General features: G+C 32.2%; 2 protein-coding genes across 2 annotated transcripts; one reads left to right on the forward strand and one right to left on the reverse strand.

Annotated features, from left to right (window-relative positions):
• Nucleotides 1-1,602: 1,602 nt before the first annotated feature.
• On the forward strand, nt 1,603-27,746 carry LOC134702413 (protein O-mannosyl-transferase TMTC1-like). Its single transcript, XM_063563316.1, has 18 exons — nt 1,603-1,960; nt 4,844-5,021; nt 8,726-8,799; nt 10,612-10,785; nt 11,561-11,633; nt 12,385-12,488; nt 16,313-16,502; nt 17,156-17,289; nt 19,512-19,676; nt 20,651-20,764; nt 21,987-22,130; nt 22,532-22,743; nt 23,453-23,588; nt 23,819-23,963; nt 24,486-24,623; nt 24,862-24,990; nt 26,094-26,171; nt 27,372-27,746. Exons 1-18 carry the CDS (start codon nt 1,668-1,670, stop codon nt 27,492-27,494), a joined length of 2,604 nt encoding a protein of 867 aa, XP_063419386.1. The 5' UTR covers nt 1,603-1,667; the 3' UTR covers nt 27,495-27,746.
• A 2,629-nt stretch (nt 27,747-30,375) lies between these two features.
• Nucleotides 30,376-55,547, reverse strand: LOC134702399 (sushi, von Willebrand factor type A, EGF and pentraxin domain-containing protein 1-like). The gene is made up of 24 exons (XM_063563302.1): nt 55,499-55,547; nt 54,687-54,857; nt 53,053-53,194; nt 51,909-52,027; nt 51,391-51,570; nt 49,306-49,557; nt 48,625-48,831; nt 45,041-45,247; nt 40,473-40,952; nt 39,948-40,109; nt 39,117-39,278; nt 38,254-38,443; nt 37,714-37,886; nt 36,936-37,106; nt 36,459-36,689; nt 35,707-35,877; nt 35,264-35,449; nt 34,565-34,726; nt 33,414-33,527; nt 32,876-33,061; nt 32,346-32,504; nt 31,760-31,795; nt 31,392-31,497; nt 30,376-30,599 (listed from the first exon to the last, which is right to left on the reverse strand). The coding sequence occupies exons 1-24, from the start codon at nt 55,545-55,547 to the stop codon at nt 30,488-30,490; spliced, it is 4,128 nt and encodes a 1,375-aa protein (XP_063419372.1). The 3' UTR covers nt 30,376-30,487.
• Nucleotides 55,548-63,740: the final 8,193 nt, after the last annotated feature.

Genomic DNA, 63,740 nt, shown 5'->3' on the forward strand with positions numbered 1-63,740 from the left:
TTTGGCTGTATGAATAAATTTAGATCATGGGTGGGGAGATTTTTTTTCGTTCATAAACATGAAAAGAAAGAAAACATTTCTTTACAATATTAATATAAATAAGATATATTGGAATACACGACTTAGTTAGTTTGATGCGGACAAAAACCAGACAAATGAACGATGCATGAATATAAACCCCATGACACATACAGTATGTTATGCATGGGGAGTTAGTCATGCAGTAAGACTCTGAAGAGTCTTGAGTAAACATTTCATACCACTGAACAGTCTTGAGTAAACATTTCATACCAATTACCTGACACACAACAGTTGAGGTAGAACAACTTATCAACGAATGTTAATGTATTTTATTATTCCAGATTATCACACGGGGCTTTTTAATTTATATCATAGGACGCTTTGAAAAGATAATCCTCTTTCAAAATTTATGAACACGAAATTAAATAGATTTACATGCGCAAACATATTTTTTCATGTCATCTCTTAATTGGTAAACGATCGTATGTTTTGTTTGCGGTTTCATATACAAGTACTAGGAAATTTATATGTCGAACTAAAGCACCATATCATAACGTAAAAAGACAAAATTTGTTTGTCTGCATATTTCTTAAAAAATCTATTGACCTCCATTATCTTTAAGTTTTCTTCAATTAATGTGTTTGTAAATACTTTACGCTTTCTTTGTCAAATGAAAAAAGTACTTTAGGTATATTTAGCAGAAACTTGTGTGGTCGTCATTGAAAACAAACAACGAGAGAAAAGAATAAAATCTAATTGGAGTCAACCACACAGATCAATCTAAACGATGATATCTTGTGACAATTTATTATTTTTTAAGAATTATGCAGTTGAAAAACAACATTTAATTTAAATTCATCCATCCAACCTAAAATAAACTACCGTATTATAAAATGATCCTTTCAATATGGTTTCCGCGTCCCATATACATTAATAAAACGGTAGTATTCAGTATTTTCAAATTATTTCACATTTTTCGTGGCGAAGCATTATGTAGCCGACTGTACGGTATGGGATTTCCTCATTGTTGATTGTTGCCTATTGTAATTGGTTGCATCCACTTCGTTTGACCTTTGATAAATAGATCTCCCATTGGCAATCATACCACTTCTCTTTGTTTTTATTCAGTATCATTTAATTTAGTGGTTTTGTCATGTTAAAACTATTTTTTGTATTCAGGGGCGGATAAATGGGTATATATGTGCTGGCCCCTCCCCCTTATAGAGCTTCATATATGATAAATGTATGGGCTTTTTATAAGTATCACTACAAATCTCTAAATTTTACTAATCAATGGCCCTCAGGCTCTTTTTCAAGATCCTGAATCTGCGCATGTCACTTCAAAATATATACTGTAGTTAAGACATGAACGGCAACACAAATTGCCTTTTTTATTTTGAAAAAAAAGTTTCTAGAAAATTAAAAAATGTTCATTTTGTATTTCCATTCTGACTTTCCTGTCTATTCATCTTCTACTTTCTTGACACGCACGAGAGAAGTCACATTGCGATCATGTGACGTTTAAAGATCATCAACATAAGTAGCGGTAGAATTTTAATTTGTTCATTTCACAGGTAAAAGGATATTATGACAGATTTGAAGGATAACGACATCTTGTCTTCTTAATATTTCCTTGTTCAAGTATAATGGAAGTTAACAATAATTACATTAAAAATCATGTAAATTATAGATTTATTGGATTGGATCAAAGTAAGAAATATATGAATGAAGTTTTAACGTTACTTGTGGCTTGTGTGTCTTTTATAAATGGTCTTCATGGAGATTTTTTACATGATGATATATTTGCAATAAAACATAATGCTGATGTGACAGGACACAATCCAATTCTTAAAACATTCTGCAATGATTTCTGGGGTAAATCAATGTCGGATAATACCAGCCATAAATCATACAGACCTTTAACAATATTATCATTCAGGTAAGTAAGTTTTGTTTTAATATAATAACGTTGTTATCATTAAGATGACAAAGTCAGTGTTTTGATATGACTTGGTATAATTAATATATAACAATCCAGATTTTGGATTTTATATAAACAAAATCGTAGATTTTGACTTTGACTTTATAACATTGTCACAACCAGTATTTTGGTGAAATATTATTACAAAGTAAGAAATACAATTCTGGTGCATCAAATAAACCAAAGTCGATAAAATTTGAATTACTGTCTTCAATAAGGATAACTCGCGAGATTCACCTCAAGTCTGTCCTTACATTGTCGAAGTATCAATGCACCCTAACAAGCTGACGCTCTAACATAACTATATTTATATATAAGACTCTCTCAGCTTCAGCAAAATACATGTACACCATGTAATGACACATATATAGAATGACTAAAGGATCTTTACATGTGATGAATCGAAAGTATTACCATGTCATTATGTTGATAACTTTTTTGGTATTATTCAATACAAGTAATTAGCATTGTACAACAAAAGAGACAAATAATAGAGACATTTATTATAGCTTTAAATGTATATATTTATTTTTGACTATTTTAACATTTGATACATATTCTTTCTCACTTAACTAAATCAATGTCAAGAAATTATTATTGATAAACTCATCATTTTATACTAGGACCATTTAAAGGCGAGTGAAAATAAATGGTTTGTTTTCTTCAGTGACTCACTTAAAAACTTCAAACCGCAATATACATTATTTTGATTTATTGCAATTGAAAGATCGTCGTTTTTAAAACATTACTTCAAAATATAGCAGTTGAAAAGCTCGTTATAGTTTTATGGCTAGTAGTGAATGACCAAACAATTAAAAAAATGTCTATAATCTTCATGGATTGTGATGTATTTGTGAACCCCTGCAGTATTATGATGTTTTTCTTCAAATGTGTACTTATGATATATATTTGCATAATATCTGACAGATTAAATGTCTGTATAAAAATCTACATGCTGTCTGTCCATTTTGATCGTAAATATTTACATTTGAAATTTAAATTTAAACGTAATCCGATTACTGTTTCAAAAAACTTTCCTTGTATGTTTTAGTTTGATAATTCAAATTAAATTCATATTTTGTCAACATGTCTACAGGTGCCCGTATTATGAACAATGTATACCCAATGCATAATAGTTATGTCTGTAGGGATTCTTAGGGGTCTTATCTCATACAGAAACATCGATAGATAGCCTGCAAGTAAAACTTAAATCATAAAAACAACAAACAGAATTTATATGTAAATAGAATTAAATAATATAAAATATCGTTTTAATCATACTAGCCAGAGCAGTGCTAGAGGTTCATAATCATCCATCCGTTATTCGTCTGGCCCGTATGCATAAAGCTACTTTTTTGTTCCAAACGGACGGATTCTTCAACATTTCCTACCATACATTATTAGATATATTAGTACTGCGATTGGAAACCTGAACTTTAGTTGTTATATGTCAATTAGTTCTAGTTACCAAATAACACCAAGAAACTATAGTTTTTAATGCATTAAAGTAATTTTACAGTCATACATGTACATCTTGTTTTTAAAGAATTTAAATTTCTCTCAGTTGCTTGCAATTGTTTATTTTTATATTACTTGTCAGGTATTTTTGTCTAACAAACGGTTTTAAAACAAAAACGTAACTCGTTTGGTGAACCTTTTTTCATTTGTGACGGACTGTCAACGGAATTCTCAAATTTATCATTTAAATTACAGTGTCAGCTTTCCTGAATCCTTTTTGATGTTCATTTTAAATATTTAATTTAAATGCATGAACAAAATTCTGTGTCAAATTTCATTTGTTAATTTGTGTTTGGTTACAAGTAAGTGTAAATTAGTTTCAAGTTATTATTTTTGAATTAAAAGTTGTTTAAATGATGAGAAATTGGTTTTCAATAACACATGAAAGACGGAAAAGTACTTCTCAAAGTAATAAATTATATAGCTCATTTATCATGTCATAAGTACACATTGCATACAACGGGACAACGGGTATCTAAGATGTTCTGTTCGTCTTTACCAATAGATCTAAACATTGTTCTTGTGTCGTTAATAACTGTTTCGTTTAAAAGAACCTGACAGAACTCAGTGGCGGATCCAGAAATTTTCATAAGTGGGGGCCCACTGACTGACCGAAGAGGGGGCCCACTCCAGTCACGCTTCAATGCATTTTTTTTCCCAAAAGGGGGGGGGGGGCGGAAGTTTTTGCGCCAGACGCGCGATCCGCCTACAAAAGACTCAGCAGTAGAGCTCGAATTAACAAGAATGTGTCCACAGTACACGGATGCCCCACTCACACAATCATTTGCTATGCTTGCTGGACCGTGAAATTTGAATAAATTCTCTAATTTGGCATTACAATTAGAATGATCTTATCAAAGGGAACATGTATACTAAGTTTCAAGTTGATTGGACTTCAACTTCATCAAAAACTACCTTGACCAAAAACTTTAACCTGAAGTGTAACAGACGGACGAACAAACAGACGGACGGACGGATGAACGGACGAACGGACGGACGGACGAACGGACGGACGGACGGACGGACGAACGAACGGACGAACGGACGCACAGACCAGAAAACATAATGCCCCTCTACTATCGCAGGTGGGGCATAAATAAGTTAAAAAGGTCAAATAAATAAAGTACGAAGTCGAAGAGTATTGGGGACCAACAATTCCTAAAAAAAATTCTAAATACAGCTAAGGTACTCCATTCCTGAGGTAGAACAGCCTTATATTTCAAAAATGATAAGTTTTTTAAGCAGTTAGTTTATAAAAATGTTAGATATTTGAATCATAATTTACTTTAAAGTGGCTCCTCTAATCATTTGCTTTTATTCCAGATTGAACTACCTTGTGAATGGCCATGAACCATTATATTTCCACCTTGTAAATGTAGTTCTCCATGCGTTAGTGACCAGTTTATTTACATGGACTTGTCAGTATGTTTTGTATCTGTCTCCTCAGTGTTCACTGCTGGCAGGACTGTTGTTTGCTGTTCATCCTGGTCACGTAGAAGCAGTAAGTCACATACTTCTTTTTGATTTATAAATCTGCCTCGAAATGACCGTTATAAAATACAGATATTTTGTATAATTATATTCAAGTTGGTATCAAAACTAATGTTAAAATAGATAAAAAAAAAAAAAAGCTCAAGGCGAAGTTATTTCAAAATTCATTATAGTGTTATCAAAATAATGATATGATTAACTCTGGTAACATGAAACGTTAAGAATTGATATGGTATAACATGAATGTCAAATGGTTCAACTTATCGACAACCACACAGAACAAAACAAAAACAAAATACTAAAAAAATACATCCACATCTGCAATAATTCTTTGGGAAATATATCGTTAACGACCCTGTTTTTTTGTTGTTGTTTTTTTTTGGGGGGGGTGTTTCTTTTCTTTCGAATAATACAATCTAACCGCCAGTAGTCTATACAATATTACATAGAAATCAAAGACCCTATTTAAATATTCGTTGGACATCTGTTGACATGTTTGTAAACGTTTCAAAACACTTGAACCTGTTCTTCAGTATGATAAGGAACCCTTGTGAAGTTTTTAATTTGATACATTGAATAAGAATTTCTCTACGTAATGTCATTCAACTGATGAATTCTTTTTTGTAATCCTCTCTTTATAATGAATAGAAGACAAATTGGTTTTATATTCTTTAAAGTGAATCTTGACTTGAAAATGATAAGTTATTTGTCCAAAAAGTCATTGTACATATTTGACCTAAAATTTAATCCACTGATCCATGTATAGGATGAATACATATGAATATTTAACGCTGGGGATTTTGATACTTTATGTTAATTTTTCTTTTTACTTTTTTCTTATTTTAAATGAGAACTGGTTTTTGACGACACTCGCCATTTCGATTCACCTTTTACATTTGCAGTTATATGAGCAAATATGAATTCCTTTGAAAGTTATCAGTTTGAATGCTGTTTTATGCTGATTAGCAATTCAGAATGTATCATCAAATAGACCTAGATTATATTAAATGCTCATGAATACACTTGTAAATATAATAGAGTGTAATATTGAACTCTTATCCTTCAATAGCTCCACTTGAAAGATTTATCCGTATTAAAAACTCATTTCATAAACATCATTACATTTTAAGATGTTACTTGTAAAGTACGTTAACGATTTCAGATAGGGTATAACACTAAGATATCAATTACAGAAAATTAAAAGCAAATAGAGGTTTCTGTGCATAATATTTGCACTTTGTAAATAACCATATTTGATTTTGTGAAAGTATAAACTATTGAATGCTGGGTTTTAACGTAAAAAAATATCTAATAGTAATGTAGTTTATTTTGTACTTAAAATGTCTTCGTGTTTCTGTGTTGTTAGTCTGTAAGAATAAATGCTGACTTTTATCATGGAACCTGTCAAGGATATCCTGATAAACCGAAGATATATAGTTTAAAGAAGAATGCCAAGGTACTTCCGCGGATAATCTGGCGTCGTCTTTCTCTTGTTAGATTATTTTATGCCAAATGAAACTAAGACGTAATTATGTACCCTTCCTTTTAACTTACCTTTATTTCACAATCTAAAATACAGGAAGACAGTTTTTGGCAATTTCTGAAAAAACTTAACTTAAACTTTCAATTTAAATCTGCGTTTTAAATATGACAAAAGTGTACATACTTACTTCCCTATCAAAAGATCATTATATCTACAAATGATAAACATACAAACAATTACTAGTAAAACAACTTGACACCATTTGCGACGATGATAGTCCGTCGGACGGGGACGATAAATGGCTGACCCGTGTTAAGAGAGAGCCATATCTCTTGCACGTTAAAGACACCCTTGTAGATTTCGTAAAAGAGTAGGCTAATGCCGCTACAAGGCAGCACTCGCACCCGCAAAGTGGAAAGGGATTAATATAAGTTGCAAAACTTGTTTCCCAATCCACTATAAAAACATATGTTTAAACTAATTAAAACAATTATAAATAGACCATGGCAAGTTCCTGCATCTTCGGAAAGTGTTGTTCATAGACAATTAATACCTTTCCATATTCTTACTATTCCGGCTTGAGTCACCTGATTTAGAGATAGTGTTTTTCTCAGTGTTCTGAGTTTAATCAGTAACAAAATATGATATTATACGTATTAAGCTCTGGATCCACGAGCAAAAAAGGAAGCGATGGAAAGAACTAGAGCTTGCTTAATTGGTTTTCTTTTTAATTACCCTTGTTTGCTTCTTTTATTTGACAATTAACTATAATTGAAGATTAAAGTTTCAGCTTTATTAGACTAGCTTTGAAGTTGATCGGGGAAATTAACTAATAGACTTTTTCCTATTCTTTAGATTACGAGGTAGATCTTCATCGTTCATTTACGTACTTAAATTTAAAATTCAAATCGCGATATTATGTATAGAATACTAAATGTATACTTTAATGCTTGTCAAGAAATAAATTTAAGCCTTGCTTGCAATTTCATTGATAAACTCAGCTTGGCTTTAAATTTAATATTCATATATTTCATTTATAGGTTAAAAGGTTGTAAAAATTTATGTGATATTAATAATTCTTGTACGTGACACGCATGGGCTTACAGAAGATGTCATACAAATAAGAATATAGATACTTGTAGAGGTAGACCTAAACTTTGATTTTGATCTGTAGGTAAACGTCACCAGGTTGTACTATTTAAATTCAGTATCTTACTAAATTTATAAACTTATGGGGTCGAAAAATAGATGAATGCATATATATACGAAGATTACAATGTATAAGTCTGCAGCTGACGAGGGATAATATGCATCTTAAAAATGATTGCTCATTTTTTAAAATGCACTCTTCATAAAACAAATGAATGTAGGTAAAAAGTATAACTAAACTTAATGGCTGATTTTCAATTCATGTTGCACAAATCACTTGTTATTTCTTATATGTTTACCGCACGTCCGAAAAATGCCCAATTTGCTCATGATCCATCGTTGTTCGAAGTCAGCATCTTTGTTGCTTTGGTTGTTTTTGTTGTTTTCTTTTTGTCCTGATTGAGCTGCTTTGGTTATTGTTTCTTTGCACGGAGTCAAGTCCTTTGGTCATTACTTTGTCACTTTGTCAAAATGCATTAATGCTATTTTGGTCGTTGTTGTCTTTTCGTCCGGTGTCAAGTGCTTTATTTATTGTTAATGTCTTTTGGTCAGGACTACGTGTTTTGGTGTTATTGTTGTCGTATTGTTAGTAGTTAGGTATTGGTTGGGAAGTTGTTGTTTTTTCTTTGTCTGGAGTCAGGCATTTTGGTCATTGTGTTGTCTGTCGTCGTCTTTTTGTCTGCTGTAAGGTGATTTGGTCAATGATGCAGTTTTGTTTCGATGTCTGGTGCATTGGTCGTTAATGTTCACTTGTCTCTCTGTCTGGGAACAGATTAAAACTTAGATTAAGTCAAAAACATCGTTTGTAGATGCGACTGTCTCTGTGTACCGAGTCAAGAACTTTGGAGTGGTTGGTTTTTTGTTGTTGTCTCTTTGTTAAGAATCAGAAACCTCCTCAATGGTTATTTGGTCACTCTATCTCGAGTCAAAAACCTCTGTGAATCAGCAGTAGTTGCTGCTATGTTTTTTTGATCGAATCAGTAATCACGTCCAGATATTTAGTTCTATAATATTTTTTAATTGTATAAAACATATACATCACCTTAAAAGTATACATAATGAATATTTCTATTTTTATTTAGGTGACAGGATTAGTTGGCAGAGCAGAAGTCCTATCAGCTTTATGTTTTATGTTTTGTTTTATATTGTACGCCAAGTAAGTTCATATTATTGCAAATTACATTTACATCAATCATAAATATGTTACATTTTTGGTCATTGCAGATTTGGTTTGTAATTTTGGTTAGGTTTACAGGCAATTCTTTTTAATATCATATTTTTGTTTTTGTTTTTGTTTTTGTTTTGATTTTGTTGGTTTTTTATGCCTATTGTTTGGTATGAATTTCCAATGCATATTTTGGATGAGAGCATATCATTATAGCAAAGAAGGTTATGCGTCAACGTGAAATTTCTTTTTTAAAGGCATTGGGAAAAGGGTACTTTTGGAAAGAGTAGATTTATAAAACGATAAACAAAGTATAAAAAGAAGATGTGGTATGATTTCCAATGAGACAGCTGTCCACAAGAGATATAGACCACAAACAATAAAAGAATCATGGCAACCGTTCTTGCATTTAGTTAGCATGGTATTTATCAATTCTTAAAAACGATTCAAGCAAGGAAAAGTAAAGCGAAGTAGCTTACAGAAAGCGTTGGACTTGCACTTCACGAGATATTGTATGAAAATGTAGAAAATGTATCCCTATGACGCCTTACTATATCCAGAGTTGTCATTGCTGGATGGGAGAAATCCGATGATACCCCTTTTTTACACTCCGATCAATCATTTCGGTTCATACAATATTGAAATAACATTTGTACATATCTTATGCATCAAATAACAGGCATCATTATTTATCTAAAAAAAAATGCATTGTTCTTTGACATTTTTTAATCTGTTGACATAATAAATATAAAAAATGACACTTGGTAAAAAATGTCATATCTATTGTGAAAATGTCACCTTAAGCTATATATATATTTGTTATTCTTTAAAATTCAGACTTTATTTGTTTTGGATCAGTTGCACTACCGAATTAAAAAAAAAGTGAGATAATTTATGTCACCTGTAATTGCAGAAATGTCACTAGATCTGTATTAAAGTTAATATAATAAACAGAAGTAGCTGTTCAATAATGATTATCAGACTGAAAACTGAATTGACAAGTTTAACAATAGCCTTAAAGGTGATGTCAGTACGAAATGTAATTATATAATCTATTTTTCACCTGTAATATGATTACAAAAACATCCTTATTATGAATGTTATCGTATTAAAAAATCAAATCAGATTTGACGAATACATTTAGATCATTGTTATCTTGATTTCGATAGACATCTTATATATAATTGAAGTATACTAATTATATACTCGCTCAAAATGAGGGATTCTGCCTTACTTTGTTCGACCGCGCGTCCATTCTAAGTGTCCGTAAGTCCGTCCTTTCGTCTACAAATATAACATTATATTGTTTATGAAAACTACGAACCAAAAGCTTCATTTGATAGGATAACCAGATTCATTTGCGCAATCCATGTTACATGTATCACGTGTGATTAGTTTTGACATTCATCACTCGTTAACGTCCCTTTCCACTCAAATTAATATACTATATGGAAATGAATGAAATATCTATCGAAATTACCGAGAGCTCCCATATATTTGGTTACACTTCCTTTCTACATCTTGTTTTCATATTCATCAATCAATTTCCCGAACACCAAATTCTGTTACAGAAGATGTTTCCCACCTATACCTTGTAGAAGCCAATTTTCTATAATTGACTCCTGTATGCTGATACATGTACACTCTATTCTCACTCTTTAAAGTCAGCACTTTTCTAAAGCATGCCGTGCTATGGGAAATTTAATAAAATTCATGTTTATTACAATTCAAACGTGAAAACAATCTTGAATATATATGTTTTCTGATTTTTTTTTTAACGTCTGCATACACATATCATTTCAGAAATCTACGCACTTGTAAGAAGGAACAGTTTGCCCATGTAGAAAATGTTCCTATTTTTCTGGTCAGCATAGTTTGTGGTATCCTGGCCATGTTGTGCAAAGAACAGGGTATTATGGTTCTACCTGTTTGTATGTTGTATGATGTATTTATATGTTGTAAACCAGGAGTAATACAGTAAGTATAAAACCATAATGTATACATATTGATTCTAATGAAAAGTTAGGCCAGTGCGTTGATACGAACTTTTTTACAGTTGTAATTTTGCTGCCGTGCGTAGACTTGTTTAGAGTAAAATTAATTTTTCTGTGCATCGTATACGTTGGCCTATCTGCCATGGCTGGCTGTCTGTAATGTAATTTTGTATTAATATGCATCTATTGTATATATACAGGTTGCACTATAATAAATCATTCATTCATACATATATATGTAAATATATATAAAGAGGCATTCCGCAGAAAAGTTTATAAATATTTCAGATATGCTTTATAGTATTTCTTTTGTGTGTTCAATATTGTGCCTTTTGATGATCGTAATACTATATTAGAGATCTTAGATAAGTTAATTTCTGTTGTATGATTCCGGTACAGTTTTAATTAACTCACAGCGAGATGTTTTATTACACAACAGAATCAACAGCACCATTGCACAACAGAACAAAAAAATATTCTTGTACTAATAACACATACATTGTAGCTGAGAGAGATATAGAGTAGATTTTTACTCCGAGAAAACAATAAAAACGAGGCGAAGCCAAGTTTCAAGGGGCAACAATCTGGTCTGTCACCCTCTCAAGTATGTATACTTGAATAAAGCGTCACGGTGAAGGGCAATACAGTATTTGCAATTGAATAAAGTAGATTATTTCTCTCGTGTTAACCAATAAAAATGCCAGAAGTATCATAACATAAAATGTTTCTTACTTTGAAGAATATGTTCACTTTTACAGATGTCTCAGAGATAAGAATCTCTCCAAAGATTGTCTTCCATTAGTAAAGCGTTTGTTAGTCACTACAGTAATTGTAAGTATAATATGAAAATTAGAATATATGATACTTTTAATGGTGAAATGCGGAAGAAACGGACATTCAAAATGTTCCACCGGTTGTGTATGTCACGTGATGCTAAACAAATTGTTTGATATCAAAGGATTTTGCCCTGTGATTGTTATATTATAATGTTCAAAGATGGTGTTTATATTTTACTCCCAATTTTCTTCATCACAAGCGTACGCGAGAACCTGTACGAGGTTAACAGAATACAGAATAATAGGCAAAAAATGAAGAATAAAGAGCAATAGAAATACATAACAGAGAAAAATGGTCAGAATAGAAACTTGCAAGTTTGAGTTTTATATTCAATTTGATAGCATTTTAGTATTTTCTCAACAGACATGACTTATTCATTAGGATACTAAAATTCGGCCCTTTAGCCGCATTTTGTATGCCTTAGACTTCGGGCATTGTTATCAAAAATTATGACCACCATCTAAAAAGCTTTATGACTTTACATCCCGAATTGGAACTTATTTTTAATTATGTTTTACTGTAAAATATTTATTAACCTGACCAGTGGCCTTTTAAAACATGTGACGAATCCCAAGGGTTTTTGTTTTCAGTTCTTTTGTGCTGTGATGCGTAGGTTTGGATTTTACTATAATCTTTATCTGTCTTCTTCTGGATTAAAAGGTTCAGAACTTAACCCCCATTTTTAACAACAAAAACCCATTCACAAACATATTCACAATATATCTTTAACTGTTTTCTGTTGTAGATATTTTGCTTGTTATTGTTTAGATGGTGGATTATGAATGGGCAGCTACCATTATTTCAACATCAAGATAATCCAGCCTCATTTTCACCTTATCTAGTCACAAGGTAATCATCGCCTTTATCGTTTGTTAAAGATACTACCAAGGAGGCAACTTTATCGTTTGTTAAAGATACTACCAAGGAGGCAATTATACAAAAGATCATTTCAATTCATTTTTTAAGTTTAAAGCCACACTGATTTTTACTTGTTCAAAATATGTCCTTTACTTGGAATCACATCGCAATAGACAACTTTCGAGTTTGATGCATTTCCGTCAAAAACTTTGATTTTAGTAAACATTATTCGTGCGATTAGGGGTATCGTCACTTCCGTTCCAATGTTGAGCGAGTGGTTGGAAAACTATGATGCTATATTGCATGAATTATTCGGCAAATTAAATTCTCATTATTGACAATCAGCACAGCTGTCATAAGGGAATTGTGATTGTACCTACAGATCAAACCTTATTTCAAGGTTATCCTGCAACAATGACGATCACTAAGATGCTTGATGAACATTTATAGTGCAATCCCCTCTATTTGTTAAACGACGTACTAAGATGCGCATTATTGACGAGTTTTTCAGGTGACGCTCAAACTCGAAAGTGGTCTATTCTGTATTTCTTAATTACAAGGCGAATTCCCATGATAGTGTATGCTTTGCATACATTTATAAACCCAAAAGAAACATTGACAAATAAAGTTGTTGTACCATTTAAAGAACTTCAAGGTTAATTGGACGAGCATCAAGTATATCAAATTTAAATGAGTGTTTTATATACTTTTGATGAAGTACTAAGTAGTTCAAACATTTAGTTGATTTTGTTTTATTGGTAATTTAACGATTCTTATTTTTATATCAGCTATGGAAAATAGTTCATATATCACAAAGGTAATCTTGCGATATGTAGACTAATCAGAAACATATTGTATCAAGTGGCCTACATACATGTATATACAATGATGATAATTAATTTTTGTCATTTACTTTAACTTTTCTATTCGTCCATTTTTTGTTTTACATCTTAAAATGTCTGAGACCTTTTATTATATTTGTTCCCTGCATTTTATTCAATATTCTTAATAATGAAATTTAAAATGTAAATTACATTTTTCTTTATTTAAAAGATTTAATTTTTAATTTAGTTTGAGTTGATGACACACTCAGTATCTTAAATAGTAAATGTATTAGATGGTGTGACATAGTGCATATAGCAATATAATACTTTACTGTATTGTACCATACTTTTTTTTATTTAGATGACATTTATACACTTTTATGATATATGATATTTTTATTAAGTAAGGTTGCGTTTATGACATAGGCTGTACAGTTAATGCTTTCTTCGCCACTATACACCTTCCCTTTTGTTCAGGATTATACAATTACAATTTGAGTCTATAAACTGTGTAAATAGCAAATTATCTTTGCGTGTATTTATAACGAAAATAATAAACTGCACTCTACATTAAAAAAGAAAATATGAAAAGAAACAATATCAAGGATTAATATTACATAGGCCTATTACTTTTTAACAAATTTGTTATTTTGCTTGAGCATTATAATAGATGCAACATGTGTTTTGTGTATAAATGGACTACAAGTACTTGCATTATATTCGGACTGAATAATAGTCTCATTTGAAATGTTACTTCATATCCTTATTTCATATGTTAGTTTAAGATAATACTAGGATATTTTCGATTTGAAATTATAAAAAAAAACTAGCATTTACAGTACCCTTGTCTAAAAAAAACTTTATATATGTAAACGTTGGTTTTTTTTTTTTGCGTTTTCTTCATTCGATTAAAAGAAATACGTTACTTTGTTTTATGCATGTAATTCTCAAACCCAGAGTTAAGCTAGTCAGAAGCTAAACAGGTGATATGCATTGCCGTAATATCACCTGAAAAAATGTATTCAGATTTGTATTCACAATGAAATATTGAAGTATTTTTCCTGTTCTGATATATATATGTAGAGAATTTGACTGGCTTTTATTTTTACGAATTTTGATGTTTTTATCACCAAAACCGACAGGTATCATTACACTATTAATGTTATTATTCAAATTCACCGAGAAAGTGCGAAACACTTTCTTATTCGAATTCAAATAAACTTCAAATTTCCTATGCAACTAACAGCTCATATTTCCATAATTAATGCCATTTTTATATATATTATCCATGCATTTGAATTTAATATAGATAAAATTCATATTTTATTGCCTTTTTTAAGAAGATCATAAAATTTATGGTACCGCCTGCATTGCATTTATTTACAATTATATTTGGATGTCACTATTTAATCAAGATGGTGATTCTAAAGACTTCTAGAATTACAAGACATCATGTATGTGAATCATGTGATTTACTTTTAGGGGTAAAAGAGTTGCTATAAAACGTAAACAATAATGGGCCAAAGTCTTACTAATTTGATTTTCTGATAGATATATGAGCATAATGGTTTACTTTTATAAATTGTTATTTGGATGGAAAGTTTTCTCATTGGCACTCACACCACATCTTCCTATATCTATGCATTACATTATATAAAAAAAGTTGTGGTATGATTGCCAATTAGATAACTCTTCAAAAGAGACCAAATGATACAAAAATTAAGTATAGGTCACCGTACGGTCTTCAAAAATGAGTAAAGCCTATACCACAAGTCGTCAGCTATAAAAGGCCCCGATATGACAAACGTAAACAATATTCTAACGAGAAAACTAACGGCCTCATGTATGTACAAAAAATGAACGAAAAACCAATATGTAACACACCAACAAACGAAAACCACTGACTTACAGGCTCCTGCGTTTATGACGATTCAGAAAACATGTTCCATCTATGTCCGAGGGCTATTCAGTCATTGAAAACTGTTACAACTTTTAACTGGCTGTATTTAAATATTGGCTACAAATCCAATAATAAAAGTGACCTTATCTGTCAAACTATATACAATATCCCGAGGCTATTATAGTTTCCCCACTTAAGTAAACGAACTGTTAATGGACTACCATAATACCTTTAACATCCCACAAATAACGTCTCCTAACGATAGCATCTAACATCTTAGGTATTTAAAAACTAGTGATGAGTAAGACTTGTTTATAGGGAGAGAACATTCAACAATAATACAAAACAATAAAAACACAAATTATCCTGTATTTAAAATTCACTATTTTCAAGGATTGGTGTTAATTATTTAAATCTTTTATTTTACTTTTGAATTAAGACAAGTTATGTTTCTGCAAATTGTTTCATTTGTAAAGTAAATTGAGTTTTTATTGATCGTTAACAATTATATTGTATTTAACTTTCTTTTAATTATGTTTTTATACCACAATTACTCATTTCATTTGAATACAGCCTTGGAATAATGTAACAACACAGCGACACTTTTCACAAGAGATAACTATTTTATATTAGGGTACTTTCACAGCGATATTAGATCCCCTCATGCATATACACCATGTTTTAAACGTGTTGTTGCTGCATATCATATCCGGTTTGATCTTTACGATTGGTTACAGAGTGATTTACAAAGTCGGCAAAAATGATAAGGCCTTGGTAAAACAAAGATTTCTTACAAAAAGACAATCACACTTACAAAACACATCATAGAAAAGTAATGACTGAGAAGTACGAAGCCCACAACATCCAGGGTTATCCAAGATCCGAAATAATGGAAATGTTACAATGCAGTTGCATGCAAGTTGAATTATATATGTAAAGCGGTTTTATATTTAATTAACTCATGAAATTAGAATAATGGAGTGTTATCATTTTCTATTTTGTATCTAGCTTTCTTGATCTCACAAAATTCTTCATATCATATCTGATGCATTTTGTTGTGAATTGCTATTTATTTACAAATCTATTTTCAGATGTCTCAGTTATCCATATATATGGTTTTACAACACTTTTATTTTGCTGTTACCATCTACACTATGCTACGATTGGCAAGTAGGAAGCATTCCATTGGTCGAAACTATTTTGGACCCTCGTAACTTAGCAACATTGTTTCTGTTAACGGTTACGACTCTTTTTGCTTTAAAATGGATCTCTAGTTTTAAGGTAAATATATAACTATTTGATTATAATCGGAAACCATTTTTACTGTTATAAGTGTTTTGTCCTAATTCAAATGAAAAATCTATTGGGAATAATTCTAATATCACGTATGAAATGAGTACTAAGCTACAATGTACATCGCCATCTATTGCTACATATACATGTAGTAGGATGTTGGCTTTTGTTGAGAATCATTCAACTTTTCATGAATAACATTGTTTCAGTTGACTAAAGATGACTTTCGTTTGTAATTCTAGATACCAGTTTCTATCGCGATCCTTTTCCTCGTTCACAACCTATCATTGCATTTAACATGTTGTTTATATATTGTTATCAACATAACGGAACACTGGAATAAGTGCAGAACTAACTAATTGGTGTTCCAATGGATCCAAATTATTAAACCTTGTCTGTTTTAATAAGTTAGCAGTTGTTGTACTTTGTTAATATTTATTTTTCCCTCAAAGTATGTAATGGTCCCCTTTTATGGCAGCCTGATATTTTAAGATGAGTATCATTCGGTGTATTTAAGAAATGCCTAATGTGAATACAATGAATGCATTGTTTTTTTTATATACCTAAAATGTAGAATAAAGGATCAAGAATTATATTAAAGTTATTCTTTGAGTGAAACCACCGGTTTTTTTCTTTTTCAGAAATCTAACTCTTTCCATCATCCAGATGTAATCTTCATTATTTTTATTTTCTCCATCTTGCCATTTATACCAGCCTCTAACCTGATATTTAGGGTAGGATTTGTGATAGCGGAGAGAACTCTATATATACCAAGGTAAGCGATATATACATAGATTATTGGCGGTTGGTTATTCATTATGTGGATCATGACATATTATAAAAGAAGTAACCCTCATTTGTTTTGTAGATTCGTACAACTCTGTCTTTAGTTTTCTATGCAATGTCTTGTATTACAGTTCTTATTTATTCTATCTGTCGTTTTCATTTGTGTCCTTGGTGTAAACTTCAAATATCTGAATTATAATTTACGATAATTATAGTTCATATGTTTCCCTCGGTTTTCGTTTGTGACCCGGAATTGTTTTCGATAAATCGTTTATGACTATTGAACAGCGGTAAACCACTATAAGTTGTATTTATTTACGAATGTGCATTTGGTATGTTTTCTCTTAATATTATCCTAAATGGTTATTACATAATTAAAATAAATTATTCTTGTGATGATATTCGTATTATTTTTTACATTTTGTTTAATAAATGATAAAGGAACATAATTTAAGATGATTTTCATTGTGAAGATTCATTTGTAAGTTTGCCGGAACACTATAAGCTGTAAGTGAAAAATCATCTTGTACTTAAAGTATAAGTATTTACTTCCGTAATGATAGATAGCTTGATTTCAGTCCGTGGTATCAGAAAACTTAATTTCTTCCTTGATACATGTATGAGATAGCTCAATTGCATTCAGTAAGTTTCAATCGATTTGAAAACAAGGGGTAAATGGAGAAGAAAAATTTGCAGACACAGTTGATTAAGTAATATTAGTGGTCAGGAGAAACTATATGCTATGTAAATGAGCTAGTTTATTATTTTGTACATAAATCAGACCGTTAGTTCTTGTTTGAATTCTTCTGTATTTGTTATTTTGTGGTTATTTTAGCTTGCTATGTCTTCTTTTTCAATATGGAATATCATAATTAAACTCCTCATATATACCAGGACTAATTTTTTTTTCGCCAGACGCGCGTTTCGTCTCAGTACAATAGACTCCAAAAAAGTTAAAAAGGCCAAATACGGAACCTACAGTTGCTATCTTTTACGCCATTTAAATTCTGGTGATAAGTTGTAGTATTTGCAATCATACCATGTCGTCTTATTTCTTTTTTAGCTTTATAAATATAATGCTCGTGATCGTTCGCAAGTCAACATTTATGTTCTCAACAATATTTGTTTAAGTAATGAAACACGTTTTTAAGCAACTATTTCTTTATATTAATTCAGTATTAACCTGGCGGTTAAAGTCACTATGTAAAAGATATCAAGCAAGAGATAAGTTGAAATTTTAGAATCATGAATAACGTTCGATTCCTGATATAGTTCTGTGTTAAGCAATAAATCAGATCTAAAGCAAACTTTTCAATACCAATAAAACATGTAAAATGACCAGGAGATGTCTTGGTATCTGCCGTTGTCTTGGCAACCATACTGATATTTGATAAAAATTTGATTGATTTCAGTAAGTTAAGACACTTGTTCATAAAAAAATTGTCTTTTTTCTTATGATGACATTTTAAGCTTGCTTTGATAAAAATGAATTATTTTCTTAACGTCAATGATAAAAGATACCCATAGCGTTGTTAATTTCATAGTGTATAACCATAACTGCGGTTTTGTAAACACCTAAATGGATTAATACCATCAGGTAGTATCCGTTTGAAATGGTAATTTCCTCCTCTATTGTTATTAGATATCTGAATGATACATTGTAACCTTATTGAATATGATATTATCTACGCTGTCAGTAGAAAATTACACAGAATCAGGTATCACTTGATTAATGGAAAATGTATGTGAAAAGTTTGTGACCTTTTCATGGTTGTAAATTACACTAGCACTTGCTTTGTCCTATTCTTACTTTATACTTATTACAAAAATACTTAAACATTCACATTTTTTTAATTCGTCGTAAAATGTTTTATTCAATTCATTCATAGTCACGAATTTTTTTTTATGATTAGCTTTTTTGGGGTCTAATTCGTTTTCTTAAATTATCCGTATTTGACACAACTTTTTTGGAATTTTGGGTCCTCAATGCTCCACAACTCTGTACTTGTTTGGCTTAATAACTATTTTGATCTGAGCGTCACTGGTGAGTCATATGTAGACGAAACTCTCGTCTGGCGTAAACAAATTATAATTCTTGTACCTTTGATAACTTAAATTACCACAATTGTTAATTCTCTTCTAAGAAAACTCATTTGATTTAATCACATTATTAGGTTAATATTGTTGCATGTCTGTTGTTTATATTTTCAGTACTGGTTATTGTATACTGGTAGCTCATGGGATATGTTTGTTAGTTGAAAGATTTTTTAAATATCGACATTTCATCGTAGCAGTAACATTATTTCTTCTGATATTGTTATTATGCAAAACATGGACACAGAACAAAGTCTGGAATTCTAGAGAAACTCTTTTTAAGTAAGTTTTTGTTACAAATATTTTGTAACTAGTTTATAATTGCTTAGCTGTATGTAAAATTAATGATAAACGACAGGAAATTTATCGGCGATTGACCACTGTAATACTTCATTGCAATTCGGTGGACATAATTATATACGTTTTAAGCCAAAACTCGAGAACAAAAAAACAAAAAAAAACTCACTGTTCTCATGATTTAAAAAATCGGAAAGAAACTGAAAAAAGGAAAATAATCCTTTATTAACTATATTGTGGTATTCAAAAACATACACTAAATTGACTTGTTCTATAAGTTTCACTTATATAACCACGTTATTTTTTGGTTTATTCACTAAAAAGTAAATCACAAAAATACTGAACTCCGCGGAACATTAAGAACGGAAAGTCTCTAATCAAATGGTAAAATTAAAAGCTCAAACATATCAAACGAATGGGTAATAGCTGTCATATTCCTGACTTGGTACAGGCATTGTCTCATGTAGAATATTATTGATTGAACAAAGAGCGGAACAAATTAAATGAGATTCGAAAATATTGATCCGAGTAAGGATATGAAAGAAAGAAAGCTCTATAAAAAGTAAAATCACAAATATACTGAACTCAGAGGAAAATCAATTAGGAAAGTTCATAATCACATGGCAAAATCAAATAACAAAACGCATCAAAAACGAAATTTAGATAAAACATTAACTTTCAACAAATACTGAAACACAAACAAAGTAAATGCATGTATATAATAAATTGCATACAGTTCAATTGATACTGTTTACATGTACCTCATTAAAAGGTAGATCTACTCCAATGTATGTTTTCTGTGGAAAGATTGTGCGATTTGTTTTTGTTCCATTCCTTAAAATTTACAGATGACTTCTTGCGTTTCTGTGAGAATTTCAATGGATAAACTTTATCGTTCTGTCTTATATGCAAAAAGTACCACACAAATACAAACAACAGTATCGCTATTTTATTTCTAGATCAGGTGTGAGAAAACTGCCAAATAATGCCAAAGTTCATTATAATTACGCAAATTTGTTGAAAGATAAAGGACACATAGAAGACGCCATCCATGAATATCGGTTGGCTATTAGGTATTTATATATTCTTTAAATTTAGTCGGTTTGGGACCACGAAGGAATCACTTACCCAGTAGTACTTTTTTGTTGACACGAGTAATAATTGATTATGTCATATTTATGAATTTGTAAAAAAAAATAAAAACTTAAAATTGTCCGAAATACTAAAAATAATTTACTCTATGATTAGATTACCCTACCTGTACTTCGGCATAACATATCGAAGTCTTTTATCTACAGCTTCGTAATAATTTGGCTATTTTCTTATTAATTAAGCTGGAATCACACATTCACGATTTTTACTGCCGTTCTTGTTAGAATGATTCCCGATAATAACTTGTTAAAAGTCTGATCAAGATCTCATAAATCGTGACTGGAAAGTCACAAAACTGTGAAAACATGTAATTAATCACGACAACAATCAGATATTATTCAGGAAGCGTCCAAATTCAGCCGTTTCCATCCGAACTTGTCCTTATTATCCCACTCTTAACTTGATTCTAATCCGATAAGCATCTTTCACATTGTTAAAAACGACCGAATCTATCCCGACAGCGTCCCGATTCTGTCGACAGACATTAGACAGTGACAAGACGCTGACGGAAGACATCCGTCAGAAAACTGTCGTCATATTAGGGATGATTAGGTATTATCTGAAGGTAATCATATCACAGTTTGCTACACCGCTTTGCAAACGGCGTTGTCGGAACTCATTCACGGTACACATTCGAATTGCAATCTGGACTCAATCGGCCAAAAAGAACAATGGGAAATCTCCCCAGATCGTGCCCGTTCCACAGGACAGCGTCCAGAAAGCATAGAACATTGTTAGGATTTTGATCCAATACAGCAGAATCTGTCACGACATTATCATGATTGTAATCCGACTAGACAAAGTCGGCTGAGTGTCCCCGAATGTTACGGGCCGCACCTAATTGTCGGGGTGCTTGGCCGACTCTCCGGACTATTCCTGACCCGTACGAATCTGTTACGAACGTATATGACTTCGTTTAAACAATGATAGGGCTAGGTCAAGAAGATCATAAAGAATAGTATTCAGATTTTTTAAATGTCCGTGTCTTAGCGCTGTCTGATCTCAAACGGGAGCAATAAATGGCATTGTGTGAACCCCGCATTAACTGCATAAAATAGGAATAAAAAAGAAAAAAAAATAGAAACTGATGCTTTCGTCTAATCATTTAAATGCCGTAATTATACTGTGTTTAAATATTTACAGATTGTATCCAGATCATGCCAGTTCCCATAACAACCTCGGTACAATACTAAACAATACAACCGAAGCCATATACCATTTTGATAAAGCTTTGAAGATTCTGCCACATCACCAGGGAGCTCTTATTAACCTCGGAGCACGAAAATTGTAAGTAAGCCAATTCTGTTCTTCGTTTAGATATGAATAACAAGACATGTGGAATATACATTAATGAGTCAATAAGACACAACTCATTCATATTTAAACAGAAAATGAAAATTTCATAATTTGATACCAAATTTAAAATACCTATTATTTGATTTTATCTGAAACACAGAATGTGTTTTACATAATGTTTTTGAATAAAAAAAAAAGGAAAACGTTTTAGCAGATAAAATATGTTTGGCTTATAGTGATGGTGATTATGATGTTGTCTGCTTTCTTTGTGTCAGTCTGTTGGATACATTTTTGTTATTATAGGAACATTATACTTTTATTCTTTATGTACTATACAAAATTATAGTATTTTGTTTTATTTCACAATTTTTGAATATCTTATGATGTTATAGCAAACTTGGAAATCAAGAAGACAGTGTAAGGATGTTACAAAAGGCTGTTGAAATAGACCCACATAATGTAGAGGGTTTAATGACATTGGGTAGTATGATGGCTGAACTGAACAGATGGAAAGAAGCAGAACATCTCTATAGTAGAGCCATTACAGAAAAGCCAGATTTTGCTGAAGTTTATCATAATTATGGAACGTATTTACATTTGAAAGGTACACAATTTGAAATTTAAATCCACGAGGAAAGAGGTAAACAAAAATAACCAGAAAGCTTTTGATAAAACCAAGGACCTTAATGTCATAAAACTTTTAAGGTATAATAAATTGAAACGAAACAAACGATACGAAAGGAGTGATGTCATGTGAAGAGCGAAATATACTAAGGATACAAAAAACTCTTGCGGCAATGAAAAAAGGGACAAAACCATGACAAAAAAAAAAACTTCAAAACGTTTAACAACGATGAAAGATTCCTACACCACAAACAGTTGGTACTAGAATGTTGCTGCATGGAGATGGACAATAAGATAGTTGAAGTCTTCTTTTTAGAACTAACGTTCTCATACCTTCGTCGTCAATTTAAAGATGAAAATCAAGATATGAGCCAGATTAATCTGGGATACATTTTTTTCACGTGCATTTGTGTTAGATTCAGCCAACAGTATCACCAAACTTTTGAATCGTTCAGTGAAAAACATCTTCTATATAGCGAAACGTTACGTAAATGGTGAATACCAGCTCAGTTTATCTTTTCTTGTAGAGCATTTGAATCAAGTCTGTATTATAAGAATAAGGAAGATATAGTAAACGACTAAAAGATTCAAAAGATTTTATTGTAAACCTTATTTGTCATAACGTAATAAATATACCATGACGCCATATTTCACTGAATAATAAATAATTTGAATTGATATATTTGTAGGTGATATTGAAGAGGCAGTTCATTACTACCAACTTGCATATTCACTGGACTCTCAACTTTCTGTTTCTATGGTGAATGCAGCAAGAGGTTTACGTCAGATAGGGAGGCTGAATGAGGCAGTGTCAATTCTTGATCGGTAAGTGCATGATGTCAAACATACAGAAAAAAGATTACATAAGTGAACCACATTAATGATGGACGACTAGAACTTTCACCCATATATGATTAGATTAAAACAGGAACTGATCGCACTGATTACAATATTATTATCTAGCAGAACTGCCTCATTTGCAGTATATTACTTTTCTTGTATGATATATATCTGTTAATGAGTAGTAACTCAACGACGCTTTTGTTATTTTACAGGGCATTGTTGTTGGGTAGAAGTTCCGACGCACTTGATATGTTAGGACTCGTTTACTATCAAATGGGGAGATATTCGGAATCTGTCCGTTTGTTTGAGGAAATCCTTGGAAACAATCCAAACAATACAGATGTAATGACTCATTATGTAAGCTATGTCCATTCTGTCTATAGTAATTGTATATTCGTGTAGGATTTAGGAGTTTGGTGCTATGTTCATTTTAAGATTGGATCATTTACATTTGGTAGCCAACTATTTTCATCTATCTATAAAATAGATATCATGATTTTTATGTTCACAACATGTGTTTCTGAATGGACATTCATTACGTATGGTCTGATCTTGGAAAACAAAAGTTCCTACAAAAACTACATTGATTGCATCATTAGATGTAAGGCAATTGGCTAACTTTTATGAAGTAATGTGAAGTAAAATCATTCCTTTTGTTAAATACAGTTGGTTACAATAAAAAGAAACCTTAGATAACCAGTTTTCCTTTCATTTCACATCATTCTCATATTTCATCTGCAGATCCCCAAATAAGTAGTTAACATTTTACACGTTTATTTTTAAATTATATTTGAACATAAAAATAAACGAGTCTATTTCTGTCGAACTTTGATATATTTCCGACATATTTTTCAAAGTAAAGATCTTTATGTTACACAGGCACAAGTTGTAGCAAACAATGGTGACGTCATAAAGGCTGAGCATATACTACACGACGTTTTACACCGCAGTCCTAATCATACAGAAGCTTTACACTTTCTGGCAAACGTTCTTGGGCAACTGCAGCGACACCAAGAGGTAATTATATTCCCTATTAACAGAAAAATTTATTTAAAACAAGAAAGATATTTACTGAAATTAAAGAACAGAAAAATATGACCTAAAAGCTTAATTGAATTGGTAAGTACTTAACAATGCATCAATCTGTATCAGTAATTAATGACAATAAAGTAGGAAGGCAGATACTCTGATCTTTGAAATTATACATGAAATTACAAATTATTTTTATATAAACTGAATGTATTAAATCTTTAAGGCACTTGTGTATTTGGAGCAAGCCATTACCTTACAAGAACATTCAGGGGACAACGGCGAACTGGAAAACATGTATTTCCAGCATGGTAACCATCTGAAAGATTTAAAGCATTATGACGAAGCACTTATTGTGAGTAAAACATAATCTTGTATTCCGTCGGCTATTCTGTGCTGTAATATAAGTCAAAATTGACTTAACTGATTTCAACATTTCAATATCGTATAAAAAAAGACGTGTAACACATTTCGAGTATGATCTGCTTACTTTTGCAGATAAGCTGAGATCCCACACGGTTTATCTGAGAGGTTCGTGTTGCTCTGTATCCGAATATCTTTTTTTGTAATCTTGTGCTGTTTATCTTTTGTCACTTTGTTATTTCTGTGTTATCATGGAGTTGTCAGTAACTTTGATAAGAATATTTAGAAAAATCAATTTGCGTTAAAAACATACAGTTTTTGTGTATAAATAACAATTGTTTGTAGAAAGATCTTTATTGGGCTGGGATTCCAATGAAAACAATTTCAAACTGGACGAATCCAAAGGGTAGTTTAACACTCAAACGAAAACACTAACAACGTCATACCAATAAAAACGACGAAAATACAAAGTCTTTAAAATCATACACAGAAAACTAAATCACACCAAAAGACCGCATTGTTAACTTAGTTGTTTCCAGTATTCAGACGTTTCTTGTTTAACATGGGGTATCCGTTGTGGTGCATTTGAAGATATAAATATAAAATTCAGTTGTTGGTTTCATAATCAAGGATAAGTAGACTACATAAATGAGGTACGACAATCAAATCTTCTTTGTATACATTTATGCCATAATTATGCAAGAACAGTGGACCTAAGCAGTAACGGTAATTTGCTATTAATAATGGTTATCAAAGGTGGTGATACCCTCGGAGACGAAACGTCCACCAGCAGTGGCATCGACTAAGTGATGTAAATGGCTATCAAAGGCACGAGGATTATTATTAGTACATATACCTCAAAATTGGAGTTTTAATGTAATGTGTGTGTTGAAAGTCTAGTTCAAATCGGTATCCTTGTGTTATTTTCGTATTACCACCTCTGTATCGAAGCCGTACATATGGCCGTAGTGAATGTTAGTGTTTTATTTGCTATATAGAAATCATATCATACAGCTTTTTGCAGTCATTTCTGAGAGTTTACCGCAATATAATAGATGTATTTCATATAACGCAAAAGTATATTTGTTTTTTCAGAGTTACCAGAAAACAATCAAACTGAATCCGAAAAAAACGAAGGCACTTTTGAATTTAGGTGCTATATTTCACTTAAAGGTAAGAAATTCAGTATGCAGTTTCAAAGTGTAAAGTACCCCAAGGGTGACTGGGGTATAGAAATATGGTCACTTGGTCTTCTCCCGACCGGCAGTAAAACGCTTGCCGAAGTGGGGCGTCCGTTTGGCTGTGCGGGATGTATCAAGTTCGCAGTCACGTTCGGTCAGAAGGGGACGTTAAATCCGATGCCTCGTGTGAAGAGAGTGCCACGCTCTTTGCACGCTAAGAACCCTTGCAACAACTCTTTTGAGGGGTCCGTAGGTGGCCTGTTGTAAGGCAAAATTTCTGTCCCTATCCAAGATACCCTCATTTTCCAGTGGCAGTCCAAATTTCCCCCGACCATCATCCCAGATGGCCTCATTCATACCAAACCTACCTATTGTATTTATTGTGAACTTGTTCTCGTCCTGAATATGCATGACATATTAGCCACTGGACGTTAAGCAACCAACAATCAATCAATCAATCAAAGTGTAAAGAGAGACAAATGCAAGGGGAGTGTGGCCTATTTTTGAAACACGCATTGTTTCTTTTGAATTGTGAACAAAATTCATACTATACCCTAAAAAAATCTGAATCTAGGCAAATTCAAAATTTTAAATTCCGTAAACCTGACAAATCAATCGATTACAAGTTCAAAACAGCTTCCGTACTTGATACAGGCATTTTCCAAAGAAAAAGGTGGGTAAACCTGGTTTTAATAATAGCTAAACTTGTTAAAACAAATCCTTTTATATGACAATACTTATTGTTCCGTTATATTGACCTCATTACAAAAAAATAGGAGAGATTTCAGGGACTCTGGAAGATACAGATCATCAAGATCATTATCCTGCCCCACCTGTTGTACCCGTCCATACAATTACAACCCCGCTAATAAGTTTTATGTCGGTATGTTACATTCGTAGAAAAGAGGACGGGATTTAGAGTACAAAAATATGAAACATATCCGTCGTCATCTGGATATTATTTGTCGTCCAACACGTGATGCCATCAGTTCAATCTACGAAGAAATTATTTCAACTTCACCCTTTTGAACTCTTGGTTTCATAGCTTCATTGTGAGCAGTAACAACCTATCAAGCAAATCATGATAGGAACATGCACGGTTCACATATGTTCGATTTTAAACAGTGATATTCCTAGAAGTGTGTTGGAGGTAGGATAACTATCACTATAAATAATTTCTTTCTACTTGTAGGGTGATTTTCAACTGGCAGTCAGATATTATGAAGAAGTAACACGAATTGAACCAAACAATAAAATTGCATTAAAAAATATGGAAAAATTGCAGAATATTGGGATAAATAGTCAAGTTACATGATTGAAGAAAAAATGCATCATATCATCAGTATCTCTCAATCTTATTAATGAGGCTAGAGAAAACAAATGGTTCCTTCCATCCAATCTCAATTTATCAACTACAGCATTTTGAAGAGGTTATTCTACTTACTAGGGCTTTATTGTTTATTTATTAGTATTATCATTTTATTGACAGATTTCTATTTTATTGTTATTGTTGTTTTATAAGTTTTATATAAATGGTGCTTTACTGATTAAATTTTGTTAAAAACAGCATTAATTGTAGTTTTTTCTTAGTCAAACAATATATTCAGGTATGAGTATGAGGCTCTAAATAACTTTTTATGTGTCTGGTGGTTTTTTTTAAATTCAATTTGGAACTGAAAATAAATGGATTTCTGTTTTGGAAGAAGTGCAAGAGTTTTCAACATGTCATAAGGATAAGGTTCTATCTAGTATCTTGAATTTTAGAGGAGAATTATTTCCAAACTTGACCACGACATATTTGTAAACAAATCGCCTATGGAAGAACCTTCATTTTGATAATTCTACATCTCCTATATGTACCTTTCGGACAAGGGTTCGGGTTCCGCAGCTATATTGTTGTATGAAACATTTCCTTACTTCTGCCTTCATTTGCCATTGATTACAATTGGACGACTGTTTCTGATTAAAAATATTTCCATTTATTTTATCTCGAAGTCAAATGTTTTTAAACTTTCAGTGTAGGTTATATAAAATTAAGATGTCCCCATAATCCTCATATAATGGGGATAGTTTCAAAACAGTTTGACAGGGAGGATGTATGTCAAACTATTCAAATTAATTCCGCTTGTTGAATATTAGAATGATGATAGACATGCATTCAAGTCTCGTTACAACACATAAAAACGCAAAAATCACACATCACCTTATCCCAAACAAAAAACGACAAATGACAATCCACTGTTACCAAACATTCAAGTCTCGTTACAACACATAAAAACGCGAAAATCACACATCACCTCATCCCAAACAAAAAACGACAAATGACAATCCACTGTTACCAAACATTCAAGTCTCGTTACAACACATAAAAACGCGAAAATCACACATCACCTCATCCCAAACAAAAAACGACAAATGACAATCCACTGTTACCAAACATTCAAGTCTCGTTACAACACATAAAAACGCGAAAATCACACATCACCTCATCCCAAACAAAAAACGACAAATGACAATCCACTGTTACCAAACATTCAAGTCTCGTTACAACACATAAAAACGCGAAAATCACACATCACCTCATCCCAAACAAAAAACGACAAATGACAATCCACTGTTACCAAACATTCAAGTCTCGTTACAACACATAAAAACGCAAAAATCACACATCACCTCATCCCAAACAAAAAACGACAAATGACAATCCACTGTTACCAAACATTCAAGTCTCGTTACAACACATAAAAACGCGAAAATCACACATCACCTCATCCCAAACAAAAAACGACAAATGACAATCCACTGTTACCAAACATTCAAGTCTCGTTACAACACATAAAAACGCGAAAATCACACATCACCTCATCCCAAACAAAAAAACGACAAATGACAATCTACTGTTACCAAACATTCAAGTCTCGTTACAACACATAAAAACGCGAAAATCACACATCACCTCATCCCAAACAAAAAACGACAAATGACAATCCACTGTTACCAAACATTCAAGTCTCGTTACAACACATAAAAACGCGAAAATCACACATCACCTCATCCCAAACAAAAAACGACAAATGACAATCCACTGTTACCAAACATTCAAGTCTCGTTACAACGCATAAAAACGCGAAAATCACACATCACCTCATCCCAAACAAAAAACGACAAATGACAATCCACTGTTACCAAACATTCAAGTCTCGTTACAACACATAAAAACGCAAAAATCACACATCACCTCATCCCAAACAAAAAACGACAAATGACAATCCACTGTTACCAAACATTCAAGTCTCGTTACAACACATAAAAACGCGAAAATCACACATCACCTCATCCCAAACAAAAAACGACAAATGACAATCCACTGTTACCAAACATTCAAGTCTCGTTACAACACATAAAAACGCGAAAATCACACATCACCTCATCCCAAACAAAAAACGACAAATGACAATCCACTGTTACCAAACATTCAAGTCTCGTTACAACACACAAGGACGCGGAAATCACACATCACCTCATCCCAAACAAAAAACGACAAATGACAATCCACTGTTACCAAACATTCAAGTCTCGTTACAACACACAAGGACGCGGAAATCACACATCACCTTATCCCAAACAAACAACGACATATGACAATCCACTGTTACCAAACATTCAAGACTAAGCCACCAAAGCAAAAACAATATCTAGGTTAATTGCAGGTTCTTCTAAAGGGTATGCAGATCATATTCTAAATATTTTACCAGCGTGAATCCACAATTTGAACAGTGTTCAAAAAGTCTATATCCTTCTCGAAATACTGGATACGTATTTAATGAACTGTCTGAATGTATCATGAAGTAGATAAAAAGTATAGGTTTCTGGTGGCTTTTTATATCACTCAATGGCATTCCAATAATCTGTATGCAGCTAGATATTCAGAAAAGAATGATTCTTGTAAAAGAATTATAGTATTCATATTCAAATACTTCTATGTAAACATTGAAAATTATTACACGATTAAGAGCGCACATTAATGTTCAAAAGTCTAGTCGACTTATTTTTGAAATTGTGAAAAAGTAATTAAATAATTTAACGGATGTCGTATCTTGTAAAAATATAGATCTTTATTTTTTTAACCTGTACAAACACAACTTTTAAAACTAAAGATAACACATCTTCTATCTTAAATAATATATAGTTTTTTTAAAACCAAACTAAATCAAACATAACAAACTATCTACGTTTGTAATTTTTCAATAACAATGAAACATATAATTCCTATTCATTCAATGTATTTCCTACTATTACATGATAAACTCAATGTCTAGTTCTAATAAATAGTTGTGTGGATTTTCCTGGCAAATTCTTTGAAGGTTTTACCATATTGAAGCTCATATTACTGCCCATGTCTTTTTTCCTGTATTTCATCCTGTAATATTAAACCATAAATTAAAGTATAAAAACAAACATTTAATCAATGCATTTTTTTCTCAAATTGGTAGTTTAACTATCTTACATATCCTAATGTGTGCTTCTAATACCCTTCTACCATTTGGATTAAAATTATTCTTGAAGTCTTAAAAGGACATTGTAAGCAGAAATAAATCGCACATATCATGTATTTCGATCTTCAAAATGATATACTAGTACTAAGGATAACATTTGTTTTCAAACCGTAACGCAATCCCGTGTTACTCTTTAAATTGTGCAAATAAAATCTATGAATTTTTCACATGTGCTTGGGAAAACAATAAGAGAGTCAAAGATCCATTACCATACTTCCTGCATGTTTTAACGCAAGGATGCATCCCTTGAACTTTGATTTGGTGGCTTTGGTTGGTTCACGTGAAATGATTTTAATTGTAGAAACCGAAAAACGACTAGAAAGTGGTTCATGTTGTTAGGACAAACTAAACATTTCCATAGTATATATATGAATCAATATTACAAATCGGTCAACTGACTTATGATGCTCTCTGTTTTACCACTTCCTACCTCTCTTCAAACTTGTATCAACTGAGAGAGATATACACGCCGCTGCACTTTTATTGGCGGTGCCATGAGAAATAAACAAGTCAATACGGAGCCATTGTGATGCAGTTTTCTGGTTATCGTCCAATAACGTATTTACAACTCTCGGTATTAAATTAAGGTTTGTTATATTATCTATCTGATTATCATAAAATTATAATTATCAAAAACTTCTTATATATGTATTCACCTTAATTTCTGTCGTAGAAGTAATGCTCCAATTATTCCTATTATAATCACAACTGATGCAACTACAGAACTTGTTATAATTATCAGCTTTGAGGATTCAGAAGCTTCTGTAAATAAAATAATAAACTACAGTTTCTTGTGAAATATATATAGACATATTATTAACGTCCTTTTATTTACTACAACTGATTATTGATTTTAATGTTTATAATTGCATTTTAGCGCTAAATTTGAGAACTTGACACCAATAGAATGTTTTAAGAAATACTTTTATCTCTTTTTGGGTCTTTTTGCCCTATTATTTAATTTTTCTTTCTGTTCTTATATGTTTCGAAAATTAATTCTTCTTGCATTAGAACTAACCCTTACCTGATGAATCTTCCTTGCTGTCAACTGGTTTAGCAACTTCGAATATAAAAATATATATTGTATGCAATACAGAAAAAAATGTCAGTGCATGCTTTAAATCAAGTGAAAATTGTGCATGGTTCCTTTAGAAAGTGGAAAACATCAATAAGCAGTATATTTTACAAAATAAAATATGTATACAAGGCTTATTTTGTCTTACCATTTATCAAAAAAACATTTAGCAAAAGATGGCATTCCTTGGTGAAATATTGCAATCAGTGTTTGATTCGTATAATTTGATCATCGATTGAGATAAAACTACGAGTTTTCAATAATTTTTATTTACGGATATAATAATTCTGTTATATTTGTTGGTGTACACACAAAAATTAAAGATTCGTTTATACCAACCTTTATTTCCTTGATGTATGCGATACAAGATTAACAAAGACTGTTACAAGACGGCAAGTCAATATCATTTATGGTGACATACTGTCAAAACGGTGAAAAAAGCAAATATTGTAAATATAAAGTATTTGCAGACATTTCGGTTTCAAATTCTTAAACAATTATAATATCCGATTAACAAATATGAATATACCAATACCTGTACAAAGATCATCCTGTTGAGCCCCTACTATATTTGTTGTATATCCATCTGGGCACGGTTTACAAACTGTTTGACCTGTAAGATCTTGGTACATTCCTAAGTGACAGGGCTCACATTTCAATTGTTTGTTGTAGAAAGTTCCTGTCGGACACTCAACTGCAATGATAACGACAATAAAATTTAAGACAGTGTACAAATATTTATTTTCGGTGGACATTTTATATTTCTGGTAGTAATACGAAAAAGCATTCTACACATTCTTGTCTAGTCAATTTATTCTCAAGTCTTGCTTTTGGAACTATCAATTCTATTTTCATTTGACTGAGTGGGAATTCGCATTGTGAATGCATAGCAGGGGTCATGTTATTCTCTCAGTGTTTGTTTGTCACCAAGATTTGTGTCTTATAAATTAATCTATTAGATTTGGACGGTAAACTATGAACGCGTAATGTTGTTATATGCCAAAGATCTATTTATTTAGTATTATGATATTTGTATTTCTTACCAAGATCACTGATAAAACTTACTGCAAAATGCTTCAATTCGTATTCTGCCTGGTAAACAAACGACCTCGCTTGAAGTTTGAACCTTTACTTTATCAAACTGTACTTTTACACCAGAGAGTTCAAAAACCTTGCCAGTCTTGTTAATTTCCTGTGCAGATTTTTCCAATTCCGCTATGGCCTTTACTAGATTTAGGAGGGCTGGACTAACTGTGAAACATATAATTTTCAATGTTATATATCAAGCTTTAAGGAAATGTTAAGTTTTAGACTTAAACGTAAACGTATTAAATTAGATAATATAATCGAATGTTGTTGTTTTGTTTTGACAAATAATTGTTTGGTTTCAATAGCAGAAACCACTTTTTTGTTTACATAAAATCGCTGTTAGAGTACAGTCTAAAGAGGAAAACACTAAAAAATCGGATTCATGTATTGACCCTGTAAACCCATTACATTGTTGTTTAACACTCGTAAATGAAAGAGGGATGTAATGTCTATATTTTTAAAGTCATCTTGATGACCTACTTGCATATTTATGAACACATTATAAAATACTGACGTTTCTTTGTAGAGGTATAGCTCTCCAAATCTAAGTTGTCTCCATTGTCTAATGGTATTGTTAGAGTAATTACTGCATCCACTCCTGTACTACGTTTACGTTTTGAGTTGCACCCTTCAAAATATTGAAAAGTAATATCACAAAAATACTGAAATCCGAGACAAATTAAAACAAAAGTCCCTTATGAAATGGCAAAAAAGCTCAAGCACATCAAACAACTGTCATTTCCTGACTTGGTACAGGCAAAGAAAATGGTATATTAAACTTGGTTTTATAGCTAGCTGAAACTCTCTCTGGTTTGACAGTATCATAAAATTCCATTATACTGATAACAGATGTGTGAAAAAACAAACAGACATAAAAAGAACAAATGTCAAAACTGGGTACAGCAGTCAGCATTGATTGTTTGTTTGACATTATACTCGTTTTCTTTTTCCTTTTACGCTAATCGTCTAATCATTGCAGAAAGGAACAAAACCAGTTTTTTCTTTTTGACAAGGGACTTTTAAGTGGATTTCTAATAACGGTTTTAAGACATTTGATATTCGGGTATTTTGTTCCCTTGTATACCACCACATCCATTCTCTCTTTTTATGCAAATTTATGAAACATAAGCAAAATAAGAGAACAGTGATTTATTTACTTTGAGCTAAAAATAATTAAAGTAAACTCCCTTCACTTTTAAACTAGTTGTTTCGTTCAATCATGTGTATTTTTCTTCGATTCAAATAAAAATAATTGGTAAACATTTGGTCAATTTTTTGCCTCTTAAGAAAAACTGGTACTTTTGCATTTCTGATTACAGATAAATATGTTCCAACACATATATGATCCCTGTGATTAGGAATAAACTTGTATGTTGATAAATCCTCGTTTATTTGTTTCTAATCTGTTCTTCATTTAGAACATCCAAATGACATTTGTTTTTAATGTGTTCCTCATCTAGAACATCCAAATACCATGTATTTCTTTATATGTTATTTTCAATTGTTAAAGCCTATTTTTCCTAAGTTGTTTCAAGTATTGCAATACCATGTTTGCGGATACAAATCGATTTTTGTAGATCATGTTAACCACTTGTTTTATGCTATATTTATACAAACTGTCGGTATTTTGATAATAGAGAAGCTTTTTCTGAAAGACAAACTTACCATTGATTTCAACGTTTATTTCACATGTTTTATTAATGCCACACTGAAGTCCCGATTTTGCATTCTTCAATATTTCTGTCTTAGCATCTTCAACCTTGTGGCATGGAAAGTTTGTGTATGTCATTGCTGAATGAGTTACTATTGTACTTGGTCCATGTAATTCTATATGACAGAAAGACACACATAGTTCCTATTATAAACGGTATGATCACTTTTTATTATCTAATGTACTACGACTAAGTCTAGATATGTCTGATTCTTAAGCATTTAACTACAGTCTTTTCATCAAATCTGCTCTTGTTTAAAGTATTCATGTATGGTCGCTTCGAACATTTCTTCTTGTCATAATGGCAAAACCAGAGAACCACAGAAGAATGTCGATTTGGGAAATAAAACGAAACAAAATGAAAGATTATGATTTTGTTTCAAATACTAATTACTCGATTGTTTATGTGTGAAAGTAAATGTATCTTGTGTTATCTAGTAAATTGGAACATATAATTATGAGACATTAATTATGACAAATATTTCAATTTATGATGGAAAAAAAAGTTTGTGATTCATTGCATTGAGACGGTAGAAGTAAGGTTAGCGGTAGTCTTTTCAAGTATTTACATGACTTTTTGTTTAAAAGTTTAGATGGTCACGTGTACTTTTTGTATGAGTAGAATATTATATAAATCGTTGTAAAGCTATTACTTGAGCAAGATGGAGGTTGTCCATTCCAAATATAATTAGTTGATTGTCCACATTTGTATTGTTTCAGTGTTGTTCTGCCAGGTACAAATGCAAGTCCTGGTCTACAAGTAGCTGAACATGTAGTCGTATCACCACTGGTATTACATGTCATATGAACACCATAGGCCGATGGTTTATTTGGACATTCTGTAAAAAAGTACGTATATTTTATTGATTTAGGTAGTGCAGTTCGAACATTTCTGAACTTCAAAATAACAACTCTTTGAGACTAAATTCACAACACAACAACCGCAAATTGAAACTGCGATATTTAGAGTCTAATAATGATAACAAAAAACACACTTTGTTTTGAAAGACGTCCAAAATTTAAGATATAATGCAAGGCAAAGTAATAACGTCAAATGCAAAATTAAGTAAACTAAGTATCAGTTCAGATATCTTACTTGGACAAGTCATTGTATTACAAACTTTCTTTTCTATAGATTTTCCAACACATATATGACCACCAAGCCCTGGAACTGGATTCGAACAGTACCGATATCTGTTCTGATCTCCGCCTCCACAAGACGTGGAACAGGGTAACCATTCACTCCAATCAGTCCAACCTCCATTTACTGTAAATACAAAACTATTGTACATGCATAATTTCGTTCATTTGAACACAATTTTTAATATACTGGTGAATTATTTACCATGGAACAAAAACTTGTTGCAAATTTTATGGACATTTTAGCGTATCTAAATGTGATGTGTTCAAAAAAGTATGCTGTGTATGATTTGTACTATATTGTTGTATTTGTAGCATAATCGATAAAAGAATAAATTAGTAAGAGGAGAAGCAAATGTGTCATTGGGACACAAATAATGTCCCCACTTGTAAATAACGTCATCATTGGGCATAACTCACAAACTTTAAACGTCATTGACGTCACCTAAATTTGAACTTGATCTCAATTTCAAGGTTTTAAGCAGTGTGTAAAGGTTTCATAACATTTGGATGAGTAAGAGAACGGAAACCAATTTTAGGGCGTACGATTGCACGTAGTAATGGGCGGACGAGGGCAACACTTACTGTCCCCTATAAAGACGTCGGCAGCATACAAATGTTCAAAACTGTATACTTTATCAATACAGTTTCTACGATTAAGAAATGGCTTCCTAACAAATCAACATATTTGTTATAATGTATACAAACCTGGTGCTATCTCACAAAACGTTCCGTTGAATCGTGACGGACAAACACAAGTGTAGTTTGAAGCACCATTTCTACATGTTGCCCCATTTTCACATTCGTGTCCTTTACAGAAATCTGGTTGAAGTTGACATGTTTGTCCTGTATAACCACCAGAACACATACACTTATATCCGTTTATCTTGTTTTGGCATATATGACCATGACAAGGATTGGCTGCACATTCGTCGACAGCTAGAAATAAATCAATATATATATAATTATAGTGTTTTATTGTGATGAAATATTTAACATAAATATTCAGGACGACAACATGTGAAAATCTACGTTGTAATAAATTGTGTCACTAAACTATGTATACTAAAAGTAAATGGAAACAGCAGGGTTTATAACTTCTTCTACACAGATATACTAGGTATAATTATTGTAATATTGCAGTTTAGGAATAAATTATATGAGGAGTATTTTTATAAATCCTACCGTCGCAGACACTTGGAATAATCATCTGAAATGCCTTCGAATCTTTTTTCCATAAATCATTACTTGTTAGAAGACTATTTGTTGCAGTGGTGGAACAAGATTGTGATAGCTGCTTTACTTCATTCAACGTTAAAGCCTTTTCAATGACAGTTAAACTTGATACCAGTATATCTACAAACAACAAAAATAGTATATTGTTGAAATGCATATCGCTCTCTGTCAATCTTACTAAGGTTGGGGCGTAAAAAAAGACTTTATAAAGAAGATTTGAGGGGGATTATTCAATTCCCTTGTATTCAAAAAAAAGTAAAAATACAAAAATATCGAACTCCGAGGAAAACTCAAAATGGAGAGTCCCGAATCAAATGGCAAAATCAAAAATTCAAACACATCAAACGAATGGATAACAACTGTCATATTCCTGACTTGGAACAGGCAATGTTTTTAAACGTCATAAGGTGTAATATATGTTTAAAGCTTGTCCTTATTATCATTCTGTGTTTAAAGGGTAGAACAGATGATCTTAAACATGTTCAATATTAAAACAAGTGCAACAGGACTTTTTTCCTTATAAGCTATGAATTTTGAAACAAACTTTTGCATGACCATGGTTTTGTTTTCTTCTTTTAAACGATGACTGTTAGAAATACATTACCTCTAGGTCACTATTTTCTGTCAATGTCATAAGTACATATAAATTATACTGTATTTAAAAAAAAAAAAAAAATACTTTTTAATATATCCAATATTTATACACATTATAAACAAGTAAACATACCTGCCCTGCTTTTGATATGAATTGCTGGCTTAGTTATTTGTATTGGTGATACATGTCTGGTAAGCTTGTTACTTCCACCTTTATACAGAAGTATGTTCCCAGCAGAGTCAATTACTACAGCCACGTGTACCCATGTCTCTTGTTCTATGCTAACACCAGTTGACACGGTTTGTCTAAAAATATCAAATATCTTTAATAACCAATTAACGATTCCAGACAAAACAACTACTGTTTTGGAAGCAGTCAATTAAAACTAATAAAAAAAAAAATCTTTAATTTTGTACAGGAAAAAATTTGATAACATCATTAGTATCAAGGCGGAGTTTAATCTAGATATGGAAATTTTGTGTTGGTGCATTAATACATCAAATAATTGTTCTGTTCTCTCTTATAGCTGTTATTTGTTTAAAGCAATACCAATGTTTCAATCACGCTATAAAGTGAATCAGGTCTCATGTGAATATTCAATGCGAAAAAAAACATTGATACATAACAGACATAAACATTAAAGGTGTGTTAGTGCGTGAGTTATAAACTCACCCTGCATATGTCAGGCAAACTTTGGACTCTATGGTCAAATGCAATCCACCATTTCCGCCTATGTCAATTTCCAATCTGCTATGATCATGTATAAGTTTACACCACAGCGACACGGATAACGTCTGCATGGTCATAATGTTTCCTTTAAGACTAAGAGACACATCAACATCTTCGAGTAGCAAATCGTAATCTAAAAACGAGATCAAAGTTTTACAGACATTTGATACTGTTCCTAAGTTGAATTATTGAGAATATTCACACAAATCATGAAAAAAAATATATAATATAATTACCGTATACACCACACCGCCTGTGTTTTAAGGATAACACCCGTGTCCAAACGTTTAAGGAAAACCAGAAATAGTAACTGGAATAGGATCCACGCCAAAAACGGTGTCACTGAACACGATAGTAAAAAAATATGATCCACATTGCATAAGGGAGTTTCTAAGCAATCTCTACAACACATAATCTTTAAAAGAACTTTTTTTATTGAAACTGTAGAGTGCATATTTATTTATCATATTTTAGTATTAATATGATAGATTTATCATTATAGATGTAAAGAGCGAAAATTATGAACACACATCCAAACTGAGGAAGCATATCAGCTCTGCGTGTCGTCACATGGTCGGGCTAATTTGTTGTATCCAGCCTGGATGCGTTAGTTTATCGGAAGTAAATGATACAAAGATTTTTTAATTTCGTTTTCCGTATTAGATTGATTATCATCCCTCGACCAATAGCAACCCTTCACTTACGTATCGGGATGATACACACGCCGATATGGAAAAGACCATGTATTGGTTTGTTTTAATCTGCATGTATATATGAATATTATTTTCGTTTTATGTTTTACTTACCAATGCAATCCGATGCATGCGAGCTGCCTGAACTTTTCGTCAGTTGGTGTTCATCGCAGCTGTCACAACTTGTTGACATTTTTGTAGATGAATAAAAACCTACTGGACATGGTGTGCATGGTTCGAGTCCATTAGCAGAACTGAAACCAGGCGGACATATGTCTGTAATATACAAATGTTCAAATACCTGTGTCACAACCAGAAAGTAATATAAATCAATGTATATTTATGTACGCAACACGACACTAGATAGAGAAGAATTAAAAGAGAAGTGACATTATCATTTCGACAAACCTAACTGTAAAACATGAATGCATAATAACCTCTTCAATTAGGCTGGTGTAAATACACTTATCCTTTGTCTACACTCTATACATAGCCATTTAACCCCACAAAATAAAAGATCTACCAGAACTTGTTGAAGTCATGTATATTGTCCGTTTTATAAAGCTATTTTTATAAGGCTGACGTCAGTTGATTTCTAAATGATTGTTGATGCCCCTCTTGAAGCTTTAAATAGTATATGGAACTACCAAGCTTTTAAATATATAGTTATACGTTTTGGTTTCCCTATGCACTAGAACAAAAACATGCATTATGAATAACATTCAAAATACAAGTGCAACTAACTTTTAGGGTCTTCACCAATTGCTATGTTGGGATTTGTCTTATTTTGGATTTTGCCATGGCGTTATCATTTTGTTTCCGCCTTTCGTTTTAACAACATAATCAGCAAGTGGTGTTTATATGGCTTTCTATCATTTAAAAACCACGATTACAATAAGTGTTCTTCATTAGTTTCATGTAATTATTAAAATTAGTTGTACCAACCTTTGCATTCTGTCTCCATCTCTGTGCCTTCATCTTCTGTGGACATACCACGAGGACAGGCTGTACAATTAACGGTTTCAATGTCACTTTTGTAGAACCCTCTTGGACACTTATGACACGCCCCTACGTCTGGATCGAGATAGGATCCTCCAGCACATGCGGCTTAAAATTAAATCAAAAATGATTGTTTTCCAGATAGTACTATAATTTGTACTGTTTGGTTTAACACATATTGATTAATAGCATTCAATACAGTAAACATCCTTAAAAGTAGCAGTATACATATTCAAAGCCTAATGATACTTGTTTTAAACATAAACATAAAAGTATTAAAAATACAAAGGTTACTCATTTTAAAATTTTGTTGACACACACTATCAATTGAAATATGACTCACAGATAAACAAATTGTAGTACGGGCATATCAAATATCTAAAGAAATAAGGAAAATGTTGCTATAATGTGTGGAATTTGAGTTTAGAAACGAACAACAAATTCAAAAAGTAAAAATGATAACATATTTACCACATGTAAGTGTAGAATATTTAGGAAACCTTCCTGGGTCACAATCAATGTCTACATCGCCGAACTGATAGGATGTCCTATCTATTTGAGCATTTGGTACATCCATCACGCCTTGATTCATCATATTCCTTGTTATATTAATGACCAGTTGAAATTTTTCGTTTGCATTTTTCATTGCACTGACTGTACCGTTACCAAATGGTTCATATTTTCTAATGAACGCAAAAGTCAGAAAAATTTCATCACTCGCTGCTCTTCTAGCTCGTCTTCGTTTTCTAGTTGTCCCACATGTCACCTCTACGTTTTCGACATTGCATGTTATCTTGTTCGGGCAAACACCTATAAAACCAGGATCAGATTGCAGCTTTTGCATGAGATTGACAAAGTTTTGTTTAATCTGATCTTGTGTTGCTTTATCGTTACAATCTCCTTTATAAACCAGTTCACCAGGTATCCGATGGTGTCTACCAATTCTTCGTGCTGAAAGAGAAAAAAAAGAAAAAAGATTTAACTCTTTTTTCATTGTTTAATGAACACATATACTTCTATTGGACATATTAAGTTAAAACAAATTTCGAAGAATTAAAGAAATGTTCTATGTTTCATGATGTCCTGATAAATGTTTTTTTTTCAAAGTTATACTCAACGCTCAGCTTTTGAAAATTAGTTGAAAAATGCAACATTTTTCTTCTTGTGAATAGATACATTGTACAAAAACCATGTATTGTGATTCGGTATTTATAAATGGTACTAAATCAGGGACATCTTTAATGAAATTTTTTTGCCACAATCATTAGGAAATTACACTAGTGAATAAAAAATTCTAAAACTTCAAAACCAATGACATTCTTAATTTTACTTGATTAAAAAACTTTTGTTATGACATACCATTGCAACATTGATTGAGCAAGTACGTATGTATGCTATATCATGTGTTTTGTTAACCAACTATCGAAATACAAAAATAAAAGATGTTGTATAACTGCAAACGATATAATTCTCTACCAGTCCAAACAACATAGACCTAAACAACTATAGATCAACGAACGGGCTGCAACAACCAGCAGAACCAATATCACAGTGACAGCTATATAAGATTCCCGCAATGACAAACGCAATAAATTCGAACGAGAAAACTAACGGCCTAATGTATGTTAAAGAAAAAACTAAATACAAAATATGATATACAGTGTATATAAAGTGCGAATCCAGCTAGTTCATTTTTACTGTTATATGCGGGTATGTCTATTGTAGAATAAAGGATCATGGGAAAACTGTATTTGTTTACGTTTTGAAAATATCAAGTTAAGTGATTTAAAGGTAGGTTTTAGCATATTTTCATTGTGATATGTCTTTATAATATACAAACATAGCATTAAAGTTCAAATAAGTGTTATAAAAGCATCATAATATAGCATATCGATTATTGAAAGCGATCCATTTTAACTATAGATGCGATGAATTATCACTGTTAGTGCAGTCATTATTAATGTAGAATTTCCAAAGATGCGAGGAATTTTTATTGTAGAATTATGTGATAAATGGACTTGCAACAAATGAAAAAAACTAAGTTGATGACTTTAGGATTTATGATACATGTATTTCCAAATTGAAATACAAACTCCTAATTCATTCCTCATCAAATATATAGCTTTTCAAACTTGTAACAAAAGCGATTCTCAAAATGTCATACTGTATTCTTCAGATTACGTTTCTCCTTGATTTTCATCAAAATTTTGAAGATATTTTTATATTTTTTTGCAGTTAAAAATTGATATGGCGGAGTTTAAGTGCAGTCTGTGTAAAATTGAAACGAGTACATTTGAGGACGTTATCTTCCACGCAATACATACGCATGCGAATATCCAAATGCGACCCACTATTTAACTCTATTCTGACTCATATTAAGCCCATTATAAATATATTAAAAAAGTAGCGTGGATTTTTTTATCCCTTTTTATCCCGTCTCGTTTCGTTTTTGAGCCATATATAGATGTCGTATGTGACAATGAGACAACTCTCCATCCGAGTCACAATTTATAAAAGTAGACCATTATACGTCAAAATACATTCTTCAACATGGAGTCTTGGCTCACACCGAACAGCAAGTTATAAAGGGCTCCAGTGTAAAACCTTTTAAACGGGAAAACAAAGGTTCAATCTATATCAAGATGTACGTAATTAGTGGTGAAGTGTCATGGAAATGGATAAAAAAAAAATAAGGATAAAGATCCCTATACGCTTTATAAGAAACTAAATGGAATACATTTGAAATAAATGTTATTTCTATTGAATTTATTAGAGTGTTTTAAAACCAAACTTTCCTCCGTAAGTTCAATTTTATCAAATCTTTCTCTTACTTTATCTATTGTTTGAGCAAGTCGGCTAAATTAAGGCTTTACATCTAATTTCCTAATGCATGTAAAGCAAAACTTTGGTTGGCTTGCGTGCTTTGTTTGTATAATTGTTTATATAAACTTTGTAAATAAGATTGACATTTTAAAACAATATGAATAGGCATAGTTTAACCTGTATTTTTAATATTTGAATTAAATTGAGTGTTATCATAATGATTATCCAATAAAAAAAGCAAGCAAGTCAACCAAAGTCTTGCTCTACATGCTTAAAGAAATGACCTGTAATAGATAAAAAAAAAAAAAAGGATAAAATTATACTGACAGTGAAAATGCACCGCATATACATGTACAATACTAATGATTCGCTCCACAGTAAAAATGAAAGAAAAGTATCATTATTCGACAGTAAACATGACTAGCATTACGAAATCATCATAGTTGAATTTAGTTAAATATGAAGAAACTGAATGACCAAACATATTCTACGTTATACAAATTTAATAATTGTATTTAAATGAATATTTTTTGCTGCAACAACATCTTACCTGTTAGTTATAAAGCACCTGCACGATCTGTTCGTGGAATGTCCTAAATATTCACCTATTTTGGTATATATTTCACAGCTGGATGGCTTTAGGCGCGATAAAACCTCGCTAGCATCTCTTACTTTGTTTTATTAGTATTATGTATTTTTGAACATATACATTTAAACTCATTTTCTTCATTTTCTTCAAAAATTAAAAAAAGTTCGTCTGTTTATTTATCATTCTACATTAGACATTTATGGCATATACAGTAAAAATGATATTTAGGATCAGCTGATATACAGCAACAAACAACCAATAAATTACAGGCTTCTGATATGAGACAGGCATTTACAACATGTGGCAGGTTTAACCATATTAATTGGCTTCCATCCCTCCACCTAACCTGGAACAGTGTTATAACAGTACAACATATGAACAAATTAAGAAATTAACTCACTAGATCGATACAAAGCAACAACAAAATTGACAAAACAAGATCCGGACGAGGCAGAATATTTATTCCTCACATAATAATAGGCACTGAGTAAAAGTCAGAATAGAAATTGGGAATGTGTCAGACAACAACCCGACCATATTCAATGCAGCGAGAAGTTCCCACACCCGGAGGTGTCCTTCAGCTGGCCCCTAAACAAATACAGTGTATATATACTAGCTCAGTGATGAACCCCATACTAAACTCCGAATTATACACAAGAATATAAAATGAAAAATAAAACAAGACTAACAACGGCCAGAGGCTCCTGACCTGGGACAGGCGCAAAAATTGTGGCGGTCCCTTGTGAGCCAAGGCTCTGTGTTGAAGGCCGTACATTGACCTATAATGGTTTACTTTTTTTTTAAATGTTATTTGGATGGAGAGTTGTTTCATTGGCACTCACACCACATCTTCCTATATCTATCTATTACATTCTCAATTTTATTTATTATGAGATCTCAACCCTCCCCCTATACATCTAGCCAATGTAGACAAGTAAACGCATAACAATACGCACATTCAAATTCAGTTCAAAAGAAGTTCGCGTCTGATGTCAGAAAATGTTACAAAAGAAAATAATCAAAATGACAAAAATACATAAATAACAACAGACTACTAGCAGTTAGCTGACATGCCAGCTCCAGACTTTAATCAAACTGATTGAAAGATTATGTCTTCATCATATGAATGTCAGGCGCAATCTTTCCCGTTATGGGTTTAGTATCATACCATCATAACAGATATATGAGAAGAACATAACCCGTGTTATGCCAACAACTGGTTTTCAAATAAATGTGTTTAGTTCCGATGTAAATACCCTATAAGTGAATCAATATTAACACCAAAATATGCAATCGTTAATGACCTGACAACAGTATCGTAACTATGTCCCTTCTTAATAAGTCTAGTTTAAAGTTTTGTTCGCTTCTGAGGTGAATACTGACATTTTTGTGCTTTCTGCAGAATATTTCCATACAATATTGGATGTAAAATACCTGAATGTATAAGAAAGCAGGAGTACATATTTGAGAGTACTCACAGTTTCTAGCTGCTACTCCAATGGTTATAACAACTTATAAAAACATGTATATAAGACTAAACGTGTCAATCACTCATTCAACATCCAACAGATTTAAAGACGTCATTAACAGTTTATTACTTATCGTTTCTTTCAAATCATATTCTTACAAGTACATCCGGGAACTGTCAGTAATGGGCTCCATTTCCCAGCCACGGTAGAGCAGGTAAATAATCCTGTAAACGTAGCTATTCCCCCTACACCAAGTGGTATATCATATCTATCGTTACACTGCATAGCACACTGTGTACCATACATCCACTTATCACACGTTAAAGCTCCATTTTTTGGTGGCTGGAGTACTGGACATTTATTTTCTACAAAGTAGTTATTTCAAACTGATTTATAGGTAATTAATTATCAAAGGTACCAAGATTTTAATTTAGTACGCCAGACCCGCGTTTTGTCTACATAAGACTCATCAGTGACGCTCATATCGAAATATTTATAAAGCCAAACAAGAACAAAGTTGAAAAGCATGTAAAATCCAAAATACTACATGCTAGTATACAATTTGAATGGTCATATTAGCAAATGGCATAACGTTTCATACGTCTACCGCATTTTGCCAATAAAATTTAAAAAAAAAAACGACAGATATAAGCTTACATATTCTTGAATCATTCAATTATTTACGAAGGTACTTTTTCCCATGAGTATTTAAATCGTTCCAAACATCTTCTCTTAGTCACCAAAGGCTTTACACATCAATTATTTGATTTGATAACAAGTTCTACTACAAAATGAAAGTATTTCCAATTCATGATAACCCCGCTATAGGAATGAGTTACTAGGTATAACGCTAATGAGCGATCGGTCTGAAAACATTTCAAACAGAATAGCATACTTACAAAAGAATATGAAATCAAATTTTAGGACACTCTAGATACGATATGCAGCTCCATTGATAAATAAAGTTTATAACATGGCATTTTTCATATCAGACCCCTTATCAACCCTAGTTCATGATATCAGCCTGAAAGCCGACAGGCTCGAGGAATGATTTTGACTATGGGATGATAAGGGGTCTGATATGAAAAATGACATGGTATGTTCTTTTTATCATGTAGTTCAACAGAAGACATACAGACAAAAAATATTTTCAAAAATTTGAAAAAATTCTTTTGTTGTAATTTCTGTTTTGCAAATTTTTGCAAATTTATTTTACTGATTCTTAATAACTTTTTTTGGTTTAAACAAAGAAACGTACCAGTGAGGTACATTTTCCGGAATTTGCCGAATGACGTCGAAATGTCATCCAATAACGTTACAGCACAGCATGCGATAATAACCGGGAGCAGCTGATATGAAACGGAAACAGTTGATATAAACCAGAAGCAGTTGATAACAAAAGTCATAGCACACGTCTAAGGCAATTTTTCTAGTTTTATGAAAAACATATAGGTACAAATAAGATTTATCATGGGGTACAATTATACCATTATTTTATATAAGTATATGATAATATCAGATTATTACAAGGCTTTTTTCATATCACATGTATTATCAGCCCAAGGTTCAATATCAGCCCAAGAGCCGCATGGCTCGAGGGCTGATATTGACCGAGGGCTGATAATACATGTGATAAAAAACAAGGCATGTTATGATCTTTTTATCATATGCTTCAACAGTGGAGAAAAAAATCAGATTCCTATATTGATCCTTTAACGTGGTTCCCAAATAGGAGTTCAAAACGTGAAAAATTAACGGACGTTGAACCCCAAATTAAGTACATTCGATATGAAATCTTTCTATCATATGACTAAACAGAGAAGAAAAATATTTTAATATGGACGAATCGACAAAAATATACATACTAAACATTTTTAGAAAATCAACTTTTTAAAAGTAATTTCAAAATTATATTGTTTGAAACTTTAAAAATGCATTTACTAATAATTTGTTTGTTTGTTTGTTTTTTATTTATCAATGTTTTTATTATAATTTTACACAATTAACTTTCTAATATCCAAATCATGATTGTTTTGTACACTAGTTTGTAATGTTTTTCATTGAAAACGTAGCATTTGAGGTGTATTTTCCGGGATTTGCCGAGTATCACCGGAATGCCATGCGATAACGTTACGGAAAGGCATGTGATAAACTTTTTATATCAGCCCGCTAAGCATGAATTCGAAAAATATGGAATTTACATTCATATCACATGTATTATCAGCCCAAGGTTCAATATCAGCCCAAGAGCCGCATGGCTCGAGGGCTGATGATACATGTGATAAGAAACAAGGCATGTTTTGATCTTTTTATCATATGCTTCAACAGTGGAGAAAAAAAATCAGATTCCTATATTGATCCTTTAACGTGGTTCCCAAAAAGGAGTTCAAAACGTGAAAAAATTAACGGACGTCGAACCCCAAATTAAGTACATTCGATATGAAATCTTTCTATCATATGACTAAACAGAGAAGAAAAATATTTTAATATGGACGAATCGACAAAAATATACATACTAAACATGTTTAGAAAATCAACTTTTTAAAAGTAATTTCAAAATTATATTGTTTGAAACTTTAAAAATGCATTTACTAATAATTTGTTTGTTTGTTTGTTTTTTATTTATCTATGTTTTTATTATAATTTTACACAATTAACTTTCTAATATCCAAATCATTGTTTTGTACACTACTTTGTAATGTTTTTCATTGAAAACGTAACATTTGAGGTGTATTTTCCGGGATTTACCGAGTATCATCGGAATGCCATGCGATAACGTTACGGAAAGGCATGTGATAACAATCGAAGCATGTGATAAACTTTTCATATCAGCCCGCTATGCATCATTTCGAAAAATATGGAATTTACATTCATATCACATGTATTATCAGCCCAAGGTTGAATATCAGCCCAAGGTTGAATATCAGCCCAAGAGCCGCATGGCTCGAGGGCTGATATTGACCGAGGGCTGATGATACATGTGATAAGAAACAAGGCATGTTATGATCTTTTTATCATATGCTTCAACAGTGGAGAAAAAAAATCAGATTCCTATATTGATCCTTTAACGTGGTTCCCAAATAGGAGTTCAAAACGTGAAAAAATTAACGGACGTCGAACCCCAAATTAAGTACATTCGATATGAAATCTTTCTATCATATGACTAAACAGAGAAGAAAAATATTTTAATATGGACGAATCGACAAAAATATACATACTAAACATGTTTAGAAAATCAACTTTTTAAAAGTAATTTCAAAATTATATTGTTTGAAACTTTAAAAATGCATTTACTAATAATTTGTTTGTTTGTTTGTTTTTTATTTATCAATGTTTTTATTATAATTTTACACAATTAACTTTCAAATATCCAAATCATTGTTTTGTACACTACTTTGTAATGTTTTTCATTGAAAACGTAGCATTTGAGGTGTATTTTCCGGGATTTGCCGAGTATCACCGGAATGCCATGCGATAACGTTACGGAAAGGCATGTGATAACAATCGAAGCATGTGATAAACTTTTCATATCAGCCCGCTAAGCATCAATTCGAAAAATATGGAATTTACGTTCAATTAATGCTATTATCATACAGTAAAAATCATATGTTTTTTAGGCTAAGTATATGATAATATGACATAAAAATTGCATAAACAGAAGAAAATACACACAATTGATATATAATCAGTAGTAAACCAGTATGTGCTGCTCATTCTTAGCGGAGTATGTTAATTTACTTACTTTTACAATACGGTTTCTCTCGGTTTCCCCAATCCCAGTAAAGTTCACCAGATGTCACATTCTTTCTACAAGTCATCTTCGCATTTCCAACTAAAGGATAACTCCCTTTGCATTTTATATCACATTCGGATCCATACTGAAATTTATTTTTGCACGTGTACTGAAGATAGAGATCCCCATTAAAAACTGGAGTACCACAAAACTGTACTAAAAACAAAAAACACAACACATTTAATAATCATGTTTGTAAATTATTCACAGCAAAACGTAACCAACAGTGACGGAAAATTTGGAAACACATATTAATCATTTTATCAAAGATATTAGATGTGAGGTATGAGTGCCTATGAGACAACAAACTGTAAACGTTTTTATATTTGCTGATCTAGATTTCAAAAACGTACAATATCTATTGGGAATATTAGTGGAAACTTAAAGACAAGTTTTTTTAACTATGTATTAGATTTTAAAAGTACAGATTTTTGAGTATTGTTGACAAATATGAATAGAAAAAAGACCTGATTAAATAGTTATATAAGTCCTTATGTTAGATTGCTTTTGGTATATTTTCAATGTGCATTAAAATATACTAGTATATTTTCGGACTAAAGTCCGAATTCACACGAAATAACGTAAACTGTGTTTACATGTAGTATACTTGAATACAATAACTTAACTTACTCTGTACAATAACAAAAAATGTACATAGAGGAGATGTATTACTGTTAGCATCCTCTGCGACATAGGCTACTTCCGTTATATTTTCAAACATCTGTCCGGACAATGGCCCTTTTGTTTGTGTCACGGTAGGTACCACTCCTGAATTATCTTTAGCTGATGGTGTTATCCATGATACTCTCGCCTTGCTACTTCCAATATCAGCAAATGTAGTTATAGTGGGTGGACATTTAATAATTTCTGGGGGTGTTTTATCTGAAGAAAAATTGATAAACATAAATGAAACAAATAAGTTATATAGAGTTTAAATAATTATAACGATGGTGCACAATTCATTATTGTGATGTGTTTCTACATCAACGTGATTCGAGAGAGTAACACATGCGTGCCGTAAAGATGGGAATTCATTGTCGTTTGTCTAATATTATGTGGCAAATACTTCCAGCATGTTCAGTACGAGCAAAAAACTAATAACAAATACAATACAAAGGTCCCGAAATAAGGATCAACAGTCACATGTATAAATTGTGCAACATTAGAACCACCAATGGACAATTTAAGTATATATTGTGTTGCTCACAAGGAAGCAATTAAACCAAGAATTCAAAAGGATGAAGTTGAAAACATTCCTTTATAAATTGTACGGACACCTTCACGAGTTGATCGTTATGATAAAAACCGTTGTACAGATGATATCGGATATGTTCCTTACTTTGTAACTACAATCCCCTTCCCTTTCATGAATATGATCTACCGAAAAATAAAATTAAGAATGGAAATGGGTAATGTATCAGGCTATTTACCGGATATGTAATAAATGAGCAACACGACGGGTGCCACATGTGGAGCAGGTTCTGCTTAGCCTTCCGGAGCACCTGAGATAACCCCAAGTTTTTGATGGGGTTCGTGTGGCTTAGTTTTAGTTTGTTATGTTGTGTCATGTACATATTATTATTTGTCTGTTTGGTTTGTTTCTCTTTCAGCCATGTTGTTGTCAGTTTTTTTGTTTTTTATTAATGAGTTTGATTGTCCCACTGGTATCTTTCGCCCCTCTTTTAAATATTAGTAGGGACTGAAATATTAACAAGAGTTTTATCACCGATCAGAAACACCAAAAGTGACCTTATTTCTATTTCCTTTCTACCCTATATATATATGAAATAATACATTGTCGTGTTGAATAGATGATAACCTTATTATGCTTATACTAGAGCGACTGTCAGGAAAACAATTGGCATAAAACATTTATTCGGCTGATATGAAAGCTCGGTAAGCTGCTACTTTTTAAGGTGTAGGTTAAACCAGGCGAGGATTATATGAGCATACTAACTGAAGATTTTTACCTTTGCACAAAGGCAATGATCTGGACCATTTTCTATCTTCTTTGCATTTACTCCCCAGTGATGACTGTGAAACATATCCCTGGTCACACTGAGATACGCAAAAAGTTCCAAAAGGAAAGCTTACGGTGTTGTTTTCACATTTCGCGTGTCCATGGAAAGGTCGAATGTTTGTGTCATTTGTGCAGTGTATTACTGAAATGAAAAATATATCAGTTGTGGTATTTTTATACCAAGAATGATTATGAATAACATGTCAGTATTAGAGATAACTTCCAAATGCCTGAAGCGTAAGACTGTTTACTGAGCATTGCTATTAAGATTGACATCTGCATGGCGGACTTAACTTGTATATATTTTACTTAAATCTTGAACGTGCGTTATCCTGCAGGTTAGAAACACTCAAAATAAGAATACATGTTAACATCACATGACACATTTTGGAGCAGCTAGATTTCATAAAATCATCATACTTATTATTTGTAATTAATTCATCAGCAAGTTATGTTAACATTGTTTTATGAATTTCGCTGTTTAAGTAAGATTAAGATTCTAACTTGTTTATTTTTAAACTTGTTCCTTTTTTTTATTTTCTAAATACTTGTACAAGGTATATATAGCCATATTGACAAATTGATAGATGTAAATACTGTCAAAATTAATTGATAATTCGTGATCCCAAAATATAAATTGATTTATCAGAACAAATGAGATGAGGTATTGATTCAACCTCTACACAATAACTAACCTGAACATGTTGGTGCTGGGTGATCGAACTTTTTCTCTGCAATACATTTTATTTTGGGTTGTCCGTTAAGTTGGTACCCCTTTTGACATGTGAATGTGCATGTTGTTCCCATCAATACTTCAGCATTTTTACATGTCACGTAGCCATTCTCAGGCCGTGATGGCTGCTGACATGTTATCACTGATACAAAATATATGGAGACAAATAATCAAACATATTAAGACAAAAGGTGTTTGACAGTTTGTATACATGTACACAAAAATGTGTAGTTTCTAAACTTTTTTTTAATCTAATATAGACAGTTTTACAGTATACGAGATTTTAGAAGCAAATCATATTTTTTTTCTTGAGGTAAACTATTTTAAATACGTCCTTTCACCTGTATCTCAAATAAGATCGATACTCATACAACTTCTTCTTTTGTTTTGTTTGTTTTTTCTTTGCTTTTTGTCTATCTAATGAGTGGACACATTTCAAACTGTCGTGATATTTAAAGTTATCTTTAATTCTAAATGTACCTTCTACATTAATATTCTTTGTACATGATGTCTGGTAACCTTCTTTGTCTGATGTATGAAACCATATTTGGTTCTTTCCTCTATGTAAGGTAGCTGGACTTGGAGGATTACTTTCTACGCTGTATAAAAAGTAACGTATAAACTTAATGACTTTTAACTAGTTGTCAGTAACTGCTACTTCAAAGTCAAACCATTTGCAACTGACTTTTTTATGCTGTTATACCACTGTTACAGGTTGGAGGAGAAGGGATAACTAACATATTTCAATCTCACCACATTCTTTCTATGTCTGTCCCAAATGGGGAGCCTAAATTTGAGTTGCCTTTGGTTGGTGCTAGTCATTTATTTATGCTTTTTGTTTATTTATTTTGTGATCTCAGTTAGTATGTTGGGTTTTTTTGTTTTGGTTTTTTTAGGTGTTCCTCATTTTGTTGTGTTGTGGACTGTTGCTATATGGTGTTTTATTCGTTTATGAAGCCGCACGTGTACGGTGACCTTTTTCACTGAAGTCGTTTAATTTGAATAGTTTTCGTATTTGCAATCATGCCACCTCTCTTATCTTATGATTTAATACATTAATGAAAACATAAGAAACTTAAGGTACCAACTATTTCGAGTAAATCACCAAGTCAACCTAAAGTCCAGGGGATCTCTTCCTGTATAATGTATACAGATGCGTACTGGTCCTGGGCACTTTAAATATTTTCGGGATGACACATATAACAATGAGATGCAATTGCACGGAGATTATATACAACAATGGGGGGAGGGGGGGAGTTTATATCAATTGGTCATAAATGTTCATGTTTTTATCAGCTAATATGTCTGTTCAAACTGTGTATTGGTCTTTTCGTGTAGAAATTTGATTAAAAAAATAAAAGAAAATTGACATTTAAGAATAGTAACAAACTTTAAAAAAAAACCATGTGTATCAATTTGTATGTAGCTTCACAATATATATCTTCCCATGTGACCAAATCAATTGTTTAATTTTGCTCAAACATATAAATTATTAAATACATTACAAAAAGGCCTTGGGATATTTGAATGCATTGCTACATGTACTTACACTGTTTGACCATCCTCGGAATCATTCCCTTTGAACTGTCAACACCTTGGAATATTTGAATGCATTGATACTTACATTGTTTGACCATCCTCAGGATCATTTCCTTTGAATGGTCCAAATGTTATCACTTTGGTGATATCCCCTGGTGGTGCAGTCACAATGGCGTCAATTTTAAAACTGGTACAATCGATCGATGGTGGATGATTTGGAGGAGGACCTGAATTAAATAAACAACTTAGATTAAAATTCATTTGGTAGGGGCTGATTTTTTTTCATTTAAACAAGGCTCTTCGGTCTTACTTGTCTTGCAGGCTAGTACTGCGCATCCTGACTGTCAACAATTACTCGACTTAAATGGCATACACGATATTCTGCGATAGAAATTACAAGTACGTCTTCTATAATATAAGGGAACAATAATTTAACTTCAAGGGAGAGGGCTAATGGTTTTTAATGAACTTTGATTATATACAGATACATTTGTGAAAGGTTTTTTTCTCTCTCTTATGAAATCGGTTCCTTAGAGAAATTAACCAAGACCAAAAGGCAAAAAAAGAGATTTGATGTTACATAACATTAATATGTTGTGCCTCTCCAACGTGACTTTCTGCCAAAACTGACTGCTTGAACACAATAAATTGCTCTACAGGAAAAGGCGATATCGGGCGTATGTCATTTGCGACAAATTTTAAAATTTGTATTCTTTCATTTTATTTTTTCATTTGTGCCGATTATATATTTCCTCTTTACAGTTTCACATAGGTGAGTGTATACTGGTCATACATATCGGAAGGCCAATGCAAATGATCGCGTGAAAGGTACTTGATGTATACTTATTTTTTCTACATTCATCTTTAGTGTCTTCGCAATGACATTTCTGCAATATTTATAGATGGAACTTTTAAGTGCTGTCCGAAATAATTTCAATAGTTATATACTTTTTCACGGATGTGAAAATAGAAACTATGTACCTGTTTTTTACGACATATTCACCAGCGAAAGATGAACAGTGTTATGAAGTTATGAGAAAAATTATAAAATGACTTGCGATCTCTGTCGTCAAAACAATTTCGAATTCCATTGTGGCCAAGATTATGCATATTGACTTTGAACAAGCAACTCATAACGCACTTATAAAAGGTTTATATTTGTCCTGCTATATTGATCTATTTGATTCTCTATGTGTAAGTTGTTAGTTTATGATAAAAGATACACGTAGTTATAAAAAAGAAAATACTTTTCTTACAGTTATTACGTTGATGGGCTATGGATTGGGTTGATGGAAAAGAAAATAATGAGCAAGTATTGCAGAATGCATCGAAAAAAGGCAAACAATGAAACAGTAGAAAATGAAGGAGTGCTAAGATGTAAGGAAAATACAATAAAGGATAGAAAGAACAACGAATTCAAAAATGGTATAATAAGAAACAAAATAATGACATGAAGAGCTCCCGTACAGTTTATTTGTTGTTTGAATTTAAAATGAAATTTAAAAAAATATATATATTTCAAGGAGTGTAATTTTGACTTCATTGTCATTATTGAGGGGTATGTCCTATTAAACATGGCGGTACTTTCATACTATTATTTACATGTATAAGTGTTTATTCTGAACAAAAACTCATTGTGCTCAGTGACCATTTGTTAAAATACAAATAACATTCATCAGCTGATGGAAATGAGTATTTTTCTTTAAAAAACTGAACTACCTTCATCTTGGCAAAACAAAAAACATAAGATATCTCCGACAACAGAACCAGCCATTCCTCCAATAACTGCACCTACAGGACCTCCTACAACCTCTCCAATTCCTGTACCAATTGTACCCAGTGTATTGCTTATACTCATTGCTTGTCTTTTTTCTCGCAATGAAAAGTTCCCTGAAAGAGATTTTGAACTTTTAAAAATATTTAGGCTGCATCAGTATGCACATTGTTCATGTTCATTTTTTCAATAAGTAGCTACATGTATATTAAAAAATGTAATACTTACGTGAAATAGTTCAACATTACTACTATAAGCGCTATATGTAAATCAAGCTATTGATTGACAAATGTTTTATCTTAAACTGCGTTTAGAATAATACAATATTCCTTTATAAAGATTTTTAAAATAAGTCCTTTCACAGAATGCAACATTGCAGTGTTTGGACTTGGTGGCCATCTGCATGTGATTAAATGAATGCTGAGCAAAAGAAAAATTTAATCCGTATACATTATATCATGGTCTATCTATAGCTACTTGTAAATCCTAAGCCGGTTATACACGATGTCTGCAGCCACTGCGATGTATGCCGCAGTTTTTTGGTAAAAAAAAAAACGAGTAAGAAATTTCAAGTTTCTGACAATTTGTATGATGAATGTTTATCACAAACTTGTTTCAAAAGCAGTTTCTCAACGCTCCGCTCGGCAATATTTTTTAAACGTTTTCCGGAATAACGCTTCAATTTTGAGAACCATAGATCTGCCCCTGGCCAGAGATCTGAATAGCTTATAATAAGATTATTGTTATTTGTACATACCATATACTACTTGTATCCATTTTCCATTCTCACATATGTGCTCAGTCATATGGGCAGACTTTGGTTCAGATAGTCGACATGATTTGCCATTTGGAACGGATGTTGAGTTGTATCCACATTTCGTCTTTAGATAGCTTGATACTGGACACACTTCCTTGGACACAAATCCTACCTAGTATACAAAGAGTTAAAAATTGCCACTTAAATATGTAATAATGACGAAAATTATAACTTGAACAGAAACTGTTTAAGCTAGGGGGTTTATAGTTCATCCGATGTTTCTGTTCATAGCGCTTTTGTTGTTGTTGTTGGTTGTGTTGGTGGTAAGGAATGTTATTTGTATAAACGTCTTTTTTAAGAAAAGAAGGGGTCATAGTGTTGTATTTCTTTGCGTGAAGGTTGTGACTTCTGATCGATGGTCTCGCCTTTCAGATCACTTCTTTACTACCAATGGCGAATTAAAATTATATATCTTTCAGAAACCTTTATTCAATCAAAGAAAGATAAAATATATAGCATGCAATAGATATTCGTTTTTATTTACATTTATGAAGACCTGGACAGGGTATTGGGAGCACGGGAGAGTGGGCGGGAGAAGGGAGAGAGATGGCGGTAGAAAGGAGAGAAGGGACAAGAGAATGACGAAAAGGGTATAAAAAGGAGACAAAAATGTGAAATTAAATTATAAGAATTTAGCAAGAAAACAATTTTTTACTAAATGAGTTAATCAAAAGATTCAAGAAAGTTCTAATAAAAAGTACATGTAAAGTAACAAACACAAAAAAACGACTCTGAGGAAATATAAAAACGGAAAGTCCTTAATCTACCTGCAAAATCATCTAATTGGATAACAACTGTTATATTCCGAATTGGTACAGGCATTTTCTTATGTAGAAAATGGTGGATTGGACCTGATTGTATGGCTAGCTCACTTGTATGAGAGTCGCAGAAAATTCCCCAAAATGTCAAAGTAACAAAAAAAATACTCCGAACCTCGTCACTAATTCATTACGATCTCTTACATATGGAGAAAGACTAAAAACTAACAATTTCCAGGATTTTGTTGTGTCACCATCCTTGGTTTTTTTTTTTAAATAAATTGCTTCAAAGTTAACCGATATGCATTTAATTTGGCAGAAAAAGGATGACATTACTTAATATAGAGTATATAACGTGGTTTTATTTTCTGAGAGGTATTGAAAAATATGTAACGGCATCTGCATGGTATTTGTTATTTTGTTTTCATTTCCCCTGTCTGGTTTCGTAAATTTCCTATTAATTCTACTGATTTAGTTTTATTTCCAACTAACAGGGTGCACATTCAGTTTCAAAAATGTAATTGAGTAAACAGTGATTTCCAAGTACAATTTGAATTGATTGATTCGAGGTTGCAGATGTCCGGTGGCAAATATTTCAGGCATGTTCAGGACGATACAATACGATTTGAAATTGTGGTGTCTTAAAGTCGCATTTCTAATGCAGCCATCGAAAAAAATATAATAAAAACATTCCGTCAGTTGTAAAAGTGAAAGATAAATAATACATGTTTTTAACATAGTATATTCTCTGTATGATGTAAACGTTTAGGTAGTGTGCATAGTTGAAGACAAACCTTGCAAACTGTACTAAATTTAAGCTCAACATTCTGTTATTCGTGAAAAATGATACTATAAAAAAAATCTGAGAACATACATGCATCCTCTATAAGTAAAACACTCTGTACATTATAAAAGTTCCACCTTGAAATTTGTACACTCTAGTAGGAGGAAGTATGACGATGTGCTCTGCGTTCCTTTATATATTTTCAAAATACCAAATTTAGCAACCTGTCATTTAAAAAAATCTTGACTGAATATACGCAGTTTTGGTTCATACATTTTTATCAAAGTTGAAATAAAGAAAATGTAGCACTTCGAAATAAGTTGGTTGTATAAACCCTAAGCTACATCCTATATCATGCATACATACCGATTACGTGAGAGACGGGTGGCCAAATGGACAAAGGTAAAACGGTAGGCTCGCGGCATTTTGTCGCGAAATATATAATAAGCGTTTATGATTATGTTTTATTTAACAAAGCATTTGGTGACAATATTTATTGTCGAATAAACATCTTATAGTCGAAAATGGTTGAGAAATCTCAACTGTACATCATGTTCGACTCAACAACAAAACACACCTATCCCTGTACACCCAAGTGTAAATTAACATGAACCAAAATGTATCTGCATTTGAAGACATATAGGCAAACTCACATCACATGCATCTTCCTATATCTATAAACAAACAGATTTTTTTCAAATTTTTCGGGCGTTCGGAGCGCTTTTCTGGGTTTACCTTCATCAAAATTCCAATTATTCATTTATTGTTAGCCACTGAGATTTATTTAATGAATCGTGTGTTTGTAAATTTCAAGAAATATTTTTTGAAATACGGAATTGAAAGAAAAAATATGTATCGGGGTCTGAATGATCTAATTTTATTTTGTCTCAACGGGTGCGCATTAAGTGTTGACATCCCAAAATTACAGGCCTTTATTAACCTTGTCCTCATTCCGATGTTGCTGTCCTGTGTAAACTGCGCTTATACGATTACAGTATTGGCAATCTATTTTTACAAGCTTCCGGAATCATATTTTCTGTACTGTCCAATAATATTCCAAAACTTGTTACACCTGGAATATGGACACAGGACGTTTGCGCTTTTTCACCTGTAAAACGATATGACATTTGCGCTTCCAATACTATGGCACCAAGATATTCCAAATTTGAAGACTACTTAACAGAAAATTATGTGACAATTGAATCACGATTTCCATCCATCACACAGTAAGCGTACGACAAATGGTCCAGAATCCTTCCATGCCCACTATAATGAACAGTTTTACTTGACTCATCCGGCTATTTTGATCTTTTTGGAGAGTTTCATTGAACAAAAGTCGGTGAATTGAATTACATTAAGATTCGTTATATTGATAAACAGGCACCAAGCAGATATCAAGCGAAAACTGACCTGTGATGACTGTACATGTTTTATGTCTTTTGAATGTTTCCTTTTAGCTGTATATTAACTTTTAAACATTAATGTGCTATGACCTGAATGTCCTATGAAATGTACTATGAAAAGATTTTAAACTTTTAACCATATAGAAAAATATGACTTTTACTCTGCAAAAACTCTGAATAAATTAAACAGACTTAACTTCATTTTATCAGATTAACAAAGACTAAATATAGTAGTCTTTGAACTTGTCTGGAAATTATAGCTGATCTCCTCCTTGGAGAAAGCAAAGAAGATTTCTTATCAATTCACTTTCTTTCACGAAGAGTTATACACCTCATATAGTTTATGAACAATTTGTATTATCTTTTGTTAATATTTTTTTTTTCTCTGTCCTTAGACTTTTTTTCTCAAGTTTCTAGTTAAAAAAATTTATTGTTAAAAAGTCTTTTTTATTTTCAAAGATGTATATTTCATTTATTCCTACCTTTATTCAATGATTTGCATTTGGTTAATTTGAACCACACTGATGGCAGTATATAATTTCAATTTAAATAGAATGATTAATCTTATAATTTTGGTTTGTTATTATATATTTTTTATACATATATATTTTTTTCAGTCTTTTCAAAATCATTTCATGATATAAACATGATATTAATGTCTAGACTTAAAATTGTATTTCCACTGTTACTTGTTTGTTCCTCAATTCATCTTGTTTATTCTAAAGTTTTTTTTTTGTATACTTTGAATAGCCCATTTTCTACATTCATGCATACATATTACATAAAAATATTACTGTCCTGTCAGTGCAGAAGACTATATAGAAGAAGTCCTATCAAAAATTAAGTAAAAATAAATGTGTGTCCTACTTCATCTTGCACCGGTCCCAACCCCCAATAAATATTGACCGGTCCCTTAAGCTGAGGTCACACATTCTCGATATTTACTGCCGTCCTTGATAGGACTATTCCTGATTAAAATTTGTCAAAAATCGAAAATATGGGAGGTTGCTTTGGAATGAAACTCTTCCTAAATGTTTAATGGATTTTAATGAAATGTATGTCGGAAAAGGTAATGGGGAGAGAAAAATGAGGGAGAAAAGAGAAGACGGGTGGGAGAAGGTAGAAGAGGGACGAGAGAAAGGAGAAGAGGGCGGGAGCAGGGAGAGACTTAACCCCCCCCCCCCCCCCCCCCCGGTTCAGCCCCTATTTATATAAATAGTGACTTGGATGGAGAGTTGTTTCATTGATACTCATACCGCATCTTCTTATATCTACGCACATTTTACATCTCGTTCAAGGTTTACTTTGATAAAAATGGTTAAACAAGTATTTTTTTGTACTATATTAGATATCTACATAATTGATTTATTGAAATTATTACTGTAATTGAACTTGTTTTATGTCAATGAATGATCTTTTGGAATACTTCGGGAAATATGATCACGCACAGAGAACCTTTATTTAAATAATACATTGTAACTAATACATTATACCTTGTTAAAAGACAATTGTATTGGTCTGCCACTTGGTAAAAAAATCAGAAGCACAAACGCGACAACATTATACCACATCAGCATTTCGTCTTTCGGATTTTAGTAGTGTCCCAGACAACTGAAAATATTAAAACAATCCTTTACCAATAAACAACCTTAAGTTTCATTAAAAGTACCGAGAACTTTGCAGGATCATAATATGTCAACATCAAGCAACAATTTTTTATCAGATCTTGGGTATCCAAATGCCTTTTCATTTTTCATTTTCCATAATTGATATCTTCTCTGTTCGGAATTCTTTACTAATTATATGCATGATTCTAAAAATGGAACCTTATCAACATTATAAGTCAAACGGAACCGATATTATTGAAGTATTTATTTCATAATATTGCGTGAATCGAATGAAATAAATACCTTCTCATTGTATTCAATGATACTAACTCCTTTCTACATATTAACCATACACACCAACAGTCTGTTCTGGCCTGCGTGTAACCAAATAAAGAGGGTTTTTTATTTTTGAAATTGTTCCAGATTCTCTTTTGAGAGTTCTTTTCAAGGAGTTACAACTTTTGAATCGGTTAGAAATTATGTTTTATATCAAATTTCTAGTTTGGTTTTGGAATGCTTATGAATGATACGTGATTTGTTTCTCTCTCGCAAACTGTACACAGCAACGCCATATAAAGAACACAGTTGCACTTTCTTTCTCATTGTTACAAGGGCGCAATTTTGAATTTAGAATTCGGTGAAAATACATTTTAGATATGAGTTCTCAATACTTTAGAAATAAATAATGTATGGTAAATTCAGAGTGAAAAATAATAGCAGGTAGTGTAGCGAGATAAGATATTTAAAAGTGATTGTATGAATAGTTTTGAGTTTGTTTTTAGAACACCAAACAAAACCTCAACGACATGCGTTCATTCCTTAAAATATAACAACCTATAAAAAGTAACAGCATATGAACTTCCATTGCACTCAACTCTATTTTTACTTGCAAGAAAGTTCAACTAATAGTAGTATATCTACATGTATTAAGTTTGTTTTTGTTTTTTGGGTTTTTTTTTTGCCCCGGCAATAAATTTAAAAAAAAGAAAGAACATATTATGTACGAGCTTACCTGTCCAGTTTTGTTAAGGTAGTTTGATATCTACAGATTAAACTTTCTTTAAATACGTTACAATATTTGGACAGATATCAACTACCAATGAACTACCAATGAATTAAGATATGAAAGTTCACCCTGCGTTTTGGCATGTCTTATATTTCATAAATAGGGAGTCAAAATGGTAAGAAGCTTCTGTATATTCTTATCAATAAGTAATTTATTTCGACATAGCTTTAAGTAATAATCATTTGAATCAGTATTTTTTTCATAATTTACTCTTGCCCTAATATCTCATTTGTATATCACTTGATGTTGATGCACGAACTCTCAATTTTATTCTGTTTTGGAATAAAAGTAATTGTTGCTATATGTGTAAATCTGATCGTTTTAGTTATACACAGATGACTTGTCTCTTTGAAGGAAAACCACAAACTCCAAACTAATTCAACATTTTTTCACGTTTTAACTCAAAAGTTTACGTTGGTCACCGATTGAAAGCACATGAATAGCGAATATGTCGGCTTCCATTGCAAAGTTTTGCATGTCTATGATGAGCTACAGTTCTCAACATTTTTATAGCACCAATGTGTCTGACTGCATATGCTGAATATACATCTTTACTCGAAAAGCAATATTTTAATCAAAAATCAGAATGTGAATTATTTCGTTGAGGTCATGCATTAAAAAAGACGTTTTTAATATTTTTGCTATTTGTTTATTACGGTTAATATTTCTTTGATCTATTGAACAAAATTGCCTAATAAATATACATAGGCTGTTGTTATGTCATAGCTTATGGAAGAACTTTAGTTTTCACGAAGCCTTATACGTTTGTTCTGAGCCTGAACACATCACTTCATGTTAACGAATCATGTCAGTGGACAAACATATTCATCGTCATGTATGTAGCTATCGTTTTATTCTATACATGACGATTGTATGTCTGAAAGCTGGGAAATGCGTAAATTGGTGATGTTTTCAATGAAATATCTGTATAAATATGGAATTTTTAGTGGTTTAAACAACAGCAAAACCTCTGTTCCAATTATGTTCCCTCTAAAACTATCACTTAAGTCAAAAACTGATGTGATTCGATACTTAATAGTATTCCGTGTTATTTTTGAAAGTTTTGAATTGTTTTGGTTCATTTCCATGGGTGGACTTGAGATGAGGAAAACGGGATGGGGTCTTATGAAAATTTACAGCTGTTCTCCTGCTACTATTTCGTTTCACAATCAATCGTTATTGTAAAGACCCCGATATCATTTCACCAAAAAAATAATATCATCTAAATAGTACAAACAACTTTTTTCTTACAAGGTCTTAGAAAATTTGATTTGTTTCTATTTAAATAGGGTATACTGAATTTAGCACTTTTACTAAAGTGCTATATTGTTACCTCAGTTTTGGCTGGTAAATCAAGCAAATGGGATTACTGTGGCTGTAGCTTTGAAAACTGGCAAGCGTGGTCAAAATGTAGTTTACAATGTGCAGGTGGACGGCAGACACGAGAAAGACAAGTTGAGGTGCTTCAGATTGCTGGGTGTACAGAGTATACTGACTGTGCGACAAGTGACATGGCACATCAATACCGCGATTGTAACACGATCTGTTATAATGGAGGAACTTACAAGGACCTTGGGAATGCTTTTTTCTCCTACTGTGAATGCCCAAGACGATGGCGGGGGTCATGTTGTGATGAAGGTAACAATAAAAAAAAAGGTCAAGATAGCTTTGTGGTGTCTGCACTGAACATGCTTATGATAATACGACATGCATGGATATTAAAATAACAGATGTGGTTTAATGGCCATTGAGACCAAATGCCACAGAAATTAAAACCTAATTTATGCACAGAGTAATGAGCGAAAGTTACACAGAAACTAACAACAACCATTGAATTACACATTCCGCATGGGATAGGCACATTCATGTGGCGGATCGAGTTAGACATATAAGCGGGTGCCCAACTCTCTCATAACCTTAGGTGGAGATGTAACAGTATAACATAGGAACACGCGTTCGGGTGTGGGAATTTCTCGCTGTATTAAGGACCCAATGTTTTTTTATAGATTAGATCGTTGGTGATCATGTTTGAAATGTTAAAATACTAGTCATTTGGATCCCTTTATAGCTTGCTGTTCGATGCTAACCAATGCCCGGTGTTCAATTTCGTATTTTAACTTACAATCGTTTACTTTTTATCCATATATAATTCTTGTATAGGAAGAGATTTCTTGATACACTCTTTTTTCAAACGCAGATATGCTATGATATGCTATTGTTATGTATCATTAGACATTTTTGTATATAAAATATTTAGAAATCAACTGCGGCAATCCAGGACCTTTGAGAAATGGAAATGTTTTAGGAAGTCAATACTTCTATGGATCAGCAATTACTTTTGAGTGTAGTACTGACTTCAATTTAACAAGAGGAAGTTCCCATCAAACGTGTAGATCTGATGCAACATGGAGTGACAAGAAACCACTGTGTCTATGTGAGTTATAGCCATAAATACAGCCCAGTATGAGCAAATTTTCGATTAAAAACACGAATTAAAACAGGAGCCCTATTTGAATCATTTCGAAAGCATGTTAAAATTTACAGCTAAAATATATTGTGCAGCT

This window comes from Mytilus trossulus, unplaced genomic scaffold, assembly GCF_036588685.1.
Source record: "Mytilus trossulus isolate FHL-02 unplaced genomic scaffold, PNRI_Mtr1.1.1.hap1 h1tg000457l__unscaffolded, whole genome shotgun sequence".
In the NCBI taxonomy this organism is placed as follows: domain Eukaryota; kingdom Metazoa; phylum Mollusca; class Bivalvia; order Mytilida; family Mytilidae; genus Mytilus; species Mytilus trossulus.

Coding starts and splice junctions, on each gene's coding strand:
- LOC134702413 (XM_063563316.1), top strand. CDS start 1,668: ATGGAAGTTAACAATAATTACATTAAAAATCATGTAAATTATAGATTT. Junction 5,022..8,725: donor ATCCTGGTCACGTAGAAGCA/GTAAGTCACATA, acceptor ATTTTTATTTAG/GTGACAGGATTAGTTGGCAG. Junction 19,677..20,650: donor TCTAGAGAAACTCTTTTTAA/GTAAGTTTTTGT, acceptor TTTTATTTCTAG/ATCAGGTGTGAGAAAACTGC.
- LOC134702399 (XM_063563302.1), bottom strand. CDS start 55,547: ATGACTGAGCACATATGTGAGAATGGAAAATGGATACAAGTAGTATAT. Junction 52,028..53,052: donor CCTGAGGATGGTCAAACAAT/GTAAGTATCAAT, acceptor CTTTTTATACAG/CGTAGAAAGTAATCCTCCAA. Junction 30,600..31,391: donor CTTCTACGACAGAAATTAAG/GTGAATACATAT, acceptor TTAATATTACAG/GATGAAATACAGGAAAAAAG.